Below are 72,089 nucleotides of genomic sequence, written 5' to 3' on the forward strand. Positions count from 1 at the left end.
TGGCATCCTTCCCACTCCAAGAATGATAAAAAACACCAATATGCCTTGGCTGTTAGGCAGAGCCATCATGGTAGTTCTAATGAATCACCGCCATCTTGCCAAGTCCCCTTTATTAGAGCTTTAAGAATGATAAACCATCCATGTTCACCCTTAATTTGCTCAGTTACCTGGAATAGGAGGTTCCTTCCTACCAGTATAGCTACTCCTCTACTCTTGGAGCTAAAGGAGGAGAAGAATACCCTGTCATATACCCCCTGCTGCAGCTTCAGATGTTCCTTATCAGTTAAGTGCGTCTCTTGCAGCAGGGCAATGCCCACCCTTTCCTGCCTAAGGCCTGACAGCACCTTCTTTCTTTAAATGGGGGGATGGCTGCCTTTTATATTCCAGGTGCACCACCTGAACAAATCACTAGCCATGGTCATCCAGGGCAGCCCATGGTTTCCCAAGAGGACAAAGCTTATCTGAGTTGCGGTGAGTGATAAAGACATTAACTCTGAAGTCTAAAAACTACTCCTATAAAAAAACTACAACTAAAACACGAACCACTACATTTAACTTAAACAAACACCCAAATAAATCCCAATTTACTAGAGATCTCCTCCCTTGCCCATAGGGGGCAATCCTCTCAATTCTTGCTACCATCTTGGCTCCTTCCAGCTGAGGCCGCGCCCCAGTCCCAGGCAATGCACAGATAAAAAGAAACATATTATTTACATTCTGAGAGTTAACAATGGATACCCACCGTGCCCCCTCTACACCTCTTCTCCATACATCTTAACCACAGATATAGCCACCCCCAATCCAAAAAAAAGGACAGCAGCAAAAAAAAAACCCAGGCAATAACCAACTGACTGAAATGATAAATAAATTAGGTTTTACACCAAGACAGTACAAAAGCTATAAAACCAATAACCACAAAAAGGGGAGAGAGGAGAAAAAGAGAGGCAGAAAAAGTTTTTAAAAACTGTACCATTGTCCGTAAAAGGTGTCCCCACCACCACCACTACCCCATGCCCCCAGTCCCAACCTAAGTCCTTTATTTCGAAGAGTTCACAAAGTCCTTGGTCTCCTTTGCTGAATCAAAATTTTATACTGTCCCTCCATGAGCAAAACACAACACCGCCAGGTACCTCAAGGAATATTGAGTGTTCAGATCCCTTAATTTTCCCTTAACTTCATCAAATGTCTTTATCTTCTTAACTCTGGCTCCTGAAAAGTCTTTAAAAAACATTATTTTTGAGTCTTAGAGATGTTCAGCACGGAAACAGACCCTTTGGTCCAACCCGTCCATGCCGACCAGATATCCCAATCCAATCTAGTCCCACCTACCAACATCCAGCCCATATCCCTCCAAACCCTTCCTATTCATGTACCCATCCAGATGCCTGATAAATGTTGCAATTGTACCAGCCTCCGCCACTTCCTCTGGCAGCTCATTCCATATACGTACCACCCTCTGCGTGAAAAAGTTGCCCCTTAGGTCTCTTTTACATCTTTCCCCTCTCACCCTAAACCTATGCCCTCTAATTGTGGACTCCCCCACCCCAGGGAAAAGACTTTGTCTATTTATCCTATCCATGCCCCTCATGATTTTATAAACCTCTATAAAATCACCCCTCAGCCTCCAATGCTCCAAGGAAAACAGCCCTAACCTATTCAACCTCTCCCTGTAGTTCAAATCCTCCAACCCTGGCAACATCCTTGTAGATCTTTTCTGAACCCTATCAAGTTTCACAATAGCTTTCCGATAGGAAGGAGACCAGAATTGCACATAATATTCCAAAAGTGGCCTAACCAATGTCCTGTAAAGCCGCACCATGACCTCCCAACTCCAGTACTCAATATCTGATCAGAAAGGAAAGCATACCAAACACCTTCTTCACTATCCTATCTACCTGCGACTCCACTTTCAAGGAGCTATGAACCTGCACTCCAAGGTACCTTTGTTCAGCCTTTGTATATTAAAGCCTCTGGATCTCTTCCCAACCTTCTTGCTGTTTCAATCACTAACTGTTTTTCTTTGTAATGCTGGAGTCACACTAGGACTGGGCGGGGAGGCGGGTCCGGCCTGGACCTGTACATTGCGATCCGGTGGGCCTGCTCCACACACACCAGGCCCAACTCCAACTCCAGCCCCAGGAACGTCAGGAGCCACTTCTCCAGGAATCCAATGAGGTCCTTGCGTTCCAGGAGACCCATGAGCTGTGAGCTTTTTCTTCTACTTTTGTTTTCCAGGTCATCCACTTGTTCCAGAAGGACCTGAACCTGGTCTTCCAGTGTTCAGATGCTTTGTCTCCGATGCCGCGGTCCTCTGCTCCACTGCTTCTACTCTTTGGTCCAGTGTTTGACTCCCCTGTTCCTGTTTTCTCAGCATGGCAGTTATAGGCTCCATCGCTGCTTCAATCTTTTCTCGGAGCTTGGCAAATTCCGAGTATAAATGCTGCTGCCCCATTAAATCCAAAGGGGCTGCCCCGGAAGTTTGAGCAATTCCAAATTGGGCGGCACGTTGGCACAGTGGTTAGCACTGCTGCCTCACAGCGCCTGAGACCCGGGTTCAATTCCCGCCTCAGACGACTGACTGTGTGGAGTTTGCACGTTCTCCCCGTGTCTGCGTGGGTGGGTTTCGCTTCGGCGGGTCGGTGTGGACTTGTTGGGCCGAAGGGCCTGTTTCCACACTGTAATGTAATGTAATCTAATCTAATGGCTACGTGCACCCCCAACACAGTCAGGGAGTGCCCTGTCTGCTCTACTCCTTTCGCCCCCTTTTCCATTATTCACCTTCATCCTGATCTTAGAGCTGTCAAACCATAAATTTTAGCAGCTCCAGGTGTTCAGTAACTTTTTATTATTGATTTTTCTCCACAGGGTGGTTAACGGGGTGGGGGTGAGGTGCAGGGGCGATAAAGGTCCACCTTGCCAAGGCGTATGGCACGGAGCCCAGCATAGCAGACCACTCAGACCGCCTCCATCTTGGATCTCCCCACCATCCCGTTTGAATATGGGTTGCTTTCAAGGGAAATTATCCAACTGCCCTCTTCTTTCATCATTGTTGTCTGGACCTTGGTTGCTACTATCCTGGAGCCAGGCCCTGTGCCCTGCTCTGTCCCTAGAAGCTTCATGGAGATTCCTCTCCTGATTCTGTGTTGCACCCCCACAAATAACGATTCCTGAATATAATCCCCTAGATTAAAAAATTCCAACAGTATCTCGCCCTAAATAAAAGCCCCTAAGAGGACCCCACAAATAATGATCCCTCCTTGCCATTCCATAGACTCACGCCTGCATTTGTTAGTAATGTCAATACCCATGATATGTTTGTGAGATGACTCCAAGAGGGTGGAGGCTTCACCAAGCTGCCTCTATCTGGCCACCAACCTGGTCAAGCAGTAGGAATACATCCCCCACTAGGAAAGTATTTTCACCAACCTATGTACCTACCTACCCTATCCTGGGTCAGCCGGTTATGATGGAGCCATTGGGGTCTCATGGTATCCAATAATTTGAGTTTATGCCAGATCCTTGCAAGGTCCTTGAGCTGTGTAGGCCTTGTTAGCAGTTTGAGAACAGGAACTCTGAAGTTGAGCTGGTTGCATGTAATGGAATAAGGAGCTGTTTTCCTGCATAGAATAAGATGAAGTGACTTGACACAATACTGCAACAAAACAGAATTAAAGTTCCATTAGCCAGTTAGTATATTCTTGGGAAAAAAAGAAATGTTCCGTTCACTTTCCTTTCTCTTGCTGCTTCTCAGTCCCCCTCCAGTGTTTTGCTAGCACTGTGCAAGTGTTTAACAGTTTCGGTTCTGCCAAAACCACACCATTCCTGACCAAATTGCAGCCTTGGTTCAACCACAAATGAATGAGCTGAATTTCAGAGGTGAGGGAGTGATTTCTCTTGACAAGGCAGCATTGACCAAGCACACAGCTCCGGTGAAACTTTAGCCAATGGGAACCAGAGGTGAAAATTCTCTGCTGTTTGGTGTCACATGGTTGTTGTTATTGGAGGTTAGTCGTGTCAGCTCCAGGATATCTCTGCAAGAGTTCCTCAGAGTAGTGTCCTAGGCCCAAACATCTTGAGTTGCTTCGTCAATGATCTTCCCTCCATCATAAGGTTAGATATGAAGCTGTTTGCTGATGACTCTACAATGTTCAGCACGTGGACAATGTCTAGGTTTAGGCTGACAAATGGCAAGTGGCATTTGCACCACCTAAGTGCCAGGCAATGTCCATTTCCAACAAGAGAGAATCTAACAAAAACCCTTGACATTCACTTACCATCGCCGAGTCCTTCTGTATAGACATGGATCCATTGATCAGAAACTAAAATGGACCAGCCACATAAATACCACAATAAGAGCAGGTCAGACACTTGGAATCCCGAGTCACCTGACTCCCCAAAGCCTGTCCATCATCTACAAGTACAAATCAGGAGTACGATGAATTCCTTCCCACTTGACTGGATGAGTGCAGCTCCAACAGTATTTAAGAAGCTCTACCATCCAAGTTGAAAAAACCTACCTGATTAGCACCTCATTTACTGCCTTCAACATTCACTCCCTTCACGGCTGAAAGTGACAGTAGTGTATATTATTGTGTATATTAGTGTATATTGCAATTCTAATTTGTAACAATCGCCATTCCATCACTGTTACTGAGTCAAAATCTTGGAACTTCCTTCCAGGAAGCACTGTGGGTGCACCTGCACTAGAAAGGACTGTAGCAGTTCAAGAAGGCAAGTCAGCACCACCTTCTTGAGCAACTAGTGATGTGCAATAAATTGAGGCCCATTCAGCAACACACACATCTCAAATGAACAGTTTTTTAACCAGTGAAGTTGCCTCATGAACTCCATATGTTCAGTGCGTGATGTAGCAAAGATTCACTTATAGATTTTATTTAAGAAATGAATGGTTTATTTATTTGACCCATGGTTATGAAAGAATTTGTATGTTTCGTTATATCAAACTGCAATGGCATGCAGTCTTTGGGCTGAATTTTCACAATCCCTGAACAATATGGAATATGGTGAAAAAATTGTGGTTCATTGGTTGGGAGCTAAATGGAAACCAATCAGGGGTCTGGTCAGTCATCAGTCAGCTTATGCCTGAAACGTCGATTCTCCTTCTCCTTTGATGCTGCCTGACCTGCTGCGCTTTTCCAGCAACACATTTTTAAGCTTTTTCATCAGTCAACTCTCTCAACTCAAGTCACCAGAAGGTGGGCCAAAGCAGAATCAGAGGATTTCTGAGTATCAGTGGAATGAAAGTCAAGACTGGGGGGATGGGGGAGATTTCAGAGGCCTCTACTGTGGTTTGAAAGTTTTGGAAATTGGAGACGGCAACCTGGGATGCAGAGGGGCAAGGAAGGCAAAAGGGGGAAATTCAGCATATAAGGGGATGGGGGAAATGGTAGTGCATGGGAACACATGGAATATTGTGGGTGTTGGGTAAGTTATTAGCAGTCACCACCACTGTGTCATCAAAGGGGAGTGTGCATCACAATTGTGGGCAGCAGTAAACTGTGTAGGGATGGGACTTAAGGTAAGGATGACAGTTTCAGTTGTAATTCCAGGTGATGAGTGTGAACATGTGGGGGTTCAGTAGTAAGGGGCCAAGAAGAAAGGGATATGGAGGTTAGGGGAGGTGAACACCTTGATTGTTGTTGGGTAACCATAGTCTTACCAAACCTCTCTTTGAGAGAAGTGATTGGTGGTGATTTAACTTGAGGGCCACCAAACCTGAGGTGAGGGAAGAGGGTGAGTTCTTCATGGTAACTTCTAACTGGTGACAGGAATTGAACCCACGCTGTTGGCATCACACTGCTCTGTTATCCAACAATCCAGCCAACTGAGTTAAACCAATTCTCACCACCTTGATTACCAGCCTGCAATCTACAGTACCAAGTGTGACCTGCTTGCCTTCCACGTACTCAGCTCTCTGAAATGTCAACTTCAACATTTTCAATGCAGCCATTTTGCTATACAGGTGAAATTATTTAGATGTAGTTTAGAGATTTTTAAAAATCTCTCTATGGATATTTGCATCACATTATTCTTGCTCATAAAAACCTGACCAGACTGCACCATGTTGGAATGCCAATGAGTGTCAACGAGATACAGATTTTTGTGAGTCACTAAGTACATCTGAACTATCTGTTTATGAAACAGTCATTTTTCCACACTGTTACAAAACATCATCCCTACATTTGTTTAGGTTCAATTCAAAACTATTAATATATAAATATTACAGACCACTCAGTTTAGTCGCTTTGCTTGTAACACCCCTTTTGTAATCATTTGTATATGGTGCTGGACATCAACTATTCATGTCCTAGTCATAACAAGGCTGCATTCTGATGTGTTTTACACAATGATGTCTCCTTTCTCTTGAAGATGTTGATGATAATTTCACTCATTCACTCATTCCTCTAAGGTTCACTTCCATTATCAAGTATGACTTTTTTTTCCCTTTTGTGGAATTACTGCTGCTGGAAAGAACTCCAGCTGTGGATGCAAAACAAAAAACACAACCTTTTTATCACTGACCCGCATGTTTCCATCCATTATCAGGTTGTCGAACTCCAGACAGTAGCTGCAGTAAGCTTCTTCCTGTCCAATCCATCCTACTCCATATACTCCTACTTCCTCTTGAGTTGCTTTTAACAATAGCAGCTCTTCATGTTACATAAAACATTCAATATAGAAAAAGATCAACTGACCTATGTCAGTATTCATGCTCCTTGAATCTCCTCCATCCTACTTAGTGCTGTCAGCACATTCTTCCGTTATTTTCTCCCACATCTACTTACTCAGATTCCCTTTAAATACTCTGACACTTTTCATCTCAACCACTCTTTGGTGATCATGATTTCCATGTTGTCGTCATATTTAGGAAAAGAGTTTTTAAAGAATTTCTTTGGATTAATTATTGACTGTTTTGTACCTGACAAGTCATTTCCCAGACAGAAACCCAATTTGATAGATTGCTTTAATGGTTTAGATTTTAACAAAATGTCTGTCAGTGAACCACAAGTACACAATGCTGCTGATTTTGCTTTAAAAACAAAATAGAAGTTATTACAAATGATATGACAAAATAGAATAATTTAAATGATCCACGTATAATACAAAAATAAGTTTTAAACACACTGTAAAGGTTTAATCCCATTAATCCCAAAACACTCCTTTACAGATTGAAAATAAGCAAAACAGCTTTTGTATAGATTCTTCCTCAACATTTCTTTCACTTGAGCTTCAGTGTACTTAGCTTAAGTAAATACTTCTAGGTCTTTATTTGATCTGGAACCAAAACTAACTTTTCACTCTTAAGGACCTAATCACCATATCTATCTCTTCCTCTGAGCACTGCTCTATATAGCCATCTGCTTCCAAGATCATCACAGGACTGAAAAAAAACATCCAATATTAAAAGTGAAATTAAAAGTCTCTCAATTATGGGTGGTTCCCTTAAGTTTAAAAGAAACAGATTCTAGGACTTGCTAACAAATCTCCATGGTCCCGTTAATTACTTTGCTGGGTCACAACCTTTTAAAAACAAACAAAATTGGGAGATCATGTTGTAGTTATATAGGACATTGGTTAGGCCACGTTTGGAATAATGCGTGCAATTCTGGTCTCCTTCCTATCAGAAGGATGTTGTGAAACTTGAAAGGGTTCAGAAAAGATTTACAAGGATGTTGCCAAGGTTGGAGGATTTGAGCTATAGGGAGAGGCTGAACAGGCTGGGGCTGTTTTCCCTGGAGTGTCAGAGGCTGAGGGTGATCTTATAGAGGTTTACAAAATCATGAGGGGCATGGATAGGATAAATAGACAAAGTCTTTTCCCTAGGGTGGGGGACTCCAGAACTAGAGGGCATAGGTTTAGGGTGATAGGGGAAAGATATAAAAGAGACCTAAGAGGCAACTTTTTCCTGCAGAGGGTGGTATGAGTATGGAATGAGCTGCCAGAGGATATGGTGGAGGCTGGTACAATTGCAACATTTAAGTGGCAGCTGGATAGGTATATGAATAAGAAGGTTTTGGAGGGATGTGGGCCGGGTGCTGGCAGGTGGGGCTAAATTGGGTTGGGATATCTGGTCAGCATAGACAAGTTTAGACCGAAGAGTCTGTTTACGTGCTGTACATCTCTATGACTCTATGATTCTAAATGACTATTAGTGCACAAACTCATTCACTCCTCAGCCAGGTTTCAAAAAGTGTTTTTAAAAGAAATCACCATGGTTACAGAAATACTTACATGTTAATTATTAGATACTAAGGAAAATTCACTGGTTACTAACTCAAAAACCAGACCCAAAAATTATGTATGTAAATCTCACAGTTTACATCACAGTTTCCCTATATGTTTTGCCTTTTTAATAAGTGTAAAACTTCTTATGTACACCCAACAAGTCCTCTTATAATCATAAAGGCCTCGATCAGGTGGTATTGATATGGTGGAAATGACACTGATCTAGTATTCCAAAGCCCCAAACTAATGGTAATGGTGACTTGAGTTTGAATTCCACTGCAGAAGCTGGTGGATTCATATTCAATTAATAAAACCTGAAATCACAAAACTAGTCCCAGTAATAGTGACAATAAAACTATTAATGGAAAAATTATTTATTTCTCTATTTTTAATTGTTGACTGAAGTGGGAAAAATGCTGTTTTAAAAGCCAAGGATGGTTGAATGATTCCTGTACTTTTGAAAAGTAAGGACTGTTTACACAATTGCTTGTTTAAGTAATGGGGGAAGCCTAGTTACAGACAAGCTGGAGCCACGGATGTGTATAAATGGAACTTTGTAGCTCAAATAGCTGTTTGATCTGTGGACTGGTGACCAGTTGTTAATGACAAAGACATTTTGCTGTCAACAACTAAGTGATTGGTTTCCAGGTTGTTGAACAATGTCTGAGTGTGAATCTTGAAGAAGAAGTCATTTGATCTCCAATGTACCTTCTCTCTCCAGTAAAAACCACCTCAAGCCTGAAGAAAACCAGTTTATTTCCCTCATCAGTTGCTATGAGCTGTGAATCTTAACCAACAAGTCGGAGACATTAAAAGTGTGCATCAACCTCTTGCAAGTAAGTGAAAGTACCTGGGGACAGAGGTTCAAGGAGGAGCAAGTCCTGACAGGCCAAAAGGACCATCTTAGTGAACCAATGGACAAGGGCCATTGAACAGACTTCCTAGTCTTTTCCTCCATCCATAACACCCTTTTCTTTCCTGTCTGTGTCTGTGTGTGTGTATGATTTGGAGATGCCGGTGTTGGACTGGGGTGTACAAAGTTAAAAATCACACAACACCAGGTTATAGTCCAACAGGTTTAATTGGAAGCACACTAGCTTTCGGAGCGACGCTCCTTCATCAGGTGATTGTGTGATGGAGCGTCGCTCCGAAAGCTAGTGCTTCCAATTAAACCTGTTGGACTATAACCTGGTGTTGTGCGATTTTTAACTATGCGAGTGTAAGCAGAGTTTATGAGTGGGTTACGGTTCTAGCTAGTAGGGTTATATGTCAGCAGTTCATAATTGTTTATCTGTACAATCTACTTATTTGTAACAAGTAATAGTTGTTGTTAAATACAAAAACCAGGTCTGTGCTTTCTGTTATCCGGAGTTTAAAAGACCAGTACTTTGGGGAATTTTGTGTACATTTATACAATAATTTTGATGACTTTGGAAATAGTAGGCATTGATTTTCAGCACATTACACCAGTGAGGTTTAACATAGTTTTTTACATTAATCAATCTGGTTTATTAATATCCTTTCAGGAAGGAAACCTGGCCAACATATTATACTATGCCAACAGCAATGTGGTTTTCTGGTAACTACTCTCTGACATGGCCAAACAAACCACTTGAGAGCAATTGGGATGGGCAAAAAATGCTGCCTTGCTAGCAATGTACACAATCCATTAAAGAATAAGTTTTTGAAAACATACGTCCCTGAACCATGGCATAATTGGGAACATTCAGGAAAAGTGGAGTTAGAGCAGACAGCCAACCATAACTGTCATGAATAACCAAGCATGCTCAAAGAAGGACATGATCTACTGCTCCTATCTGGTTCTTATGGCATCTGAGTCAACAATCATAGCTTTTTACTCAGTTGCCTCTCTAAAATGCGTTATGGTTTGAGGGAATTAGTAGTGCTTTTCTATACTCCTTCCGATACTGCTCACCAGCTGGAATCAATTTGTCAAGCTATCTCGCTAAGCACCAGTTGATTTGTGGGACAGGCCTACATCAGTGGCTGTAACCCACCAACATTAATAGTAACAGATGTAGTACCTATAAAGGAGTCAAACATCCCAAGGCATTTCACAGGTATGTTATCAACACAATTTGACACCGAGTTACATTATGTGCCATAGCGATAGCTGACCACAAGCCCAGTTAAGAGATGAATTTTAATTCAGACTTTTCGAGTATCCTTGATTTTCACTGTTCTGCCATTAACAATTGAGCCTTCAGCTGTAGGCCTAGGCTGTAATCTCTGGAAATTCTGCCTGAAACCTCTTGTGTCTCCACTTCTTATTCTCATTCAGGAGCTGTCCTTAAAATAAACTATATGATCAAAAACAGAAATTGCTGGAATAGCTTAGCAGGCCTGAGAGCATCTGTGTAGAGAAATCAGAGTTAATGTTTTGGGTCCAGTGACCCTTTCTTAGAACTCGCTTTCCATTATTGTCCTGATCGCTCTTTGTGTGGCTTCGGCTTGATCATTCTGGGGGACACATTGGAACGTTTCCTACATTAAAGATACTACATAATGTAAGTTGTCAATGTGGGAAAATACTTGTGGTTCAGCCACTTCCTACCAGAGAGATTAGGCTTCATTGGTTATACTAAGGTAAATTGTCTGCGGCATGAGCTGAGATGTTTAGAAACCCACTTCACTGATGTATATCTTGCAAGCAGGATCTGATCGTAAACACGAATACTGTACATGTGGTCAGTTGGCATAGGCTTTCGTAGTTTGTTATACTGCGAGACTAACAGTCATGTAAAGTCCTCTTTTCCGGCTGTAGGTCATGCTTAAACTACAAGGGTAGTCTCAGTGTGAAGCATGTTTTTTTTAATCCAAACTAGATCCAAAATATCAGTAAAGAGAAGTGAAATCTACTCTTTCAGGGAATCTCACTTCAACTCAATGTCAGGTGACCTGGGTTAATCCTGTAGTTACAATATAACAATGGCTTGAGCAGTGAAACCCTTTGTATCAATGTCACATTTGTAGAGTAACTACTCATAGAATCATACAGCACAGAAACAAACCCTTCGGTTCAACCAGTCCATGCCAAACATAATCCCTAACTAAACCAGTCCCACCTGCCTGCTCCTGGCCCATTACCTTCCAAACCTTTCCTCTTCATGTCTTTATCCAAATGTTTTTTAAAAGTTGGAACTGTGCCCACAGTCACCACTTCCTCTGGAAGATCATTCCATATGTGAACCAACTTCTGTGTAAAACATTTGCCCCTCATGTCTTTTTCAAATGTCTCTCCTCACCTTGAAAATGTGTTCCCTAGTCTTGAAATCTCCCATCCTAGGGAAAAGATACCTACCATTAACCCTATCTATACCACCCATGATTTCATAAACGTCAATAAAGTCACTCCTCAAACTCCTACACTCCAGTGAAAGAAGTCCCAGCTCATCCAGCCTTTCTTTATAACTTAAATCTTTTATACCCAGCAAACTCCTGATAAATGTCTTCTGAAACCTCTCTAGCTTAATAATATCCTTCCTATAACAGGGTGGACACGGTACTCCAGAAGAGGTCTCACCAATGTGCTGGACAACCTCAACATGACTTCCCAGATCCTATACTAAGACTGCAATGAAGGCAAACATGCTAAACACCTTATAAAAGCAAATTACTGCGGATGCTGGAATCTGAAACCAAAAGAGAAAATGCTGGAAAATCTCAGCAGGTCTGGCAGCATCTGTAAGGAGAGAAAAGAGCTGACGTTTCGAGTCTAACTGACCCTCAGCTTTGACAAAGGGTCAGTTAGACTTGAAACGTCAGCTCTTTTCTCTCCTTACAGATGCTGCCAGACCTGCTGAGATTTTCCAGCATTTTCTCTTTTGGATGCTAAACACCTTTTTAACCAATCTGTCTATATGTGACACAAACTTCAAAGAATTATGCACTTTAACCCCTAGGTCCCTCTGTTCTCAAGGCACTACCATTAATTGTACAAGTCCTGCTTCTGTTTATTATACCAAAATGCAATAACTTGCATTTATCCAAATTGAACTCCATCTGCCATTTTTCAGCCCATTGACCCATTTGATCAAGATCCCTTTGAGGTCTTAGAAAACCTTCTATCAGGCCACCAACTTTGGTGTCACCTACATTCATGCCTTCTATATTCTCAGGCAAATCATTTATGTAAATGACAACCAAAAGAGAACCCAGATCCGATCCCTGTGGAACATCGCTAGTGACTGGCCTCCAGTCCAAAAAGCAACACACCACCACCACTCTCTGTCTCCTGCCGTTAAGCCAATTATGTATCCAATTGGCTAGCTCACCCTGAATCCCACGTGTTCTAACTTTACTAATTATTCTACCATGTGGAACCTTGTCATCTTCAATTAAATTGCATAATATCCTACATAGCTATGTGAGCAAATTAATTGGAAACCTCAGAATATCGCAAATATAAGTTTTGATCCATCCCACTACGTTGACGGAACGAATGTGTATTTACATTGTCCCACCGATGTAATATAACATTTTACATGTTATAAGATATGTCAAAAATATATCTTAAGATAACTTGAAAAAAATTCAACACCGGGCTCTATAAGGAAATATTAGGACAGATGATCAAAACCTGAAATGGAGGTGTGTTTTATGAAGCATCTCAAAGAAGGAAAAAAAGGCAGATATTTTTAGGAAGGAAGTTTCAGAAAATTGGGTGTACTATATAAATCAGATTTGGAGGAAGACCAAGATCTGTGACAATAAGAGCACTATTGGAGGTTACAGAGCTGTTGCAGGACAAGAACATGCAAAGATTTGAACATAGAAAGGAGAACTTTAATATTTAGGAAAAATATGGGAAGGTAAGATCAAGTCAATAATTTTATGGATTTAACTTTTGTGTTAGTTCTTTATTTAATTATCAGATTTTTGCCCCTTAAGGTTGTGCTATTACTGTTATATATTCCCATGACCACCAACTGCCCTCTAGTGGTTCACTTAAGTGACCAATCTTCACGCATGAGCCCAGAAACTGGTTTATTCAATGGGATTATGTTTCATAGTAATAAGAGTTATAGAGTTATGCAACTTGGGAACAGACATGCCCAGCCAACTCGTCAGTGCCCACCAGATATCCTAAATTAATCAAGTCCCATTTGCCAGCATTTGATTCTGAATCCTATCCATTCATACACCCATCCAGATGCCTTTTAAATGTAATTTGTAACCATCTCTACCAGCTTCCTCTGGCAGCTCATTCCATACAGGCACCACTCTCTGAATGAAAAAGTCACCCCTCAGGTTCCTTATTTAAATAGATATTTTTCTTGAAAGAAAGGTTTTTGTTCTGAAAATACAGAAAAAATTACAACACCAAAAAACCAAGAGAAAAAAATATACTCTATATGTATATAACAACAAAATAGAAAGAAAAGCAACACAAACAACAACTATACTCGTGCAAAAGAGGCAGATCAATAAAGTAATTAATAAATCAATAAATAAAACAGCTCAGCATAACAAAACAAATTAGTTTCTGACCTCCGCGAGCCCTAAGTATTACACAAAAAATTATTTGAAATACTTCCTTCAAGGACATCAGGTACACTACATCAGATCGTCACGGCTACACAAAAACCCGAGTTAAAATGGCAGATAAACCTACATTTAAATAGTCCAGAAAGTGCTGCCATATCTTATAAAAAATTTCAGTTTTCTGGTGTACCAAATTTGTAAAAATGTCCAGAGGAATATGTTCTATGGTAAGCCTATACCAACCCAACAGACCCAGGGGTTCAGAGATCCAACACATTAGAATATTTTTCCTTGCACAGAAAGTAAGAAGTTTTTTTTCCCATGAGTGTCCAGAACAGACATATTGGGTAGGTCCAAGAGAAGAGAGAGAGGGCCATCTCAACATCAGCCCCAAGACCCTCTCTATAACTCCTACCACAGCACTCCAGTATGAACAGAGCCTGCAGCAAGACCATAAACAATGAGTGAGAATGGCAATGCTTGTTTTACATTTAGGACATAATGAAGATACTCTCATCTTAAGTTTTGAGAGACGGTCTGGGGCCAGATGGACCCCATACAGAATCTTTAGCTGCATGGCATGGGCCCTGTTACAGATTGAAAGCTTCTTCATGTTCTCGCGAATGTCCCCCCATGTCTCTGTAGAGATCTTGACCCCTAATTCTCTCTTCCAGACCCCACAAAGCCGCTCAATTTCTTCTGAAAGATCACCCCCTAACATATGATAGGAAGTACTAATAGAGAGAGTACTTTTAGCATGAAACACCCTCTTCTCCATAACAGATCAGTAGGGGTCGGTCAAAAGCTTGGTCCCTTTTTCAATAAAATCCCTGACCTGAAAAAAGCAAAAAAGGTCTCTGCTAGCTAAACCGTACTTACAGATTATTTGGTCAAAGGATATCACTATTTCACCTTCAAATAAATTGCCCTAACAGGAGATTCTCCTGGCTGCCCAGAGCTTAAACCCTGGGTCCATTATCCCTGGCTGAAAACCCGGCATATCAGCTATAGGGATATGAAAGGATTTTTTTTGGATGCATTACCCTCCCTCTGCCACATTGCCCTCTATGCTTTGAGACTATTAATAATTATTGGATTATGGCAATATTCCATAATCGTCTTCAATTTATCTAAAAACAGCAGGCTAATGTGGGGTCATTGTGCCTGGGAGGCCTCAATATCCAGCCATATTGATGCTGGGTCTTTACAAGCCCAGTCACTAGCAAAGGGTAGAAGGGAACTTAATTAGTATCTTTTAATATCAGGGAAATCCATTCCTCCCCACCCAAGGCAACTGCAATTTAGCCAGATTGATAAGAGGTCACCAATGACACCAAATAAAGGAGCTAAACCATCCATTAATTCTCTGGAGTGTTTGCCTAGGAAAACTTAAGGGGAGCATTCATATGGGAAACACCAAATGGGGGAGAACATTCATTTTGACAAGAGCTACTCGACCTAGCCAGGATATCGGAAGTGCCTCCCATTGGTGGAGATCTTGCTTAATCCTGTTGGGCAAATGGGCAAAATTGGCCTTGAACAACTGATCAAAGACAGGAGTAATAAAGATGCCTAAATAAAGAAAATCCTCCTGTGACCATTTAAAGGGGAACCATGATTCACCCTCCATATCAAATATTCGCCTAAGACCCTCCATATGCATAGCCTCCAAATTTGAGAAATTAATCTTATAACCTGAAGAGAAGCCAAATTAATTGATACATTGTATCAGATGGGATACAGAGACCACTGGGTTCGACAGAAAAACAAAAATATCATCCGCGTATAACATGATCTTATGCAATTTAGATCTTACTTTCGGGGCGGCTATATTAGGACCCCTACGAATCACCTCTGCCAGCAGCTCAATCACCAATGTGAAAAGTAATAGTGAGATATTAAAATTGCTCAACCTCACACCACCTAATAAAAACCTTCCCCAATCCAAATCACTCAAGGGTATAAAAGAGATATGGCCACTCAACCCAATTGAATACCTTTTCTGCATCCAAGGAGACCACTAACACCTGAACTGACTACTGCTGACAAGTTTGAATCATATTCAGTTACCGCCCGGCATTATTAGAGGATCTATGGCCTTTTATAAAACCAGTCTGGTCATCCTTCACAATAGAAGGCAGCACAGTTTCAAATCTTAACGCAGGAACCTTAGACAAAATTTTAAAATCAGAGTTCAAAAGTAAGATAGACCAATATGAGGCACATTTTTCTGCAGTCTTCCCTTTCTGGACAATGAGAGAAATATTAGCCTCTCTCAGGGATGGTGGAAGGTGATCGTGGCTGTACAAGTAATTATACATGTCTAACATTGGTCCTGACTCACTAGGGAGATTGTCAGGGCCAGGCGCCTTCCCACTCTGCAACTGCCTCACAGCCTTCTGTACCTCTTGCACTGTTAAAGGGGCATTAAGGACAGATGCCTGTTTGAAGGCAATGCCTGGAAGATCCATGTTCTTAAAGACTCCATCTTAGCCCATCCATCCTTACAATGCTCAGACTGGTTCAATTTAGAATAGAATTTCCGAAAAGCAGGGAATACTGGATACCAATGTCTCTCAATCTTCTCTTAACTTCATCAAAGGTTCTTCCTTTTATGAATTACAGCTGCAGCAAAGTCCTGGAAGAACTCAATCTTGAAATCTTGGTAAGTTTATCTTGGAGGCTCCATTACCTTAACTTTATCCCGGTAGCTGTGGAGTCGCACTAGGACCATCTGAGGGTGCTAGGGTGCTGGTACAAGCCGAGCCTGCACATCGCAATTTGTTAGGCCCTTTCAACTTTCACCTGGTCCAATTCGGTCTCCAGGCCCAGAAATGGCGGCAGCCAACTTTCAAAGAAGGTCGCTGGCTGGTTGCCATCTACTCCCTCTGCAGCCCCACAATGTGATCGTTCTTCCACCTACCTCTGTTTCCAAGATTCTCGACTTGCTCCTGTAAGGTAAGTACCTGCTTCTCCAGTACTCCAATTCTTCAAAACAGCAAATACATCTCGGTTTCCGAAGCCGCGGTCCTCCTCTTGACTTCCTCTGTTCTGTGCCCTAAGCTTTCCAGCTACTCTTCATGCTTGTGGAGCATGGCCTTGACAAGATTCAGTCTGGTGTGGAACTTATCTTCAATCGATGACTCGATCGTCTCTTGGAGTTTCGCAAACTCCGTAGCCAGGGCCTCATGAGTGAACAACTCCGTGGGGCTAGTGTAGGGAGCTGCAGCTGTGGCTGTGGAAGTGTCTGACTTCTCAGATGAGTGTATGTCTGCTGGGACTTGCTGGAGCCTTTACCTTTTGTCATGTTTCTTTAATCAAGCAGAATTTACAACAGAACTTGTTTAAATTCGATAAGTTCAAAAACTCTTTAAATACTGAATTCTCATAGAAGTAATTTAATTGGGAGGTGAGAATGCTACTTTGCCTGAACTGAGACACGGAGCTCGGCAAAGAAGACCTCTCAGATTGCCGCATCAGGTCCTTTTAAAGTTTTCTCCCCTCACCTAAAACCTATGCCCCTCTAGTTTTGGACTCCCCCAGCCTACGAGAAAAGCGTGGCTATGCACCCTATCCGTGCCCCTTCATGATTTTGTAATCCTTTGCAAGGTTGCCCACTCAGCCTCCAATGCTCCAGTGAAAAAAGCCTCAGCCTAATCAGCCTCTTCCTATAGCTCAAACCATCCAATCATGGTGGTATCTTTGTAAAACTTTTCTGCATATTTTCAAGTTTAACAACATCTTTCCAAAGCAGGGGACCAGTTTTGAACACAATATTTAAAAAGTGGCCTGACCAATGTCCTGGACAGCCACAATATAACATCCCCATTCCTATACTCAATGCACTGATCAATGAAGGCAAGCATGCCAAACGCTTTCTTTACGACCCTGTCTACTTGCAACTCCACTTTCAAGGAACTACGCACCTACATCCCTCGGTAATTTTGTTTACAAAACTCCCCAGGGCTCCACCATTAACTGCCCTGATTTGCTTTACCTAAATGCAACACCTCACATTTTTCCAAATGAAACTTAATCTGCCATTCCTTGGCTTAATGGCCCCTTCTGATCAGGGTCCTGTTGTACTCTGAGATAACTTCCTTCATTATCCACTATGCCACCAATTTTAGTGCTATCTGCAAATTTACTAATCGTACCTTCTATATTTATATTCAAATCATTTATATATTTGACAAAAAGCAGTGGGCTCAGTACCAACCTTTGTGGCACACTGCTGGTCACAGGCCTCCAGTCCAAAAAACAACCCTCTACCATCACTCTCTGTCTCCTACCTTCAAGCCAATTTTTTATCCAATTGGTAAGCCCCTCCTGGACTCTATTACACATGCATGTAAGTGCAGAAACTCCACCTGAAATACTACTTCATTGCCAAGGGGCAGGCATGCTATCTTCCCAAAACAGTGCCGAGAATCTGTTGATTGAAGTATACTGTTTCTGACAGTATGCTCCAGTTTAACTCAATTATTCCACATTCCTGCAACCGCACCCTGCCGTTAACCTTTCATTCCTTACTTAGCAAGAATCCATCCATTTCTACCTCAAAACTATTCAAAGACTCTGCTTCCACAACCTTTTAAATAAGAGTTCCAAAGACTCATGATGCTCTTTGAGAAAAAAAATTCTCATCATGTTTCTGTTAATCCTGAAAAGTGCCCACTCTACCTCAGATTACCCTGGAAGACAAGGAACCTCAAAGGTTTGAGCAACAGCTGAAGCTAGCTGTTTCACACTACAAGTGGTGTCCACTATGAATAGGATGCTGATATTAAGCCAAAAGGACAATGTCCCTAACTCACATATGTGGAAATGAATTTCAGTACCTGTGTGATGCCAGGTAGGTCGGCCATATATCCCTGATGAAGGGCTTTTGCCCGAAACGTCGATTTCGAAGCTCCTTGGATACTGCCTGAACTGCTGTGCTCTTCCAGCACCACTAATCCAGAATCTGATTTCCAGCATCTGCAGTCATTGTTTTTACCTCATATATCCCGAAGACAGCATATCTCTTCAGCTGTTTGCAACAAACAAGGTATTGACCATACTCAACCAGCCTGGGCTTGCAACATTGCAACTCATTGTCCAACATTGCATGTTATTCAGCAATTCAACAGCATTTTGCTGGGAATCCTGAATGAGTAAGGAATCATACTGACAACCAATTTAACTTCATCAGTCAGGCACATTTTCTGGCACACTGGAAGCTATTTACACTAAGACACAGGGCCCAGTTCTTTGCAAACAAAAAGAACATGTACATATACTGCCCTAGTTCCAACTCAACAAAATAGGTGACAGCCTTTGCCTGTTCATTTCTCAGGGTAGTGGCTTGATCAATCAGAGTCAGCCTGCCTGATTTAAAATTTAACAAAGCCAGGATGTTAACTGACAAATTGGCATTACTGAATACATTCTCCATAACAGCATCTGTATTAACCAGAGTCCACTTACCAACTGATTTTACTCCTCTCTCATGCAGCACAAATGTTGGTTTTTCCCTCAATTCTTGTGAAATGACCCGATGAATGTAAGATGAAAGGCTTGTTGAAAAGTGTCTTTTTTCAGCAGTTGTCCGATCTTGCTATACATTATCAGGTTGTGATGACGTTGCTCCTTTAACATGGTTAGGTTGTCCTTGGGACTTTTTTTCAGCCAGGTCATAAAGACAGAGGTTCCATTTTGTCTGCATTTATCTACTTGAAGAAGCTTTAAGTTTAAAAAAAAATTATACAATGAATGGGGAGTGGCTAGTTCTCCCAGCTCAGTTTTTCTCTGTTTTGGTTTGATTTTTTTCGCAGTCTGGCTGGTCAGAGCTGCTGGTCAGATTTTTTTTTAGGCTGCTGGTCAAAGAACCAGCTACATGGAAGAAGGTGTTCCATGCTGAATCTCTCTGCCATCTCTCCCTCCTGAAAGACTCTGTGTTTGACTTCACCTTTTGTGCCAAGGGGTGTTTATTGGTATTGTTGCACATATTTGAAACAGCACCATTAAGTTGAGAAAATCTGTTGGGTTTTCAAATAGATTAAGTTATTCTGTTCTCTTTTGTTTGTTTCATTCAGTACTCTGAAAAATAAAGTCTGCTTTGTTTAAATCCGAGGGGTTTTGACCAGTTGCATCATTCCTGGAAATTGCATGCTACACTGCTCAAAACAACTAAAAAAGTTAGGGTCTGGGCTACCTTCTTGAAATATTTTGAAGGGGTCTGGCCTGGTCCATAACAAGGACAAATAATAGCCTGTTCTCTGGTTGTATCCAAAATTTGCTGTTTTGGATACAACATTCCATAAACTCTTCTTCCAACTTACTTTAGCCAATCAGATTTTTCCAACTAATATGTAGATTAAAACCCTCCATGGATTATTGTCAATCCTTGTTGACAGACATTATTTATTCCTGCTATTTTCTGCTGTACAGTGTGGTCACTATTAGGGTACCTGTACATCAAACAAATAAATGATTTCTTGCTTTTCTCATGTCTCATCTCTACCCAAATACATGCACATCTTGGTGTCCTGAACTTGTATTATCCCCTCTTGATAAGACCATAACGTACTGGGAGATCAAATGTTAAGGAAAAATATACAGTTACCTGCAGGACCCTGAACAGCACTGATGTACAGAGGGGTCTTGGGGTTCAAGTCCATAGCTCCTGAAAGTGGCCACACAAGTAGATAGGGTAGTAAAGAAGGCATATGGTATACTTGTCATTATTGGTCAGGGAATTGAATACAGGATGTCATTTTGCAGCTATATAAGATTTTGTTAGGCCACACTTAGAGTATTGCATTCAATTCTGGTCACATTATAGGAAGGATGTGGAGAGGGTGCAGTATAGGTTTACCAGGATGCTGCCTGGAATGAAGGGTTTGAGCTATAAGGAGATGCTAGAAAAACTGGGGTTGTTTTCTCTGGAGTGGTGGAGGCTGAGCGGAGACTTGACAGAAATCTATAAAATTATGATATGCAAAAATAGAGTTGCTGGTCAGAATCTTTCTTTCCAAGTTGACATGTCTAATACTGGGGGGCATACGTTTAAGGTGAAAGGAGGGAAGTTCAAAGGAAATGTGAGGGGAATTTTTACACACAAGGTGATAGAGTCTTGAACGCGCTGCCGGGGTGGTGCTGGAAGCAGATTCAAAAGGGGCCTTTAAAGGACTTTTAGATAAGCACATGAATATGCAAGATTTGGAGGGATATGGACCGAGGGCAGGCAGAAGGGATTAGTTTAATGTGGTGTCATGTTTGGCAAAACATCATGAGGGGAGGGGAGGGGGTGGAGGAAAGGGTCCATCCCTGTCCTGTACTATTCTATATAAAAGCAGCTTAGGCCATTCAGCCAATTGAGTCTGCTCTACCATTCAATCATAACTGATACATTTCTGATTGCGCTAATACCATAGCGCAACTTTTCAACTTTTCATTGCTTCTTGCCTTTCCCAAATGTTATGTCTCTTTCAGTATTCAGGTCTGATTGTGTTTTATCCTGCAGCTAAATTTCTCAGAGTTATAAAATCATATTTAATCATTTTGATTCACAATATTCATCGGTTTTATTTTGAATGCTACATGCATTCAGTTATTGAGCCTGTAGTTTTGACCAATTATTATTTTTGTAACCTCTCAACTTATTAGATGGTTTACTCTGATTTGTATTCCTATCACTCCTTTTACAGTCTTGTTTATCATTTCTCACGTTAATACCTTTCTTTCTTGTCTCACCTGTAACCATTGATTTACCGCATCTTCCCAAATTTGATCCCTTGCTCCATTATTTTTTCCTACTATTCCCTATTTATTTCCCTGTATATAGCACACAGAACACTGATGCCAGTGTGGCTTAGACGTAGTTCATCCCATTGGTACAGCCCCCACTTTTCCAAATATTGGTGCCACTGCCCCACAAACTGGAAACAACTTTTCCACATCAGTATTTGAGCCACACATTCCTTTCTCTAGTTTTCTTTACCCTTGCTAATTTATGCATGATTGAGGTAATAATCCAGAGATTAACACTGTTGAGGATAATTTAGTGCCCAACGTTATGATCCCAGCTGATGTTATTACAGGACAAGTCAGATCCCAGATTGAAACCTGGCTTGATAAATCATACTCGTTTTAAAGTTAACAACGTGGTCTTTCACTGAAACACAAGCATGCAATTCTGCAATTTTGTTTGAACAGAAAACAAGTTTATGCAAAAGAAATGAAGGTAACATGGAATAAACTAAACTATTTTCATGGAGAAAGTGAGGTCTGCAGATGCTGGAGATCAAAGTTGAAACTTTATTGCTGGAACAGCACAGCAGGTCAGGCAGCATCCAGGGAACAGGAGATTCGACGTTTCGGGCACAGGCCCTTCTTCAGGAATGAAACTATTTTCATGTAATGTAATTTTTAAAGTTTCAAAACACTTGGTAAAATACAATCTCCCTGGTTTTCATATACCACCCACCAGCCTCCACATCCAAACGATTGTAAGCCACCATTTCCATCATCTCCACTGATTCCAAACAATGATGAGCCTGTATACAGCAAAGAGATAGAGTGCTTAGTGACGTGGTGCAAAGATGACAATTTCTCTCTCAATGTCAGAAAAACTAAACAGCTGATTATTGATTTTAGGAAGCAAAGAGTAGGACATGCTCCTATCTATATCCATGGAGCTGAGTTGGAGATGGTCGAGGGCATCAGGTTCCTAAGAGCGATGGTCACCAACAATCTGTCCTGGGCCACCCACTCTGGTGCGACAGTCAAGAAGGCACAGCAGCACCCCTTCTTCCTCAGGAGGCTAAGGAAATTTAGCGTGGCCAAAAGGACCCATACCAACTTTTACATTCTATCTGGAGGTTTCACGGCTTGGTACAACTGCTCTGCGTAGTACCATAAGAAACTACAGAAAGTTGTGAACACAGCCCAGACCATCATGCTAGCCAACCTCCTATTCATTGACTCTATCTACACTTCTCATTACCATGGAAAGACAGCCAGCATCACCAAAGACTCTCCCACCCAGTTATAATCCCTTCCAACCTCTTCTGTCAGGTAGAAGACACAAAAACTTAAACACATGTACCAACAGATTCAAGAACAGCTTCTTACTTACTGTTATTAGACTTCTGAACAGACCTCTCAAATTTCAAATCTAATGTTGACCTTGCTTTTTGTATACCTTCTCTGTAGCTGTAACTTTATATTCCTTGCTCTGTTCAATTACCCTATAATTTTTATGCCTTGGTATGTTATGATCTGACTATTATTCACACAAAACAAAACTTTCACTGTACTTAGGTACATGTGACAATAATAAATCAAATCAATCAAATCAACCTTATCGGTATTCCATGGGGACCATTCCCTCTGGGACACTCTGGTCCACTCCTTGTCTACTTCCAACATCTCCTCACACCCTATGGCACCTTCCCATGCAATCATAGGTGTAAAACATCTGCCTGTTTATCTCCTCCCTCCTCACTATCCAAGGCCCCAGACATACCTTCCAAGTGAAGCTGTGATTTGCCGACATTTCATTCAATTTAGTATACTGTACTCGCCACTTACAATGTGGTCTACTCTACATTAGTGACCACTTCAGCAAATACCTATAATCTGTCTGTAAAAATAACCCCAAGCTTCCAGGTGCCTGCCACTTCAACACATCACCATGTTCCCTGTTAATATCTCTGCCACAGGCCTGCAGCAGTGTTCCAGTGAACCTCAGTTTGAAGAACATTTCATTTTCTGCTTGGGGACCCTGCAGCCTCCAGGACTCAACATAATGTTCAATAACTTGTGAAAAAAAACACAGAAAGAACTGCAGATGCTATAAAACAGAAACAAAAACAGAAATGGCTGGAAAAGCCGAGCAGGTCTGGCAGCATCTATGAAGAGAAATCAGAGTTAATGTTTCAGGTCTGCAAGGAACTGATGGTAGCTAGGAAAATGTGGCTTTTTAATGCAGAAAATAAGGTGGTGGAGGGAGTAAGGAGTAAATAATAGGTGGGGATAAAACCCAAAGAGAGAGAAAAACAGTTGGACAGACAAAGGAGCGGATAATGAGATGGTTAGGAGGGTTAATAGCTGTTAAGGAAAATGTTAGGCAGTTAACTTTGATTTGTCTTCATAGATGCTGAGCTTTTTCAGCATTCTCCGTCAGTAACTTTAGAGCTTGATTCCATCCTTCCATATTTTCTATCTACTTCACATCTGGTCCTGTTATGACTTGAGTTGCTATTAGCACAGTCACCCATTCTCACCTCCTCATAGACCTATTATCACATTAAATGGGTTTCTGTCAATACAGCTCATTCATTCTCTCCTACTCTTAGCTCTTATTATCACTTTTTTTCTGTCCTGGCCTACTCTCCATAATCTCCTTGTTTATCTACCCCTTTGTGTGCTCCATCTCCACCTGTCCACTCACCAAAGGATTCTGGGTAATCCAAGATGGAGGATGGGAAAAATTTCTGGCTGTAACAGCTGCTCCTTTTTTGAGGTATTTTAGGTGCCGGAGGTGATTTCCTCGAATTCCAGGAGCAGCAATTACTGTTTCATATGCTGTTGCATTGTTTTAGAACTTTGGAAAAAAAAAGTCAAAACAACAGCAGTTTTAAAAGGGAGAACAGACAAAGGAAGCACATGGTGAGGTCATTGCAGGAGAGAGAGAGAACGAGAACATCAGAGTGCATCTGGGAAAATTAACAAACAGTGAAATTCACAACTGATCTTGGAGGAACTGTTGGGCGAAGTTCACAACACAGAATCAGATAAGTTAATCATTGTTTTAAGTGTGGCCTCCAGAGAATCTGCAGTAGTGAGTAGAGTGAGTTCTTTCTTGATTATATGTTTTTGGAGATATGTCTCCAGATTAAACTTAAAATATAAGCCATAACTACTAATTTAACCTGAGGCAGTGTTTGTAGAAGAATAAGACGGTGTTAATTTCTGGGTCTGTAGATTGTGAAGGAGCAAAAATGGCCTTTAATAGAGTGATATGTACTTCTTGTCAGATGTGGGAGTTCAAAGAGAGTTTAAAGGTTAATGCGGATTATATCTGTCATAAATGCTGTTGGCTACAAATCTTATCAGATCGAATGGATCGGTTGGAGAGACAGTTAGAAGCGATGACGAATTTATAACAGCAACAGTATGTGATGGATGGCAGTTACAGGAAGGGGGGAAAGTTGCAGATACAATCACATAGATGGAAAGGTAAGAGATATAGGCAGCTAGTGCAGGAGTCTTTTGTGGATATACCCATTTCAAACAGGTATGCTGTTTTAGAAAATGTAGTGGGTGATGGATTCTCAGGGGAACGTAACACGAACAGCCAAGTTTCTGGTATTGAGACTGTCTCTAATGTAACGAGGGCTACATCGAGTTCCAAGAGATCAATTGTGTTCGGGGATTCTTTAGTCCGAGGTACAGACAGACCTTTCTGTGGCCAGCAGCGAAAAAGCAGAATGGTGTGTAGCTTCCCTGGTGCCAGGATCAAGGATGTCTCAGAGAGGATGCAATGTTCTCAGGGGGGAGAGGGGCCAGTAGGAGGTAATTGTCCACATTGGAACCAATGACATCGGAAGGGAAAAGGTTGAGATTCTAAAGGGAGATTACAGGGAGTTAGACAGAAATTTAAAAAGGAGGTCCTCAAGAGTAGTAATATCTGGATTACTCTAGGTACTATGAGCTAGTCAGGGCAGGATTAGGAGGATAGAGCAGATGAATGCATGGCTGAGGAGCTGGTGTATGGGAGAAGGTTTTACATTTTTGGATCATTGGAATCTCTTTTGGGGTAGAGGTGACCTGTACAAGAAGGACAGATTGCACCTAAATTGGAAGGGGTCTAATATACTGGCAGGTAAATTTACTAGAGCTGCTTGGGAGGTGAGGGGGGGGGGGAACCCAGGGAGATAGTGAGGAAAGAGATCAATCTGAGATGAGTACAGCTGAGAACAGAAGCGAGTCAAACAGTCAGGGCAGGCAGGGACAAGGTAGGACAAATAAATTAAACTGCATTTATTTCAATGCAAGAGGCCTAACAGGGAAGGCAGATGAACTCAGGGCATGGTTAGGAACATGGGACTGGGATATCACAGCAATTACGGAAACATGGCTCAGGGATGGGCAGGACGCAGTTTAATGTTCCAGGAAACAAATGCTACAGGAAGGATAGAAAGGGAGGCAAGAGAAGGGGTGGCATTTTTGATAAGGAATAGCATTACAGCTGTGCTGACGGAGGATATTCCCAGAAATACATCCAGGGAGGTTATTTGGGTGGAACTGAGAAATAAAAAAGGGATGATCACATTATTGGGATTGTATAAAAGACCCCCTAATAGTCAGAGGGAAATTGAGAAACAAACTTGTAAGGAGATCTCAGCTATCTGTAAGAATAATAGGGTGGTTATGGTAGGGGATTTTAACTTTCCAAACATAAACTGGGACTGCCACAGTATTAAGGGTTTAGACGGAGAGGAATTTGTTAAGTGTGTACAAGACAATTTTCTGATTCAGTATGTGGATGTACCTACTAAAGAAGGTGCAAAACTTGACCTACTCTTGGGAAATGAGGGAGGGCAGGTGACTGAGGTGTCAGTGGGGGAGCACACTGGGGCCAGCGACCATAATTCTATTAGATTTAAAATAATGATGGAAATGGATAGGCCAGGTCTAAAAGTTGAAGTTCTAAATTGGAGAAAGGCCAATTTTGACGGTATTAGGCAAGAACTTTCGAAAGCTGATTGGGGGCAGGTGTTCGCAGGTAAAGGAACGGATGGAAAATGGGAAGCCTTCAGAAATTAGGTAATGAGAATCCAGAGAATATATTCCTGTCAGGATGAAAGGAAAGGCTGGTAGGTGTAGGGAATGTTGGATGACTAAAGAAATTGAAGGTTTGGTTAAGAAGAAGAAGGAAGCATATGTAAGGTATAGACAGGGTAGATCGAGTGAATCCTTAGAAGAGTATAAAGGAAGTAGGAGTATACTTAAGAGGGAAATCAGGATGGCAAAAAGGAGACATGAGATAGCTTTGGCAAATAGAATTAAGGAGAATCCAAAGAGGTTTTACAAATACATTGAGGACAAAAGGTAATGAGGGAGAGAATAGGGCCCCTCAAAGCTCTGCAAGGCGGCCATTGTGTGGAGCCACAGAAAATGGAGGAGATACTAAATGAGTATTTTGTAGGGAAATAGATGGTGACATCTTGCAAAATGTCCAGATTACAGAGGAGGAAGTGCTGGATGTCTTGAAACGGGTAAAGGTGGATAAATCCCCAGGACCTGATCAGGTGTACCCAAGAACTCTGTGGGAAGCTAGAGAAGTGATTGCTGGGCCTCTTGCTGAGATATTTGTATCATCGATAGTGACAGGTGAGGTGCCAGAAGACTGGAGGTTGGCTAATGTGGTGCCACTGTTTAAGAAGGGTGGTAAGGACAAGCCAGGGAACTATAGACCAGTGAGCCTGACATCGGTGGTGGGCAAGTTGTTGGAGGGAATCCTGAGGAACAGGATGTACATGTATTTGGAAAGGCAAGGACTGATTAGGGATAGTCAACATGGCTTTGTGCGTGGGAAATCATGTCTTACAAACTTGATTGAGTTTTTTGAGGAAGTAACAAAGAGGATTGATGAGGGCAGAGTGGTAGATGTGAGCTATATGGACTTCAGTAAGATGTTCGACAAGGTTTCCCATGGGAGACTGATTAGCAAGGTTAGATCTCACGGAATACAGGGAGAACTAGCCATTTGGACACAGAACTGGCTCAAAGGTAGAAGACAGAGGATGGTGGTGGAGGAGGGTTGTTTTTCAGACTGAAGGTCTGTGACCAGTGGAGTGCCACAAGGATCGGTGCTGGGTCCTCTACTTTTTGTCATTTACATAAATGATTTGGATGCGAGCATAAAAGGTACAGTCAGTAAATTTGCAGATGACACCAACGTTGGAGGTGTAGCTGACAGCGAAGAGGGTTACCTCCGATCACAACAGGATCTTGACCAGATGGGCCAACGGGCTGAGAAGTGGCAGATGGAGTTTAAATCAGATTTTGGGAAAGCAAATCTTAGCAGGACTTATACACTTAATGGTAAGGTCCTAGGGAGTGTTGCTGAACAAAGAGACCTTGGAGTGCAGATTCATAGCTCTTTGAAAGTGGAGATGCAGGTAGATAGGAAGGTAAGCACTCTGCCTCTATTCCTGATTAAGGGCTTTTGCCCGAAATGTTGATTTTCCTGCTCCCCAGATGCTGCCTGAACTGCTGTGCATTTCTAGCACCACTCTAATCCAGAATCTGGTTTCCAGCATCTGCAGTCATTGTTTTTACCTATATAGGATAGTGAAGAAGGCACTTCGTATGGTTTCCTTTATTGGTCAGAGTATTGAGTACAGGAGTTGGGAGGTCATGTTGCGGCTGTACAGGATATTAGTTAGGCCACTGTTGGAATATTGCGTGCAATTCTGGTCTCCTTCCTATCGGAAAGATGTTGTGAAACTTGAAAGGGTTTGGAAAAGATTTACAAGGATGTTGCCAGGGTTGGAGAATTTGAGCTATAGGGACAGGCTGAACAGGCTGGGGCTGTTTTCCCTAGAGCGTCGGAGGCTGAGGGGTGATCTTATAGAGATTCACAAAATTATGAGGGGCATGGATAGAATAAATAGACAAAGTCTCTTCCCTGGGTTGGGGGAGTCCAAAACTAGAGGGCATAGGTTTAGAGTGAGAGGGGAAAGATACAAAAGAGACCTTCGGGCAACTTTTTCACACAGAAGGTGGTACCTGTATGGAATGAGCTGCCAGAGGAAGTGGTGGAGGCTGGTACAATTGCAATATTTAAGAGGCATTTGGATGTGTACATGAATAGCAAGGGTTTGAAGGGATATGGTCTGGGTGCTAGCAGGTGGGACTAGATTGGGTTGGGATATCTGGTCGGCATGGACGGGTTGGACCGAAGGGTCTGTTTCCATGCTGTACATTTCTATGACTCTATGACTCTTTCATTCACACCACATCCCCCAAATTTGTTTTCTGCATAAATACCCTGTACCTCTTTTTCCTACCTGGTATCTGTTCTGATGAAGAATCATGGGACTCAAAATGTTAACTCTGCTTTCTTCTCACAGATGCTGCCAGACCTCTTGATTTTCTCCGACAATTTCGGTTTGATACTAATTAAGTTGTACAGATCAGCTGGACAAAACATCAACCTGAATGCAATATGCAATTATAGGGTAGCAAATAAAATTAGGCATGCAAAGCTGTCAACAAAGGAGTGACTAAATTACTACTGTCACTGTTTGGTCACATAGTATATGTGATGTATGTGGTGCTACCGCTAAACAAGTTTCTAGACTTCTGAGTTGAGAGTGTGGTGCTGGAAAGACATAGCAGGTCAGGCAACACCCGAGGAGCAGGACAATTGATGTTTTGGACATAAGCCCTTCATCAGGAATTCCTGATGAAGGGATTATGCCCGAAACGTCAATTCTCCTGCTCCTCGGATGCTGCCTGACCTACTGTGCTTTTCCAGCACCACAATTTTGACTCTGATCTCCAGCATCTGCAGTTCTTACTTTCTCCTTCTCGACTTCTGAGCCGAGCAAACAATTTTGTTTATTTTAATAGGTAGAACATCAATAATCGTAAAGTAATGTAAGTGCACACTTTTATTAGTTATCACTGTGAAAAAACACTGCTGTATGCAGGTAGAATGCCTGTAAATCTCTCGAGATATGAATGCACACTTTGAATAGTTAATAACAAACTGCAAAAAACAACCACATAATGACTTCCACTCAGTAGATGAAATATGCCAATCAAATAACAGGCCCCAGAAAACTTAGAGGGATCACAATTTGTGATGCATATTCCACATTGTTTATGATGTATATTTCAAAATGATGTACAACCCAATACAAGATACAATGCCACCTTCTCAATTATTAAATACTATTATTATCATGGAGTCAGTTCCAATCCCCATCTCATCATTTTGCAATAAAACAACCCCCATGCAGATGCTGCTGAGAGGCTAAAACTAGTGGGGTTGTCAGAACAGTTTTCAAGTTTTCAAAGGCACTCTGGTACCTTTGCATACATTCAAATTTTCTTCCTTTCTTCAACAAATTTGTTAAAGGTGCAAAGGCCATGCTGATGTTCATGACAAGCTTACGATATGGCAACATATTGCAAAATTTTACATCACGTCCTAGACACAGGAAAATCAAATTAGCTCTTATTTTCACTTCTCTGAATGCTACTTTGCTTTGTTCCACTTATTTGTGATTCAAATAAGTCACTATTGCTTTGGTAAATTCACTTTTAGTCATATTTATTCCCAAATTGGCTTTTTACAGCAGATCAAAACAGTTCAGTCAAATAAGATAATTGTATTTTCCCCAGTTTGACTAAAATAACCAAATTGTCCATGTAAACTACACAGTTATATAGAACTTCAATGAATATATTGGTTAATTGTTGGTACATTACTGGTGCATTTTCATTCTAAACAGTATGAATTTGCATTTATAAAGTCCATCCAATGTTACAAAAAACATTTTTTTGGCTCTATCCTTCAACAGAATTTGCCAATACCCTTTTAGCAAGTCAATTTTAGTGATGAATCATGCATGTTGAATTCAATCAGTCCAATCCACCAATCTTGGAATAGGAATCTGCTTTTGTTCCCACAGTGACACTGTGATAATCAATATAGAATCATTGGGCCCCATCTAGTTTTGAACCGTCATGATAGTTAAGTTCCAGCTACTCTAACTCTATTCAATAATGTAATTGTCCATCCCAAGCCTAACCTCTTCCTTTACTTGAGCTATTCTCTCTGCATTTAGTCTGTAAGGGTGTTGTTTTATACGTAACATGTCACCCATATTAACATCATGAACTGCCAAAACAATTTTATCCTCATTTACCTATTCCCACAAATTGATTTTGCAACAGTCTTTGTATGTCATCAATAGTTTTCTGGAGATAAACATTAGATTCATAAGTTTATAAGAGAGGAGCATTATTAAGTAGTTCAGACCATCGAGTCTGCTCTGTCATTTAATCATGGCTGAAATGGTCCTAACCCCCAATTTCCTGCTTTCTCTCCATAACCCTTCAACCCATCACCAATTTAAAATCTGTCTAACTCCTCCTAAAATTTACTCACTGTCCCAGCATCCACCGCATGTTAGGGTAGTCACGCTAATTCATGTTTAAGCACCTCAGTTGCTGGAGGGGCAAGGTCAGAATTTTCAATTTCTGAATCATTCTCCAACTATTCTGACATTTTCATTTCACTCCCCATCTCTCTCACAACCATAAGTATATTTCCTTTCTGACTATTGTCCTCATCACAATAATCTCTAACATATTAACATGACACGCTTGCTGATTCTTTCCCCTGCCAGGAAACTTACTATGTAATTCAGATCACTGAGCTTATTTTTGATTTGACAAGGTTCAGTGAATCTTGCTTTTATTCGTTCCTCAAAGAGAGGTAACAACACTAACACCTTGAGCTGAATCTTCCTTTCTGTTGGCTAAGTGTTAATTTCATTGGGTTTCTTTGAGGATTTCTCTCCAAGAGACCCAGTGAGTTATCTTGTTGCATCTTATCAAACTTGCCTGCTTATTATGGGCGGCACAGTGGCACAGTGGTTAGCACTGCTACCTCACAGCACCAGAGACCTGGGTTCAATTCTCACCTCAGATGACTGACTATGTGGAGTTTGCACATTCTCCCTGTGTCTGCGTGGGTTTCCTCCAGGTGTTCCGGTTTCCTCCCACACTCCAAAAATGTGCAGGTTAGGTGAATTTAAAAAGTTAAGTCTTTAGTTTAGGTGAAGGGGTAAATACAGGGGAATGGGTCTGGGTGGATTGCGCTTCGGTGGGTCTGTGTGGACTTGTTGGGCCGAAGGGCCTGTTTCCACACTGTAAGTAATCTAAATCTTAACTATATCATCAATTATTAATTTTGCCCCTATGGCACCCCTCTCACTTGAGTTTCACGTCATTCCTCCACTTGGCATGTCCGGAACAACTTGCCATTGTCATGTTATGCCAGAATGGGCCAGCATACTTGGCACAGCTTTTAAAAAGTTAAGTCTTTAAAAGGCGACACAAGCCCCTATTACGACTACATTGTTTTTCGCTGAATGGCTTGCTGTATCACAGTAGCATGTCCAGTTAGCTCATCCACCTTGCAATTTCCACTCTCATTCAAACAGGCTGTCAGGCTCAAACCGATTGGACATTTGCAAAGCTGAAGCACTTGCAAACCTGCCCTTTGGGGTTCCCATACCTGCATCAGCCACAACCATGCTTCCTTGCCCCTAATCAGATCAGAATACCCTATCCTAACAGCTGTGAATACAGTCATAGAGTTGTAAAGTATGGAAATAGACCCTTCAGTCCAACTTATCCAGGCCGACCAGATATCCTAAACTGATCTTGTCCAATTTACAGCATTTGGTCCAAATCCCTCTAAACCCTTCTTTTCATAAACCCATCCAGATACCTTTTAAATGTAATTGTACCAGCCTCCACTACTTCTTCTGGCAGCTCATTCCAACAAGCACTACCCTTGGCATGAAAAAGTTACCACTTAGGTCCCTTTATACCTCTCTCCTCTCACCTTAAACCTATTTCTTGTAGTTTTGGACTCCTCTATCCTGGGAAAAAAAGTCCTTGGCTATTCACCCTATCCATGCCCATTCATGATAACGTTTCAGGGAAAATATCCCCAGTATATTCAGCTTCATCCTGTAGCTGAAACCATCCAACTTCAGGAACATCCTTGTAAATCTTTTTTGAGCCCTCTCGAATTTAATAATATCCTTCCTTTGGCAGGGTGACCAGATCTGTACACAATACTCCAGAGGAAGCCTCACCAGCACCCTGTACAGATATCTGCCTGAGAGCTCAAACATACAAACAAATTCCATGCTTGCCCATGCAGCCTGTCCCACTCACTCCATCAGAAAGTCACATTACCTTGTGGTGAACATGAGAAGTGCAGATAAAATCTGTGCCACTTAAACAAAATTGGACATTTCTGACTGGTAAATTCCTCAGAGATCCCCTTATGTCATCAAACTAACCTAGGATTAATACCATGCAATATACTTTGTTTGAGGTGATCATTACCATAGTCAGACATTTCTAACTCGCAGGTTGTGTATGGATGTCAGCTGAGGTCTGAAGAAGGGCTTATGCCCGAAACATTGATTCCCCTGCTTCTTGGATGCTGCCTGACCTGCTGCGCTTTTCCAACAACACATTTTTCAGCTCTGAGGTCTGAATTAGGCTAGTGTGCGAAACCCACCTGATAAATCAACCATGTCTTAGTTCACTGGCAGAGAATGGACTTTTAGACTTAGTATGACTGAAAACTGGTGCTGAGAAACTATAGCAAGTTAGCAAGAAGAGACTCATTAAAGGGAGCAAGTCAAAGACACAATTATATCCAATGACAAAAACAAAAATTGCTGGAAAAGCTCAGCACTTCTGGCAGCATCTGTGAAGAAAAATCAAAGTTAACATTTTGGGTCTGATGACCCTTCCTCAGTTCTGAAGAAACGTTAACTGTGATTTCTCTTCACAGATGTTGCCAGACCTGCTGAGCTTTTCCAGGAACTTCTGGTTTTGTTTCTGATTTACAGCAATCACAGTTTATTCAGTTTTTATTTAGAACATAGAACAGTACAGACCATTCGGCAGCACGGTGGTACAGTGGTTAGCACTGCTGCCTCACAGCACCAGGGTCCCAGGTTCAATTCCAGCCTTGGGCAACTGTCTGTGTGGAGTTTGCACATTCTCCCTGTGTCTGTGTGAATTTCTTCCCACAATCCAAAGATGTGCAGGCCAGGTGAATTGGCCATGCTAAATTGCCTAGAAAGTTAGGTGCATCATTCAGAGGGAAAATGGGTCTGGGTGGGTTACTCTTTGGAGGGTTGGTGCACACTGGTTGGGCCGAAGGGCCTGTTTCCACACTGTAGGGAATCTAAATCAAATCAAATGTTGTGCTGAGCATTTATCTTAATCTAAAGTTAACCTAATTTACACACCCCTCAATTTACTGCCATCCAATGTGCTTGTCCAGCAGTCACGTAAATGTCCCCAATGTCTCTGACTCTACTATCACCGCTGGCAGTGCATGCCACGTGCCCACCATTCTCTACATAATGAACCTACCTCTGACATCTCCCCTATACCTTCCTCCAACCACCTTAAAATTATGACCCTTCATGACAGCCATTTCTGCCCTGGGAAAAATCTCTGGCTATCTCCTCTATCTATGCCTCTCATTACTTTGTACACCCCTATCAAGTCATCCAGAGCTCACTCACCTCTCTTCATAAGACAAGCCCTCCAATCTAGGGGGCATCCTGGTAAATCTCCTCTGCACCCTCTAAAGCATCTACATCTTTCCTATAATGAGGTGACCAGAACTGGTCACAATATTCCAAGTGTGGTCTAACCAGGCTTTTATAGAGCTGCAGCAACACCTCGTGGCTCTTAAACTCAATCTCTCTGTTAATGAAAGCCAGAACACCATGTGCATACTTAACAACCCCATCAACCTGGGTGGCAACTTTGAGGGATCTATGTACGTGGACCCCAAGATCCCACAGTTCCTCCACACTGCCAAGAATCCTGTCCAGGTATTCATCATTCAAATTCGACCTTCCAAAATGAATTCCTTCGCATTTATCCAGGTTGAACTCCATCTGCCACTTCTCAGCCCAGCTCTGCATCCTGTCAATATCTTATTGTAGCCTGCAACAGCCCTCGGCACTTTCTACAACACCACTAACCTTTGTGTCATTGGTAAACTTAATAACCTACCCTTCCACTTCTTCTTCCATGTCATTTATAAAAACTACAAGGAGCAGACGCCAAAGAACAGATCCCTGCAGGAAACCACTGGTCACAGACCTTCAGGTGGAGTACTTTCCATCTATTATCATTCACTGTCTTCTTTCGGCCAGCCAATTCTGTATCCAAACAGTCAAATTTCCTTGTATCCCATACCTCCTAACTTTCCGAATGAGCCTACCATGGGGAACTTTATCAAATGCCTTACTGAAATCCATATGCACCACATCCACTGCTTGACCTTCATCAACTTGTCTCGTCACATCCTTGAAGTATTCTATCAGGTTGTGAGGCATGACCTGCCCCTCACAAAGCCATGCTGACTATCTTATATCATACTATGCCTTTCCAAAGTTAAAAATCACACAGGTTATAATCCATTTTATTTTGGAGACACCAGCTTTCGGAACACTGCTCCTTCAACAGGTGGTTGTGCAGTATAAGATCATAAGACACAGAATTGAAAGTGGCTATAAATTCTGTGTCTTATGCTCTTATACTGCACAACTTCAGACCTTTTCAGACTCCAGGACTTCAGGCACAAGTTCCCTCCACCAGCCCGATCGGTCCTACCCTCTCTCTGATCATACTCTTATTCCTCACATATGTGGAGAATGCCTTTGAGTTTTCCATAATCCTTCCCGCCAAAGCTTTTTCGTGCCCCCTCCAAGCTCTCTGAGTTCTTTCCTAGCTACCCTGTAATCTTCTGAAGCTGTGCCAGATCCTTGCTTCCTCAACCTTAAGTAAGCTTCCTTCTTCCTTTTGAAGCAAAGCTCCTCTGCTCTTGTCATCCAAGGCTCCTTCACCTTACCGTTACTTGCTTATTTCTGTAATACAAAGTTATCCAACACTCGCAGCAAGTGCTTCTTAAACAGCCTCCACATTTCTGTTGTACCTTTCCTGTAGAACAATTGTTCCGAATTTATACTTCACAACTCCTGTCTAACAGCAGTATAATTTCCCCTCCCCCAATTAAATACCTTCCCATACTGTCTGTCCCTATCTCTCTCCATGGCTATGGTAAAGGTGAGGCAGTTGTGGTCACCGTCTCTGAAATGCTCTTCCACCAAGAAATCTAACACCTGGCCTGGCTTGTTGCCTAGCACCAAATCCAACATGGCCTCTCCTCTAGATGGCCTATCTACATATTGAGTCAGGAATCCCTCCTGGACCCGCCTGACAAAATCGGCTCCATCCAGACCATGTGCACTAAGGAGGTTCCAATCAATATTGGGGAAGCTGAAGTCACCCATTACAACAACTCTATTATATCCAATAACTCAGTCTCTTTTCATTTCAATAAGTTGTCAAAGTAGGGAGACTGAGAATAAAATGTTAATGAGAAAATAAAATTGTTCAGCCATTTCTTGGACTGATACCCTGAAGAGGATGTGTCTAATGTTGTTTTCTGCAAAAGATATTAAAATTCTTTCCAGAATGTAAACCCAGCCGGTTTGAACTTTGAGTAGAGTTGCCAATTTTATTTGGAATCGTTCCTAAATTTGGGAGAAGATTTGTAGCTCGGGTGCTCGTTGTTGTGGTTCTGTTCGCTGAGTTGGAAATTTTTGTTGAAAACGTTTCGTCCCATGTCTAGGTGACATCCTCAGTGCTTGGGAGCCTCCTGTGAAGCGCTTCTGTGGTGTCACCTAGACAGGGGACGAAACGTTTGCAACAAAAATTTCCAGCTTGGCGAACAGAACCACAACATCGTTCCTAAATATTTGGTTATCTGACATCTGACTATGATGTCTGAGCACCTAACATCTGCAAATGTTGATTGCATTTACCTTTGACAGGGATCCATACAGTTGAAATTTTTTTAACTCATGATTTCACAGTGTTATTACAGCTGTTCTGTGAGAACATCCAAGAAGGTCAAAAATGTGTGAAGAGGAGGCATCGTTTCTAGGGAATAAAGGTGGGGGGAGGGGGAGAAGGAGGAAAAAAAACTGTGGGTAAAGGGTGTAAATGGGTGAGTGAGGGGGAAGATGGAAATGAGGGAATGGAAGGGAGAAACTAAACCTGGAGAGCTGAGGAGGAACATTAATTCTATTAAAAGCTAACCATAATTCACCATAACACCATGAATAATTAACATTTAAGGAGGTGCAAAATAAGTACACCAGAGAGAAAGGAATAGAAGGATTTACTGATAAGGTTAGATAAAGCAGGCTACAAGATAGTTCATGTGGGACATACATACCATCATGGATCAATGGAACCAAATTATCTGTTACTGTACTTTCTGAGACGTGATGTAACTGGTCAGAAAACAAAACTCATTAATTTGGTTTTACGACAATGCACTCTTTGTTTTTCATGTTTCCACAGGGCACCCATGTTCCTTTCTATCCTCCTCAAAAATTACAGATGTTTTACCTTCATGTGAACTATCGAAGTTCCAAGATAGGGAGATCCAAAATTGTCTTTAGGTGGGAAGGAATATGCCTGTAGTTGGCAGTAAACAGAAAGAGGTCCTTCAGCCTCTCAGAGCTGTTCCTCCATTCATTAGATAATGGCTGATTAATAGCTCAATTCCAATTACCAGCCTATGCTCCATGTTCCAGGAAGCTGCAATCATTCGGGGATGAGAGTTTCAGATTTTCACTATTTAGTATGTGAAGACATGCTTCCTAATTTCACTCCTGATTAGCCTGGATTTAATTTTCAAGATATCTCTTCACAGTATAAAAATAATAAAGAAATTCAATACAGTAGAAAATATTGGTTGAGAAAATCCAGAACCATGGGCATTTCAAGCACATTATGATTCTTCTTTAGTCTTTCCTATACTTTCCAGTGTTGTTTTGAAATCCCATACTGTAATTTGTAATTTATTTTAGTGTTCTGAAAAAGAGCTTGTACAGACTGATACCTTTCAGCCTCAATGAGCTACTGTCTCAAATATTTCCTTTGATTGTTTTAAGGGACTAAGAAGTTAAGGTTTCCTCATTTCCAACCTTCTATCCTGTTATCAGCACATAGGAAACGGGGAGAAGCTCAACTTTATTAGATTTGTTTGTTTTACTTTGGCAATAACTTCAGAAATGATTCTGAAATATGAGACTGTCAGGAGTCTCATGTGGAAGAGAAACACGGTACAGACAGCAGAGTCAATTGGTTCTGTCTTAACTCTGCACATTTTGCATAATTCTTCACATCAGAGAATTTGCTGGTATTCCAGGATGGCTCAAAATAACCAGCTTCTCAAACATGACAAAAGAATTGGTATAGACAATTGTATTAGTTACATTTCTGAATCTTAATGCAATGTTTATCTACAATTTGTATTGAAGGTGGTAAGAACATGTAAATGCTAAGGTATTTTAACTGGTTCATGCAGGCAGAATCCATTATAACTTAGAAAGAAATTAGAAATAAGATTTTTTTTGGTTATATTGTTAGGACAGACCCAATTCGGTACATTCTGGGTGCGATTACTTCCCTGTGCACTAACTGCATGTTGTTAAGTATACAGTAATGGCTTTGAAGGAGTTAATGTTCATGTTCTACTGGTTCCACCCATCCTATTGATGTCACAAACTTTGCGCAGAGACAAAGAGTTCTATTCTAGCTTTCAGAGGGAGCAACTCCCCAAGGTCCTCGTAATTATGTCTGACCAAATGAAATTTTACTTATTGCTATCGTTAAATAAAGCTCTTTTTATCAAAGAAAGGTGTCTGTTATATAGACACTCTTTGATTGTCCTTAAGATCATAAGACATAGGAGTGGAAGAAAGGCCATTCGGCCCATTGAGTCCACTCCACCATTTATTCATGGCTGATGGGTGTTTCAAATTCACTTAACCACACTCTCCCTGTAGCCCTTAATTCCTTATGAGATCAAGAATTTATCAATCTCGGCCTTGAAGGCATTTAACGTTCAGGCCTCCACTGCACTCCGTGGCAATTAATTTCACAGGCCCACCACTCTCTGGCTGAAGAAATGTCTCCTCATTTCCATTCTAAATTTACCCCCTCTATTCTAAGGCTGTGCCCACGGGTCCTAGTCTCCCCGTCTAACAGAAACAACTTCCCAGCATCCACCCTTTCTAAGCCATGCATTATCTTGTAAGTTTCTATTAGATCTCCCCATAACCTTCTAAACTCTAATGAATACAATCTCAAGATCCTCAGGTGTTCATCTAATGTTAGGCCAGGGATTATCCGTGTGAATCTCCATTGGACACACTCCAGTGTCAGTATGTCCTTCCTGAGGTATGGGGCCTAAAGTTGGACACAAAATTCTAAATGGAGCCTCACTAGAGCTTCATAAAGTCTCAGAAGCACATCACTGTTTTTATATTCCAACCCTCTTGAGATAACTGACAACATTACATTCGCTTTCTTAATCACAGACTCAACCTGCAGGCTAACCTTTAGAGAAACCTGGACTAGCACTCCCAGATCCCTTTGCACTTTGGCTTTATGAACTTTCTCACCATTTAGAAAATAGTCCATGCCTGTATTCTTTTTTCTGAAGTGCAAGACCTCGCATTTGCTGCCAATTCTCTATCATTAATCACTGGATCGGCCTGCTGCAGCAATCAGGCAAAAGTGAGGACTGCAGATGCTGGAGATCAGAGTCTAGATTAGTGTGGTGCTGGAAAAGCACAGCAGGTCAGGCAGCATCCGAGGAGCAGGAAAATCGATGTTTCAGGCAAAAGCCCTTCATCAGGAATTCCTGATAAAGGGCATTTGCCTGAAACATCGATTTTCCTGCTCCTCGGATGCTGCCTGACCTGCTGTACTTTACCAGCATCACTCTAATCTAGACTGCTGCTGCAATCGACAGCAATTTTAGCTTTTGATTCACCTTAAACAATTGTTTTCTAGTACCAGATACAGGTAGAGATGTTAAATACTATAAGCTTCCAAAAAAAGGTCATCTGGGAAAATACCACAGGCTAGAATGCTCATTGAGCCTGCTCTACCTTTCAATTAGATCATAGCTGAACCTCTACCTTGTTTATTCCTACATCATCTCCAAACCGTTGATGTCATTTGTCTTCATAAATCTATCGATTTATGCCTTGAACATGCATCCACAATTCTCTCAGGTCGAGAAATCCAGAGAGCCCTTTTCCTGAGATCATGACATCTGTTTATGGACTCACCAAGCAGTGGGTACATCTTCATAACCATGCCCTGTGAGAATGTTGTAAGTTTCAGTGAGACCACTGCTCACTTTTCAAAGCTCTAGAGAACACAGACCCAGTTTCCTCAATATCTCCTTCCCAAGGATTAGTCTGCTGAACATCTGTTGCACTCCCACTTTGGTAAATATGATCTTTCTTAGATTAGGAGACCAAAACTCTACAAAGCACTTCAGGGACGGTCTCACCAAGGCTTCACACCATTTCATCAACAAATCTTCCACACTCAAGTCCTCTTGTGTTAGAGACCAAAATACAATTTGCCTTTCTAATCGCTTACTGCACCAGCATGCTAACTTTTAGTGACCAATGAACAAAGACATTGAAGTACCTTTGGACACCACATGACCCAACCTCTCAGCATTTAAAAATAATCACTTCCTTTTATTTAACCAAACTCAATAATTGCACATTTATTTCCATTACAAACTATTTGTTTATGACACTTTCTTATAACATGGGAAGTGTATGTTATTCACTTTTGGTTGAGAAGTAGTATAGTGTAGAATATATTTCTAAAGCTATATACTTATTGTGATTGAATGGACCAAATAGTTTTATATGAATTAAACTTTTGAGGAGTCATTTCACAGCCTAAGTGTTTGCAAGCAGAGAGGTAAGCACCTGACTGATGAGAAGGTTTGGAAAGATAGGGCACGAGTTCCCTGAGACCATCTTACCCTCTGACTGGTGTTCAGTTTTGAATATTGGTCAGGGTGATGGATGCTCTGGGGAATGCAGGCAGGGCCAGCATTACCACACAATCAGTGACTCAGCTGCTGATTTGTGGTTATAAGACATATGAAGTTAGAAAGGGAATCAGAAAAATAATAGTCATAGAGCGTTCAATAATTAAGGGATGGATAGAAGCCACAGAACTGATTCCAGATGGTATGTTGCATTGCTAGTGCCAGGGTCAAGGATTTCACTGAGTGGTGACAGAGGATTCTAAAGCTGGGGGGTGGGAGAAGGAGTGCACAATCAAAGGTCACGGTCAAAAGTACCAGTGACATGGGTGGAAAGAGGTACTGCAGGATAGGTTAGATTTAGCCCAGGATTTTACATTCTAACATCATTAGGTTGGGAAGGGGAACTGTACAAGTTGGTGAAAGTTGAAGCTAGCTTGACACAGAGATGGGAAGTTGAACTTAGATTCAGCAAAAAAAAACAGAAACAAGACTGGAAATGGAAGGCAGAAAATTAGCAAGTACAATGGAAGGTTTGAAAATATGGTAACAGTGCAGTTATTCTCTGATCAATGGTACATCTTTAATTACCAGAAATCTGGTGAATAAAGCAGATTAGATGAATGATCATATGGGCTATTGGATTTGTGGTATCATACCTATTACTGAAATGTGGTTAGAAGATCCGTTTTGATAGTTCGATATTCTTGATTACAGGCTTTTCAAATGAGAAAAAAAGATTATAATGAGGAGTCACAATATGTTAAAGAAACAATTACAGCTGAGCAGAGATGATAATCTACAAGGACATCAAATTAGGCAACTGAGCTGAACTAAAGAACAAAAAATTGAGGTAATCAAACATCTGATTGATTAGCAGTCAACAAATAACAATAAATTACAGAGAAATATAGAAACAATAGGCTCATGATAGAAAGGGATTTTCAGAAACCAGTTTTTCAAGCACTTCATAGTCATTCTGAGTTTATAATTTTAAAGACAAAGTGCATTTTACAATAAAAGCAGGTAGTTCCAAAGAAAAAGCTGTACTTGTCAGAACGGGTGCCGCCAGTTCTATAGAGAACAGGCAAAACAACCGAAAGCAGGAACATTTGATGGATTCAAAGTGGTCAGATTCTCAATGGCACAAAAAAACGATAATTATTTGTTTATTTATTTTTATATTATTCACTCCAGATACGTCACAGTTCCAGTAAGTAATATTACAGCGCCTCCACGACGAGAAAGTCGTAATTACATTATGAGAAGTTTATTTCTGCAGTTTCCATTAAGGTGGAACTGACGGTAACAGTTCGATTAGAATGTGTATATAAATTGGATTTTTAATGTTGTGCATAGGCAAACTGCCCATTTAATGACATTAATAAACTCTCAATAAATTCGGCAGTAATGCACTCCAAAATATTGCATAAGGTCTCTGGCAGAATGAACTGTCATAGCTTCACTGTAAACAGTCATGTTTATAATAATCAGCAGAACTATAAGAACTGGCAGTACTAAAGGGTGCAGCAGCCAGACTCACGAGGTATTAGGTCAAAGATAGTACAGGATTCAGAAGTTCGGTCATATCTGTGCGCACTTCTAACACCTGCCACTAGAGGGCGAGACCGAGCTACAAATAATAAAGTAGCACCCACTTTAAATTTGCTCTTTCGTTTCAATAGCGTGCAGGTTTTCCACAGCCAACACTATGGTTCTGATTAAAAATTTATACCATTACAGAGACAAACCAGTTCCATCTCATTTGCACAGACCAGCTACTCTGGTAGTATCCAATACGAGCATATCTCGTTTCCGATGAAAGGATAACCCAAAATGACCTCCTTAAACTCCAATTTATTCAATGTTTAGTTGCCCATGTCCTGTCCAAAACCAATTACAATCCATCCATTCGCTCAATCCTTGATAATCTACTTTGACTCACAATCAGAATTTGCTCCACCTTTGAATTCTTTATTGGCTTTGTCTCAACTTTAATCTCCACCTTTATATTCCCTTTACTACATTCCAACGTCCTTTTTGCACAACCTCCCTCATCTAGCCCGGGCACAGTGGTAGCATTCTCACCCCTTAGAGGATTTTACCTTGAAATCCCACTCCAGAAATTGGATCAAATAATCCAGATTAACAGTCCTGGTGCAGTACTGAGTCAGTGCTGCTTTGTCAGACTTGTCACATCAATTGTTGCTCTGAGGCCCTACTTGACCTATCTATGTAAAAGATCCTATTGAAAAAGAGCAAGGGAATTCTCAACCCCCAGTTTTATCTCTTTGTCAACTCTGAAAAAACAACCTGGAGAGAAAGGTGAGAATGACTGGTATGGATATATGAGTCATTGGGCCAAGTGTGGTTCTGTTGGGAAAAATTGAAATCAGTGCAAATCTGGAAAACCTTTCCACTAGTTGGAATTGTACGTACACAAAGGAAGATGCTTACAGTTAAAAGTCAATCATTTCAGTTCTGACATCACTGCAGAAGTTTCTCAGGGTAGTGTCTCAGGCCAAAATGTCTTCAGTTGCTTCATCAATTACCTTCACTCAATCATAAGCTCAGGATTGGAGATGTTTGCTGATGATTGCACAATGGTCAGCAATATTTGTGACACCTCTGGTACTTAAGCAATCAGTGCTCATGTGGAGCCAGAGCTGATAAGTCGCAAGTAAGATTTGTAGCATACAAGTGCAAGGCAATGATCATTCCAGCAAGAGAAAATTTATCCATCTCCCCTTAACATTCAATGACATTACCATCACTGAATGTCCCACTATTGACATCCTAGAAGTTACCACTAACCAGAAAGTGAACTGGACTGGCCATATAAATACAGTGGTTTCCCTATGCCTGGACATTGTGGAGAAGCCTGAGGCTAGCGTTGAGCTGGAGCCAGGCCTGGAGGTTAATGCCCGCTCCAGTTATGCAGTGTTTATTGGCTCCTCAGCTGAGGATGTGGCCTGCACTCAAGTGTTTTGAAGCTCCCTTACCCTGCAGCCACTGTTCAAGTCCCATCTGGTGGCTGGGGACATCAAACAATCACTCAAGGTGACCCAGGCAGTTCAATGCTGTCATTGTCAATCCACACAGGGGAAGACACCAAATCTAAACTATCCTAACTGAAGCTCACATATAGTGGAAAGCAGATGGAAAGGCAGGGTTATTGGATAAGGCAAAGAAACAAGAAGAAATATTGGAGTTAATCAATAAACAGAGGGAGGAAAAAGAGGGAAGTAAATGGCATATATGGACAGCTGGGATTGAGTGAATCACTCAAGCAGTATAAGGGCAGTAGGAGTATACTCAAGAGGGAAATCAGGAGGACAAAACATGTAATAACTTTGGTCAATAGAGTTAATGAGAATCCAAAGAGAGTCCACAAATACACTAAGGGCAAAAGAGTAACTAGGGAGAGATTAGGGTCCCTTGAAGATCAGGAATGCTGTCTATGTGTCGAACTGTAGGAGATGGCTGAGATATGAGGTGAGTATTCATGTCAATATTTACTGTGGAGAAGGATATGGAAGCTAAGTAACTTGGAGAAATAAGCAGTGATATCTTGAAAAGTATCCATTTTACAGAGGAGGTATTTGACATTTAAAATACATAGCTGTGGATAAATCCCTGGGACCTGATCAGGTGTATCCCAGAACTTTGTGCAAAGCTACGGACGTGATTGCTGAGCCCCTTATATTATTGATAGTCACGGGTGAGGTGCTGAAGACTGAAGGGTGGCTAAAATGGTGCCACTATTTAGGAAAGGTGGGGAGGAAAAGCTGGAAATTATAGACCAGTACGCCTGACATCAGAGGTGGGTAAGTTGTTGGAGGGGATTCTGAGGGACAGGATTTACATGTATTTGTAAAGGGAAGGACTGATTATCTTTGTGCTGTGGGAAATTATGTCTCACCAACTTGATTAAGTTTTTTGAAGAAGTGACAAAGAAGATCGGTGAAGGCAGAGCAGTGGATATTGTCTATGTGGACTTCAAAAGGCATTCAACAAGGTTCTGTGTAGTAGAAGGTTTACAAGGTGAGATCACATTGAATCCAGGGAGAGTTAGCCATTTGGATACAAAATTGGCTTGAAGGTAGGAGACAGAGGGTGGTGGTGGAGGGTTGCCTTTCAAACTGGAGGCCTATGACCGCATGATGTGCCACAAGGTCGGTGCTGGATCCACTCATTTTGCCATTTATATAAATGATTTGGATATGAATATAGGGGGAATGGTTAATAAGTTGCAGGTGATGCCAAATTTGTGTTGTAGTAGACAGCGAAAAAGGTTACAACGGGACCTTGATCAGATGGATCAAGGAGTGACAGATAGAGTTGAATTGTGATAATGTGAGGTGTTCCATTTTTGGAAGGCAAATTAGGGCAAGATTTATACATTTAATGATAACGTCCTGGAGAGTGTTGCCGAACAAAGAGACCTTGGGTTGCAGGTTCATTGTTCCTTGAAGATGGAGTCACAGATAGACAGGGTAGTGAAGAAGGCAATTGGTACATTTGCTTTTATTGGTCAATGCATTGAGTATAGGAGTTGAGATACATTGGTTAAACCACTTTTGGAATACTGCCTTGTTAAGCTTGAAAGGGTCTCTCTAGGAAAGATGTTGCTAAGCTTGAAAGGGTGTAGAAAAGATATACAAGAATATTGCTCGGGTTGGAGTGTTTGAGCTACAGGGAGAGGCTGAATAGGATGGGGTCATTTTCCCTGCAGCGTTGGAGGCTGAGGGTGACCTTATAGAGTTTTATAAAACCATGATAGGAATGGATAGGGTGAATAGCCAAGGTCTTTTTCTCACGGTAAGGGAGTCCAAAACTAAAGGCGTAGGTTTAGGCTGACAAGGGAAAGCAATATAAGGAGCAACTTTTTCATGCAGAGGTTGGTGCATGTGTGGAATGAGCTGTCAAAGGAAGTGGAGGAGGCTGGTTCAATTACAATGTTTAAAAGGCACTTGGGTAGGCACATGAATAGGAAGGGTTTAGATGAATATGGGCCAAATGTTGGTAAATGGGACTATATTAATTTAGGATATCTGATCAGCATGGATGATTTGGGCTGAAGAGTCTGTTGTACAACTCTATGACTCTTATATGGAAAACACTGTTGGTTCTTCTGTACAAAACAAAAGAAATAACATAATCTCCACTAATGCCTGCATGCCCAGAGATCAGCAATGAGGATCAGGAGAGTTATTAGGCCCTAAGACAGTTTGACTGAATGTTCAGCAAATCTTTCAGAAACAAAGAGATGTCTAAGAGAGGACAATTACATAATTGGTTTCAGTAATACTGCATTTTCTTTCAGATGTAAAAATAAATACTGTTTGAAAGCAGCAGATCAGAAATTGGGAACTTCACAGTGAATAACTCACTTCATGACTCCTTTATTTACATTATTTACAAGGCAAAAATCAGAAATTTGCAGAAAAGTATCTACTTTCTTCAATATGTGCAATTCAGCAATAAGGAGCGATATGGTGGTAATTTCACTGGACTGATAATCTAGAGGCTGAGACTAATAGTTTGGGGATGTGAGATTGAATCTCGTCACAATGATGGTGGAATTTAAATTCAATGAATTGAAAGCTCGTCTCAGTAATAATGCTAAAAAAAACTATGTGATGCATTAATGTCACTCTTACCATATCTGGCCTACATGTGACTTTAGTCTCACAGCACAGTGGTTGATTGTAATTGCCCTCTGATGTGGTCTAACAAGCCACTCAGTTCAAAGGCAATTAAGTTTGGGCAACAAATGCTGGTCCTGCCAACACTGCCTAAATGCCAAGAGAGAATAAAAAATAACAATCAAGAAGCTTAACATCATATTGGATAAAACCGTCCATTTTAATAAGCACCCCATTCACATTTAACATTGCACACTCATTCCTTTCAACATAAATGGCAAATGGTAGGATGTGTACTAGTTACAAGATAAAGCACAGGAACTTGCCAAGGCTCCTTTAACATCATCTTTCAAACCCGTACTTCTATGACTTAGGGCAGTAAGGGTAGTAGATGCCATCAGATGGAACGTCCTCTCTAAGCTGCACATTAACATTGCTGGGAATCATGTTGCTGAGCTTTCATGGTCATTAGATAAATCTCCTGAAACTACCTTTCTAAAATTGGAAAAGCCATACTAGCTGCTCACTACCTTCTCAAGGTCAATAAGGGTTGGTAACAAATGTTCACCCAGACAGTAAACATTTCCTGTGAGAGGAAATAAGAAGCTGCATTGTAATTTCTGTGAACTGGTTGTGTGCAAATTGGCTGCTGTGTTTCCTAAATTATAACTGTGACTAAAATACAGTGCTTGATTGGTAGTAAGGCCAGTGTGATATCCTGAAGTTGTAATGGGTGCTATTTCGTAAAATATTTCTGGTTTCTTAATTACTGTTCCTTTGTAAACAGTTTTGTGAAAGGGTGAAGTAGATTCCATCAAATCAGCATAATGTCTGAGAACAACACAAAAATAGGGTCTGATTTGTGTCAGTGTTAATACTCCATACAGGACTTTATTCCCCTCTCTAATACATACTTTAGGATTTTTTCCATCTTAAAGGCTTTGCAATAGTGCAAGTAGTTGTTGCTAAAGGAAAGCTACTAACTGAATCAAATTTATTCAGCTTTATTCCTCAAACATTGTATTTGCTGCAGAGCGAGAAAGGGGATGAGAGATGAGGCAGTCTAATCTTTTTGGCTTCTTAAAACGAAGAAAGGACGTAATTGAGACAGAACATCATTGAGACTAAAAGGTCAAGCTTCTGACTAAATTTCTGGTCTAAAAATAAATCGCAAAATTTCCAAGCCAGGTTGAGGGGCTAGATATTACATGCTCCCCCCAGGGGTGTTTACAGCAATGAGGAGGGTATCATGTACTATTAAATGGGTGTCCAGTCCATGACCTTCCAATTTACACATGAGCTCACAATATGGAGGATGGACAGATGTCAAAATTGGCAGCCCACACACCTTATGTAAATAAATCATGAATGATGAATACTATTTACTAATAAATAATTATGAAAAGCTCAACTTACTTTAATCTTACCCTTATCCTGCCCTTACTATAATATGGTTAACATGGGCAGGTGGGTAGGAGTGAGCAGACTCTTGCTTGACAAGATTTTAAAAGAGCGAGAAGCAAGTGGTTGTGTACCATGATCGGGGGTGGCCATTGTACATCAGGAACACCACCTCCCCTGAAGATAATACACCCTCATGTCTTCCTCCCTGTTTGGACATTAAATACCATCCTCCCCATCCCACTCCCCTCCCCACACTAACTCTAAGGTCACCAAACCTTCCCAATGTACCTTACATGCCTGGAGATCCATTGGGCCCTTCATTCTTATACAGCAGCATTCACTACCAAGCTCTGGTGCAGCCAAAATTGGGGGACTTGACTGACAGCTTTGGTGATTTAGACTGCCTGTCTCTAAGCCACCATGTATTACTGTTGCAGGAAAGACTTATTCAGAGTCTTTTGGCTGGTTAAGCCATTTCTTCTGGGCTAAGAGAGTAAATTCCTTCCCCTACACTTTGACCTGGGCTTTCTTTTTTTTGTAAATATTTTTATTGAAAAGAAGAAGACTTTTGAATTTTATTTTCAAAATTACAAAATTTGTACAAAATGGTGTATCCACTTTACAGTATAATAACAGCATCAATATAAAATTAAGACTAACTACTAATCTACTATACCATCTACCGAAATACAAAATAAAATATAAGAAAGAAAACTCTATATATAAATAAGAACCACATTGTCGTATATTATTGACAACAACAAAAAAAGGAAAAGAAAGGGTAAATACACATTCAAAATGAAATTATATCAAGTCACAACAAAACCCGTACTTATATGGGATTCCTCCTCCCAGGGCCCCCCGAACCAACAAACATCATCCTCACAGCTAAACAAAGGCCCTAGACAGTATGGCCGATACATCTGCATCGGTGTCATTCAAAAAGGGCCGCCATGTTCTGTAAAATAATTCTATTTTTTGGTGCACCATATTCGTAAGGAAGCCCAGGGGAATATATTCCATAACTATCTTATGCCAATTTGAAAGTACCGGGGGGGCTTTCCAATATCCAACTTACTAAAATATTTTTCCTCGCACAAAAGCAAAGGATAGTAAATAGTTTCTTCCTGTATGCATCTCGAGAAGGAAAATTTGGAAAGCCCAAAAGGAGAGACACTGGATCCAACCCAATCTCCGTTCCCAAAATCTTTGCCAAGGCATTTGCTACACTGTCCCAATATCTACGAATCTTATGGATGTCCACAGACAATGAGTGAGAGTACAAAAATCTATTTTACATTTAGGGCACATTGGGGATGCTCCTGCCTTGAACTTTGCAAGCTGCTCTGGTGCCATATGAGCCCTATGAAGTATCTTTAATTGAATAGCCTGAGTTCTATTAAAGATAGAGATCTTCCTGGCATTTTCCCAGATATCCTCCCACATCTATAGGAGATTTTCATCACTAATTCTTGATTCCAGGTTGTATATAACCACTCCAAGTCCTTTGATACCTTATTACCAAGCGAGTGGTAGAGAGTACTGACTGAGAGTGCACCCAAGGGCCAAAGCACTCTTCTTTTCATATCTGATTTGAGTGTGTGAGTGTGTGTGTCTGTGTGTGACTGTTGGATTAGTCATCAATGTGGTTTTTCTTGTATGAAATCTCGAACTTGAAAATACCTCCCCATCGAACAGATCTCCCAAACAAGAGACACCTCTGGACTCCAAAATTTGAAATCCAGCGTCAGTCAAGCCTGGCTGAAATCCCAACGTTCCCACTATAGGAGTAGAAGGGGAGGTTTTTTGTGAATTATCCTCATCCTGTTGCATTATCCTCCAAGCTTTGATTGTATTTAATACAATTGGGTTTTTACAATGATCCATAATAACTCTCATCTTATCTGTAAATAATAGATTGATGTGGGGACATTTTGCTTGGGAAGCCTCAATATCCAACCAAATTGATTGTGGGTCACAAAAGACACAATCAGCCACAAATGATAACAGAGAACTCAGTTGGTACCTCCTGAAATCCAGAAAATCTAGACCACCCTTTACTTGTGGGAGCTGCAACTTATCTAATTTAATAAGGGGCCATCTATGATTCCAAATAAAGGAATATAGCTTACACAGCACCTGTCTCGGCAACATCAAAGGAAGCATTCTCATGGGGTACAATAGGCGAGGTAGAATAATCATCTTGACCAAAGCTATTTTTCCGAGCCAGGATATCGGGACATCTTCCCAATGTTGGAGGTCCTGCCTTATTTTCTCTAATAAATGCGTACAATTAGCTTTGTATAGCTGACCAAATACTGGGGTAATAAAAATACCTAAATAGAGAAAACCTCCCAGTGACCACTGAAAGGGGAAACGGGATCCATCCAGAAAATTGGATGTGCTGGTAAGACCCCTTAGTAGCATCGTCTCTGATTTTGTAGATTAGATTACTTACAGTGTGGAAATAGGCCCTTCGGCCCAACAAGTCCACACCGACCCGCTGAAGCACATACCACCCAGACCCATACTCCTACACTTACCCCTACACCTAACACTACAGGCAATTTAGCATGGCCAATTCACCTAACCTGCACATTTTTGGATTGTGGGAGGAAACCGGAGCACCCGGAGGAAACCCACGCAGACATGGGGAGAATGTGCAAACTCCACACAGAGAGTCGCCTGAGGCGGGAATTGAACCTGGGTCTCTGGCGCTGTGTGGCAACAGTGCTAACCACTGTGCCCAGGTTAGTAAAGTTAATTTTGTAACCTGAGAACATACCAAATAAGTTAACCACTTGAATTAAGAGGGGCACAGTTTAAGAAAAGAAGGACATCATCCGCATAAAGAGTGATTTTATACTTACCCGCTCCTACCTCCGGGGGCGTTATATTAGGGTCGGTTCGGATAGCTTCCGCCTGAGGCTCAATCACGAGTGTAAATAGTAATGGTGAGACAGGCATCCTTGACGACAACCTCTGCTAACACTAAAGCTTATGCCATTGGTAATCACCACTGCTTTAAGGTTGTTATATAAAACTGTGACCCACTTGATAAAGATCTCTCCAATACCAAATAGTATGAAAATGATATGGCCATTCTACCCAATCGAATGCCTTCTCTGCATCTAGGGAGACGACTAATCCCAGTATCACTCCCTACTGGCAGACTTGAACCATATTCAACATACTTCTAATATTAGTAGATCTGCGACCCTTGATAAACCCCGTCTGATCCTCTTTTATAATAAATGGTAAAATGCTCTCCAGTCTTAATGTCAATATTTTTAAGAGAATTTTAAAGTCCACATTCAATAAAGATATAGGTCTGTATGAAGTACAATCATCTGGGGCTTTTCTTTTCCTAAGAATGAGAGAGATATTTGCTTCTCTCAGGGAGGGTGGGAGGCTACCCTGACTAAATGAATAGTTATACATAACTATAAGTGGTCCGGCCAATTCGTCTATAAATTCTTTATAGAACTCAGCCTGAAATCCGGCTGGTCCGGGCGCTTTACTGTTCTGGAGCTACCTCACTGCCTCCTGGACTTCCTGGGTTGTCAGGGGGGCATTCAAAAGCGACATTTGCTCCGAGGTTAAGCCTGAGAGGGCCAGATTTAAAAAAAAAGACTCCATCTTCCTCGCTCTATCTTCATAGCCTTCTGACTTATACAGCTCGAAGTAGAACTTTCTAAATGCTGCTTTGATCTTTTTAGGATCACAAGTCAGGGTACCAGCATCCTCTGTAACAGACGTAATGGATTGGGGAGCTTTTTTCTTTCTGGCAAGTTTTGCTATACCTGCCTGGCTTATCGCCATGCTCAAATAATCTTTGCTTCACAAACAATATCTCCCTCTTTGCTGTTTGAGTAAGTGCAGTATTCACAGTAGCCCTGAGGGCTGTAATTTAGTAATGGACAGCCTATCAACATACGTTGTCTCAGCTGCCTTCAGGTGAGCCTCAAACAGATGCTGTTGTTCTGCCTTTTGTCTTTTCTGGGTCGCAGAATATGAGATAACCAAGCCGCGTACACATGCCTTAGCAGTCTCCCACATCACCGATGGGTTGCTGGCCGTACCTGAATTCATACACCAGAAAATTTTAAATTCCTGTGAGAAATATTCTATGAACTTACTATCCTTCAATAGGAAAGGGTCCAAATGCCAATGTCGGGAACCCATCTTGTCATCACTAGTCTCGACCTCTATATACACTGTTGGAAATAGTTATACTCCCTATTTTACAAGTCAGTATTGAATTCAGGAAGGTCGAGGTGACAAAAAACATACTGATTCTGGTTTGACACTTGTGTGGGTTAGAGTAAAAAGTAAAATCTCTGACCTCAGGGTGAAGACATCTCCACACATCTACCAGTCCCACCTCCCTATTCAGATCAGCCAACTGCCTAGATTTCTGAGATATACCCGCAGAGCTCCTAGGTATCCTGTCCACCTCGGGATCGATAATACAATTAAAATCTCCCCCATCAACTTGGAGAGTGTGTCTGTTACAAATGTAAAAGGATGTGCTGGCCGCAATATACATTCAAAATCCTGTACTCCTCTCCATATATTAGGGCTTTAAATAATATATACCGTCCGGACTTAGCATTTGGAAGGGAAGATTCTTCCAGATAAGAATGACCACTCCCCTACTTTTTGAGATAAAAGATGAAAAGAACACCTGACTAAATCCTCCCTGCTGCAGCTTTGAATGCTCCTTATCAAGTAGAAGTGTCTCCTGTAAAAGGACCACATCAACCCTCTCTTTTGAAGACCTTTTAATATCTTTTTCCTTTTAATTGGCGAGTGGCTCCTCTTGACATTCCAGGTGCACCATTTAAACGAATGACTAGCCATGATCGTTCAAGAAAGTCTGAGACCCCCCAGGAGGAAGAACCCCACTCAAAAAGCATTGAGTAGAGACCATAAACAAATCACATAAATTTAAAAATACAACCTTTAAAACAACTAAATCAAAGCAACTAAGAACTACTCCTAAAAAAAAAAGAGACATAATTTAAAGAAGACTTTCCCCCTTGTCCACAGGGAGCACTTCTATCTTCCAGTAATCCCACTATAACACCTCCCAGCTCGAGCCATGCCCTTGGCCCAGACATTACAAAGTAAAATAAACAAATGTCAATGTCTTATAGTACAAGAGTTAGAAGTCAGCAACCAACCCGCTCCTCCATATTATAACCTAGGCCGTCTTAACAAGGCAGCAACATAGAATATATAAAATTACAATCCCAGAAATGTTAAGGCAAAAAAAGACCCAGAAACATCCCCCACAACTGGATAAACCAAGCGAATTAAGATGAGTTAAAAGAAAGGATGGAAAGAGAAAACAGGAGGAAGGAGGAGAAAAACAAAAGGCGGGTAAAATAAAGTCATTGTTTATATAGTTCAAATCCATTAGTCTATTTGAGAGCATCCAAAAATTCTTTTACTTTTTCTGGCGATCCGAAGTTATGCACAGACCGTTCATGAATGAAGTGCAGCATTGCCGGGTATTGCATGTAAGACTGAATATCCCTCAGACGCTTCTTTATCTCGTCAAACGCCTTCCTCTTGTGTACCACAACCAGAGGAAAGTCCTGGAACAGCATTATTTTGGATCCCTTGTATACCATGGCTTGGGGATCCTTCCCCAAAACTCTGGAGGCCTCCAGCAACATTTGCTTTTCCCTGTAGTGCTGGAGTCACACTAGGACTGGGCAGGGGGGCTGGTCCGACCCAGGCCTGCGAACTCGGTGGGCCCGCTCAACCTGCACTCGGCCTAACTCAGACTCCCAATTGTTGGAGCCATTGCTCCAAAATGTCAACAAGCTGGCATTCCTCCTCCCATTCGGGAAGGTCCAGCAACTGAATATTTTTCCGACAATCTCGATTTTACCTCGACGACCTCATGTCCGGACTCGACATTCCAGAGCCCGGACCTGACCCATGGAAGATTCAGCAATGGTTTCGGAGGCTGCGAATCATTGCTCCGCCCCTCCAACACACTGCTCGAGTTTCTCGATGTCTCGGTCATGCTTCTGCCGTGGACGCATCTGTTGCTGCCTGTTGCGAACTCTGTGGTCCTTTACCTTTAGTCACTTTAAAATGTATCAAACAGCAAATGTTTGATGCAGAACGACTGTAGCTGCTGGGAAAAAGCGATTTTTAGTAGCTTAAAAAGTGAGGGGAGGGTAGGTACCCCCACTTTGCCTGGGTCTTGGGCAGAGCTCAGCAGACTCAGACCTACTGGGTTGCTGCCATCTTGAATTCCCCCCCCACCTGGGCTTTCTAAAGCCATGTTCGATACAATCTCACCCTTTATCAAAAATTATATTAATTGCCATAGTTGTACAGAACCTTTGTCAGGAGATATCTGAGGCCTACATTTATTTCTGGGCTCAGACCTTCAAGAAAAATACATTGACTTGGTTGAAATGCAGCACTGATTCACCAGAATGATACTGCACATCATGAACCTGATTGGAACAAAGCATCTGAGTTAAAAACATAAAATCACATTAAAGTTAAGATATCCAATTAAGGAAATCTTACAAAAGTAAGAATGAGAATATGAACAGGATATTACAGGTGACAATGTGTTAACTATTAAAACTTTTATTGGACTATCATCGAAGTTAACAACTTGAATTTTTATAATGCTTTTAGCATGGTAAAATGTCCTAAGATGCTTCACACATTGATTGTCGGTGTCAAGGACTGATATCTGATAAAATCGACTCAGACACCACATTAAGTGATATAGGTCAGGTGATCAAAAGCTTTATCAGAGTGTTTGATATTGAGGATAGTATTAAAGGAGAGCCTGTTCAATTAAATCATGGTTAATCTGTCGCGCAATTCCATTTGTCTGCTTTTTGCTTCAAACCCTTAATACCCTATCCCAACAAAAGCAAATCTGCTTTGTACTTAAAAGCTTTCATAGCTATTTTTTGGACTGAATAAATAAGACATGTTTAGATTTTCATTCCCTTTTATATGAAAAATTGCTTCCTAATTGCACTCCTGAGGTGCCTACTTCTGATTTTAATATAATGCTTCATCATCTATGGTACCTTCTCGAAGAAGCATTTTTAGCTGAATCACCCGATTGAACACCTTTATTTTAATTGGGCATAATATTATCATAGAAAGAATGCAAAGTTTACCAGACTTGTTCTTGGGATGGAGGGACTGTCTAATGAAGAGAGATTCAGCAAACTGGGCCTATGTTCTTGAGAATTTTGAAGAATGAAAGGTGAACTCATTGAAACTGACAGAATCGTTAAAGGGAATAGATATGGTAGATTCAGGTAAGATGTCTGGTGGAGTCTAGAACCAGGGGACACAATTTAAAACTAAGGGGGATGAGGAGAAAAGTCTCTCGTCAGATGGTTGTGAACCTTTGGAATTCTCAACACCAAATGGCTGTGGAAGCTCAGTCTATGAGTATGTTTAACATGGAAGTTGCTTGATTTCTGATTACCAATGCATATAGGATTATGGAGATGGGGAGGATAAAAAACACTGAAGTATTCACTTAGCCATGACCATATTCATTCCAGATGAAGGGCTTTTGCTCAAAATGTCGATTCTCCTGCTCCTTAGATATTGCCTGACATGCAGTGCTTTTCCAGCACCACACTCTTGACTCTAATCTCCAGCACCTGCAGTCCTCACTTTCGCCATATAAAATTGTAGGCAGTCTTGATAGGTTGAATGGCCTGCAATGTTCCTACATTCCTAACACATGGCCGAAATGCAGTAGGGCACATGTTCAGAATGTGATTGTGTAATGCAAAAAAAACCCAAATCTGAGAGTCTATCAAGATATTTCTGAGAAAAAGGGCGAAATATTTATTGTTGCTATTTATGAAATGTTTTAAAATTATCTCAGTTTTGTTTTATTCTTTTGTTTAATAAACTTACACGCTTTTATTAAAAGCATATTGGCAGCTTTTTCTGAATATGTTCAGTGACTGACTACCACAGTAAAAAAATTAAAATGAAACTTATGATCCATTAAGGAGGAGAAAGTGAGGACTGCAGATGCTGGAGATCAGAGCTTAAAAATGTGTTGCTGGAAAAGCGCAGCAGGTCAGGCTGCCTTTGATGCTGTCTGACCTGCTGCGCTTTTCCAGCAACACATTTTTAAGTTATGATCCATTAAGCCAGGTTTCACTCTGGAATCTGACTTGTTGAGTATTACCATTAGATGTGGTCTTAACACCTGTTGCACATGTTTCTAAGTTGGATGAAAGGTAATCACACTAAAGTGCTTTATTTCCCCCTCCAAGTCCATTTTGATTAAGCCCATTTCTACTCTCCTTACCCCTCCCTCACTTTTGATGGTTTACATTGTACCCTGCATGTAAATATACAATTGACTACACAAGTGATTTATTGATGGCAGTTTATGTTTAAAAACAGAAAAAAAGTCACTTGGTGATGGGGGAAAGAAAACCATTCAGTTGTGTGTTTGAGGATGTCTGGATATAAGAAAAAATGAAAAGTCATCACATAGGGCCTCTTGTGCCTAACTTTGAGTCAGGCAGTCTAGGTTCAAGTCAGACCTGGTCTAGAGGTATGTAATAGCATCTCTGAACAGGTTGATTAGAAAATATCTACATCAAGCAGCTAGGGCTCTTGTGCTTCAGTGTCTGTACCTGGAGACCTATGTTCAAATCCCACCAACTCCAGAGGTATATAATGTCTACACTTGATCAGAAAATATCAATAATAACAGATGACAAAAGGTTAAAGCCACTTGTCGACAGTAATATACCTATAGATGTCAAGCCAAGAAACCCTTTATATATAGATCAGCACAGTGGGAGAAAAAAGGACCACTGTTAATGGGAATAAGAAACATCTGGTTATAATAAAAAGTCATCACATAAGGATTCTTGTGATGCAGTGGAAGTGTCCAAACTCTGAAACAAGGAAGTCCAGATTCAAGTCCCACCTACCCAGACACTACAGAAATCTCTGTTTCTGTACAGATGCTGCCTGGCCTCAATGTTTTCTGCTTTTATTTTTATTCTATGCCTTGTACGAGTAAATGTTGTCAGATTAAGATTAATGATTTATTGGACAGTAGATAGGATTCATATCTACGTGGGTGGCACGGTGGCACAGTGGTTAGCACTGCTGCCTCACAGCGCCAGAGACCCGGATTCAATTCCTGCCTCAGGCGACTGACTGTGTGGAGTTTGCACGTTCTCTCCGTGTCTGCGTGGGTTTCCTCCCACAGTCCAAAGATGTGCAGGTCAGGTGAATTGGCCATGCTAAATTGCCCGTAGTGTTAGGTAAGGGGTAAATGTAGGGGTATGGGTGGGTTGTGCTTCGGCGGGTCGGTGTGGACTTGTTGGGCCGAAGGGCCTATTTCCACACTGTAATGTAATCTAATCTAATCACAATCTACCATTTCTCATCTCTGTCTATGGGCAAAAGTTCCCTTCAGTTCTCTGCCCAAAGCCAGATTCGACACATAGCCCCATGACCATCCTTGTGGATAGGACAAAAGCAGGTCTGAATCCATTCTAGTAGAAAAAGGAGTGAACCATTTCTTTTGGCGCCAATCTAATCCACACACCAGCATCAAGCAGACTGACGCAAATGACCCTCCCAATTACTCTGTGGCAACATGCACTTTTATATGTTTGTTCAGAGCTATGGATAGTGATGGTAGACACATGGCTGACCAGAAATTTCTCCCAGTCTTATGCCTGCCATTGGCATATATTGGAAGTATTTACAGGTTGATGCTCAACCAGTTTGACTGCACTTTGAGCACGTCTTCCCTGAACATCGTGTTTTCAAATAGGACCTGAACCCAGAGCTTTTGACTCAGAGGCAGGGAAACTACCCACTGATCCAAATGAGCAGTAAATATTTTGGAATGCTAAGAGGTAATGAAGGATGCTAGAACAAAACCATCCTTTAGTTTAGTTACATTCCAGACCAACATTCTGATTTCCGCCTTGCTGTCACTCTGCCTGATTTATTAATGCAACAACTTGGTCTATTTTTGTTTCAACACACACTTGGATTAATTATCTGACCTAAAAATTCATCTGGTGAAAAGCCAGTCATCTGCCTGGCATTCTCTTTGAGATTTTAAACTCTGCATTTCCTCTCATCAATATCATTAAGTATTCAATGTTGTGAATCATGTCAAACAATTATATAGGAGGTTTTAATTCACATACCAGCACACTATTTTGTGGTTACATTCTGTAATGCACAACCGTGGCCCTCCCTATTTCTGGGAACTCCTCCGGTTCTTCAAATTTCCAAGTTCTCTAAGTGACTCCTTCAACATCCCTGTTTTTCAGCACCAATCATCAGGGTATTTCTTTGATTGGCACTGGATTTCTGTTAATCTCTTTTAATTCACTCCCTGAAACCTGCCTTGAACAAACTTGTTGTCACCTCATATAGATTTTCTTTTAAACATATGAATTCAGAGCAGAAATAGGCTACTTAGAACCTCCAGCTCGTTCCACCAGTCAATTAGATAATGGTTGATTCTGCATTCTCACCCACCCATCTTTAAAATATTAATTGACCTCACCTCCATTGTTCTCTAATGAACAGAATTCTTAAGGGTGATGATCCTCTGAGATAATTATGGTAATGCTCCTGTGGGATGCTTTAGAATTTTAAAACTACATTTAAATTTATGCTATAAATGCAAATGGCTGTTCCTTTGAGTTACTTGGAGATGGTGAGAACTGCAGATGCTGGAAAGTCAGAGTCGATAAAGTGTAGAGTTAGAAAGAGCACAGCAGTTCAAGCAGCATTTGAGCAACAGGGGAGGCATTGTTACAGGTCGGAACTTTTCACCAGGACTGTCTGAAAGGTTCCAACCTGAAACATCGACTCCCCTCCTACTCTGAAGCTGCTTGACTTGTGTTTTTCCCAGCTCCACACTTTATCAGCTGCTCCTTTGAGTTTCACAACAACATCTGTCATTGGGGAGATGTTCAAAGCTAATATAAACATCTTAAGGGTGCTTAAAACATTTCAAGGTAATCAGGTAGAACATGGTTTGCTGTGTTTTGAAGTAAAAAGACTGTCGATTGAAGTACAGGTCAATTTTGAGGAGGTATTGTGATAACTTCACAAAACGTTCATCACATGTTACAGACCTAAAGTTCTCCACTTTGTCTGTGTGGTTAATTCAGTGTCTGTGACAGCTAGCACATTTCAGAAAGGTTAATGTGCAGGCACAGCAAGTAATTAAGGAAGTTAATAGTATATTACAATTTGTTGCAAGGGGATTGAATATAAATGTAGGGATGTTATGCTTCAGTTATAAAAGGTGCTGTGACATTGCATCTAGTGTACTGTGGACAGTATTGGTCTCTTTATCTAAGGGAAGATATAAATGCAATGGAAGCAGTTCAGAGGTTTGCTAGACAATACATGGAATGAATGAGTTATCTTATGAGGAGTTTGGACAGGCGAGATTTGTATATCACTGGAGTTTAGAAGATGAGAAGCAAAGTATAGTGTTTTGTCATTGGACTAGTAATCCATAAGACCATACGACATAGGAGTGGAAGTAAGGCCATTTGGCCCATCGAGGCCCCTCTGCCATTCAATCATGGCTGATGGGCATTTTACGCCACTGACCTGCACTCTCCCTGTATCCCTTAATTCCTTGCGAGATTAAGAATTTATGAATCTCTGCCTTGAAGACATTTAACGTCCCAGCCTCCACTGCGCCCCGTGGCAATGAATTCCACAGGCCCACCACTCTCTGCAGAAATGCCTCCTCATTTCTGTTTTAAATTGACTCCCTTTAATTCTAAGGCTGTGCTCACCGGTCCTAGTATCCCCACCTGACGGAAACAAATTCCCAGTGTACACCCTTTCTAAGCCATGGATTATGCTGTAAATTTCTATTAATCTCCCCACAACCTTCTAAACTCTAATGAATACAATCCCAGGATCCTCAGCCATTCATAGTATGTTAGGCCTACCATTCCAGGGATCATCCGTGTGAATCTCCGCTGGACATGCTCCAGTGGCAGTATATCCTTCCTGAGGTGTGGGGCCCAAAGCTGAACACAGTATTCTAAAGGGGGTCGAACCAGAGGTTTATAAAGTCTCAGTAGCACATCGTTGCTTTTACATTCCAACCCTATTGAGATAAATGACAACATTACATTTGCTTTCTTAACCATGGACTCAACCTGCAAGTCAACCTTTTGAGAATCCTGGACTAGCACTCCCAGATCCCTTTGCATTTTGGCTTTAGGAATTTTCTCACTGTTTAGAAAATAGTCTGTCCCTGTATTCTTTTTACAGAAGTGCAGGACCTCGCATTTGCTCACATTGAATTTCATCAGTCATTTCTTGGAACACTCTCCTAAACTGTCTAAATCTTTCTGCAGCCTCCCCACCTCCTCAGAACTACCTGCTTGTCCACCTAACTTTGTATCATCAGTGAACTTCACCAGAATGCCCCCAGTCCCTTCATTCAGATCATTAATATATAAACTGAACCCTGCGGGACACCACTTGTCACTAGCTGCCATTCCAAAAAAGAGCCTTTTATCCCAACTCTCAGCCTTCTGTCAGACAGCCAATCCTCAATCCATACCAGTAGCTCACCTCGAAAGCCATGGGCCCTCACCTTATTCAGCAGCCTCCTGTGAGGCATCTTATCAAAGGCCTTTTGGAAGTCTTGGTAGATAACATCCAACAGGCTTCCCTGGTCTAACCTACTTGTTACCTCTTCAAAGAATTCTAACAGGTTCTTCAGGCATGACCTCCCCTTACAAAATCCATTCTGACTTGTTCTAATCCGACCCTGCACTTCCAAGAATTTAGAAATCTCATCCTTAATGATGGATTCTAGAATTTTACCTGCAACTGAGGTTAGGCTAATCGGCCTGTAATTTTCCATCTTGATCCTTTCTTGAACAAGGGGGTTACAATAGCAATTTTCCAATCATCTGGGACTTTCCCTAACTCCAGTGATTTTTGAAAGATTACTACCAATGCCTCCGCTATTTCTTCAGCCACCTCCCTCAGAACTCTAAAATGTGGCACATCTGGGCCAGGAGATTTCTCAATTTTTAGACCTTTTAGCTTTTCTAGCACTTTCTCTTTTGTAATGGTTATCACACCCAACTCTGCCCCTTGACTCTCCTTAATTGTTGGGATATTACTCATGTCTTGTACTGTGAAGACTGACACAAAGTATTTATTAAGTTCAGCAGCTATTTCTTTATCTCCCATCACTAGCCTTCCTGCATTAATTTGGAGCAGCCCAATTTCTACTTTTGCCTCTCGTTTGTTTCTTATGTATTGAAAGAAACTTTTACTATCATTTCTAATATTACTGGCTAATTTATCTTCATTTTTTATCCTCTCCTTCCTTATTTCTCTCTTTGTTACCCTCTGTTTTTGTAGTCTTCTCAATCTTCTAATTTCCCAGTGCTCTTAGCCACTTTATAGACTCTGTCTTTTTCTATGACTTCCTTTGTCAGCTATGGCTGTCTAATCTCTCTCCCCCGCCCCCACCCTGGATAATCTTTCTTTTCTTTGGGATGAACGTCTGTACTGTGTCCTCAATTACACCCAGACACTCCTCCATTATTGCTCTACTGTCTTCCCCACTGGGCTCTGCTTCTAGTCGATTTTTGCCAGTTCCTATCTCATGCCCTTGTAATTACCTTTATTTAACTGTAACATCATTACATCTGATTTTGCCTTTTCTCTTTCAAACTGCAGTCTGAACTCTATCATATTATGATCGCTGCCTCCTAAGTGTTCCTTGACTTGAAGATCTTTTATAAAATCTGGCTCATTACATAGCACTAAGTCCAGAATAGCCTGCTCCCTTGTGGGCTCCATCACAAGCTGTTCCAAAAAGCCGACCTGTAAGCATCCCTTTCTTTGGATCCACTGTCAACATTATTTACCCAGTCCATTTGCATATTGAAGTCCCCCATGATCATCGTGATCATACCTTTCTGACATGCTCTATCTATTTCCTGGTTTATCTTACACCTCTGGTCCTGACCACTGCTGGGAGGTCTGTACATAACTCCCATTATTACTTTTTTGCCTTTGTGGTTCTTCAACTCCACCCACACAGACTCCACATCATCTGACCCTATGTCATTCAGTGCCATAGATTTAATTTCATTCTTAGCTGACAAGGCAACCCTTCCCCCTTTGCCCACCTTCCTGTCTTTTTGATAAGTTGTAAATCCTTGAATGTTTAACTGCCAGTCCTGAACCCCCTGCAACCATGTCTCTGTGATGCCTACCACATCATAATCATTCATAATGATTTGTGCTGTTAATTCATCTACTTTGTTACGAATACTATGAGCATTCAGGTAAAGCACCTTATGCTAATTTTCTTTTCCTCATGATTTTCATCACCCCTAGTAGTACATCTTAAATTATCCTTCTTTTTTTCTTCAATCCTAGTCTGCCTTGAACTTAAAACCTGCACACATACAATTCAGAGACCCAAGTAATGTTCTGGGGACCTTGGTTTGAATTTACCAGTGACAGATGGTGGAATTTCATTCAATAAATATCTGGAATAGAAGTCTAATGATAAGCATGAAATTACTAATTAAAAAACAATCTGGTTCAATATGTCCTTTAGGGAAGGAAGACCTGATTCTAGATCCATAACAATGTGCTTCATCATGACTGAAATAGCACAGTAAGTCACTCAGTTGATACAGAAAAGAAACAAAACCAGAAGGACCACTTGGCACTGACCAAGACTCCAGAAGCAACAATGGCCAATGGCAAACAAAGCCTTTTTTTGTTTATTCATAGATTGTGGATGTCGCTGGCAGAACCAGCAGTTAGTGCCCATCCTTAGTTGAACAAGAGGTGTGTGAACTACCTTCTTGGACTGCTGCAATCCATGTGCTGTGGGTAGATTCACAATGCTGTTGGGGTGGGGGGCAGGAATTCCAGGAACTTGAGCCAGCAACAAAAGTCTGCAAAGTCCTCCTTTTTAATATCTGGGTGACAGTGCTGCATCACAGACTAGTCAAGAAACAAGTCCTGAAGAAGGGCTAATGCCCGAAACGTCGATTCTCCTGTTCCCTAGATGCTGCCTGACCTGCTGCGCTTTTCCAGGAACACATTTCCATCTCTAGTCAAGAAACAGCCTGATGCAGTCATACTTGCAGAGTCATATCTTGGAGACAGCATCCCACATACCATTGCCACCATCCCCGGATATGTCCTCTCCAACCAGCAGGAGAGACACAGCAGAAGTGGGCATGTAGTCAAATGCAATGGCATATAGTTGGGAGGGAATTGCTGTGCGAAACCTCAACATTGATGTTGGATACCATGAAATATCATGGCATGACATCAGGTGAAACATTGGCGAGGAATCCTCCTGCTGATGATCACATTTTGCACACACACACACATACTTCCCCCTTCCAAATTTCCCCATGGCTGTTGAATCAGTGCTCCTCCATTTTGGAAGCAGGACTGAGTGGCAAGGGCATGGCATGTATTCTGGCTGGGGTCTTTCATGTCAGTCACCAAAAGTGACATAATTTCATAAGTGGTTAAATTGGTCAAATCATAAAGGATGTTGCTGTTAGACTGAGTCTGGGGCAGCTGTTGAGGATACTAACAAGAGAGAAAAACATACCTCATCCTCATCAATCTGCCTCCTGCAGATGCATCTGTATACTATGACAGTATTGATAGGAATGATGACTACGTAAGTCTTCAGACTGAGAACACCCTATGTTGTGTTGCACTATCACGGTGCTGAATGGACTTCAAACAGGGTTAGCAACTCAAGACCAATACCATTAGGCCAGAGATCAGCCTTAGTTCAATGAAGAGTGCAGGAAGGCATATCAGGAACACCACCAGACATACCTGAAAAATGATGTCAATCTGCTGAAGCTACAAAACGGGTCTATTTGTGTGCCAAACACCAAATGATAGTAGAATTGCTTAGCTCTATCAATGGATAGGGTCTAATTCCTGCTACAACTGGTTGTGAATGGTGGTGGGCAATTAAATAGCTTACCGAAGAAGGCTACTCCACAAACATCCATATTTCAACAATGAAAGGGCCCAGCACTTCAGCACTAAAAATGAGGCTTAAGTATTCCAAATGCACTACCACTTAAAAGGCCAATGGCAGCAGATACATGGGAACACCAGCAGCGGCAGGTTCCCCACCAAGCCATCTACCATTCTGACTTGGAAATATATCAATATGCTGGGTCAAAATCTTGGAATTCATTCCTCAACAATACTGTGGGGTTTATGGACTACAGTAATTCAAGAAGGAAGTTCAACACCACTATCTCAAGAGCAACTAGCGATGGACAATAACTGCTGGTGCAGCCAGCAATGCCCATATACATTAGATTAGATTACAGTGTGGAAACGCAGAAGCGAAACCCACCCATACCCCTACATTTACCCCTTACCTAACACTACGGGCAATTTAGTATGGCCAATTCACCTAACCTGCACATCTTTGGACTGTGGGAGGAAACCGGAGCACCCGGAGGAAACCCACGCAGACACGGGGAGAACGTGCAAACTCCACACAGTCAGTCGCCTGAGTCGGGAATTGAACCCGGGTCTCTGGCGCTGCGAGGCAGCAGTGCTAACCACCGTGCCGCCCACGCATACATGTAATGAAATCTGGAGCAAGATATCTTCAGCGTCCAGATCACCGGTGCAAAATAAACACATTTTCTAATAACCTGAGACTGGATCGGAAGGTGTAATGTCACGGATGCATAGGCGCAGTTGATACGCGTTGACCTGAAACCCACAGATGGCAAATGAATGAGCAAAACTGACTCAATCGACAGAAAGTGTTAAAAAAACCCAGAAGGTTTCAATTTGATTTTAGCAGTTGTGCAACGCATTCTTTTGCAATACAGCCGTGTGGTTTGAGAAAATTAGCGCAGGTATCCGGTGGAAAGCTAAGCTATAATAAGTGGTTATCCAATGCAACGTACAGTGTACCGTGAGTGCAAGTGAGCGCGGGCGAGGAAAGCAGCCGGCTCGGCTGATTTGATTGACACCCGCACAGTTCCGAGGGGTCGGCGGAGTCTGGTCATTGACACTGGGCGGCACCCAGACGCGAGAGACCGCACGCTCAGGACGTAATGCGTCATTCGGAAGGAGTCCGAACCGAGGTACAGCCGCGAGGCGGGAGCGCGCGCGCGCGCGCGCGCATACGCGTAACCAAGGTCGTGCACGCGAGTGGTGGGACAGGGCCCCCGAGCTGGAGCCGAAGGAAGGCCACGAGCCTGGCGGATTCTAACGGCTGGATCTCGAGCCCAGGACTGAGTGACGTGGAGGAGGCGGCAGTGGCGGCCGCCAGCCCAGTCCTGGGGCTCGGACCGGCTCGACGTTTGGGTGTGTGCACTGACGAGCAGCTACCATTCCCGGGGCACCGAGCCTGTGACACCTACCGGCAGTGCAGGCTGTCCGGTCCACCGAAAGTCAACACATTCCAAAACTTTCGCCGGCGGCAGGGAGTGGAGGGCTTCCCGAGCCATGCCCAAGTCTCCGGGCGCCAACGTGAACTTCAGCCTTATTCACGCGTGGGAGAGATACCGGCAGTCGGAGCAGGATGAGCAGGTGAGCTGGAGAGGAGGAGAGCCTGGCACCGGCTGAATGAGGTGATGATCTGGCCGAAGGCACTCAGTGATAGACCCAAACTCTGGAGTGACCGGGGATAGTAGGGGAAGGGTAATGGGCACAGAGGAAGAATTCTGTTCTGGGCATGGGGTGTGGGGCCCCAGGCACAGGGAAGATAATGTCCCCGGGTACAGGAAGCATATTACTCTTTGTCATTGGAAAGATAGGAGAATGTCGCATTTTGTCTTGTGGGATGGTGAGCGTGCTTATTTTGTACTGAGACATGGTGAGAGTTAAAAGAGGCTTCTGAGACTGCTGCTCCCAGCTGAGCCTGACTTTCATCCCAGTCCAGAGACTTGAACTTGTACAAGTTGCCTAGGATACAGTATTAAGATGTGAATTATTAGAAATCTTATCTGTCAGATGAGCTATATCAAGGCTCTACCTCTTTCAGATGCAGGTTAAAATGATCCCATGTTATTTATGTTGTGTTCCCTTACATCATGATATCAATGAAGGATTATAAAGTATTACCAACAGTGTGGGACAATTCCTGTACTGGCCGTGGTCATCGTGATGTTCCAACATCTTAACCTCAATCCATGCCTGAAGCATGGTTGTCCTTGGGTTAAAGTAAACACCAATTCTGTCTCTATAGTGACTTTATTATCATTTTTAAAAAGTGCTAACTTTGTAGGTGTCCTGAATATGAGAACAGACTGGCAATAAACAAAATGGGGAATCCAAAAGCCTCTTATATTCTTATGAGTAGAAAATGGGTTATAAAACCAAAAGAACGATTGGAGACCAAAAGGAGATTTAGGCATGAAGGCAGGGCTGAGAAACTAAATTGATACTTTACATCTGTCTTTACCAAGGATGCTGCCTAAGTCATGATGAAAGATGAGAGAGTTCAGACACTTTAGGGTTTAATACTAATAAAGAGGTGTTAGAAAGTCTGGTTGTGCTTAGCTTTTTAAAGGATAAATTGCATCCAAGATAAAGTAAAACTTGTGGAGGTACTACTCATAATTTTCTAATCTTCCTTTAAAACGGGATGGTGTCAGAGGACTGGGAAATTGCAGATCGCATCCTTGTTCAAAAATGGTTGAGAGGAGTCAATTGTTTCCATTAATTTCCTCATTGTGGTTCAAAGATAGTGACAAAATTAATAGCCACTTGAATGTGAATTAATTATCAAAGGCCAACTTGGATTTGTTGAGGACAAATGGAGTTTAACAAGCTTAGGCTTTTGTTGAGATAAAGAGATAAGAGCAGTGCCATCGATATGGTCAAAAGGTAAAAGTCTCTAGTCTTACCAGACCAGAAGGCTGCTCTCCCATTAGAGAGATGCCTGGTAGTTTAACCTGAGGGTTAAGCCCTTCATCAGGAATAAAGGCAGAGAGCCTGAAGCGTGGAGAGATAAGTTAGAGGAGGGTGGGGGTGGGGAGAAAGTAGCATGGAGTACAATAGGTGAATGGGGGAGGGGATGAAGGTGATAGGTCAGGGAGGAGGGTGGAGTGGATAGGTGGAAAAGAAGATAGGCAAGTAGGACAAGTCATGGGGACAGTGCTGAGCTGGAAGTTTGGAACCAGGGTGAGGTGGAGGAAGGGGAAATGAGGAAACTGTTGAAGTCCACATTGATGCCCTGGGGTTGAAGTTTCCGAGGCGGAAGATGAGGCGTTCTTCCTCCAGGCGTTTGGTGGTGAGGGAGCAGTGGTGAAGGAGGCCCAGGACCTCCATGTCCTCGGCAGAGTGGGAGGGGGAGTTGAAATGTTGGGCCACAGGGCGGTGTGGTTGATTGGTGCGGGTGTCCCGGAGATGTTTCCTAAAGCGCTCTGCTAGGAGGCGTCCAGGCTCCCCAATGTAGAGGAGACCGAATCGGGAGCAATGGATGCAATAAATGATAGTAGTGGATGTGCAGGTAAAACTTTGGATGTGGAAGTCTCCTTTAGGGCCTTGGATGGAGGTGAGGGAGGAGGTGTGGGCGCAGGTTTTGCAGTTCCTGCGGTGGCAGGGGAAGGTGCCAGGTTGGGAGGATGGGTTGTAGGGGGGCGTGGACCTGACCAGGTAGTCACGGAGGGAATGGTCTTTGCGGAAAGGGTTGGGGAGGGAAATATATCCCTGGTGGTGGGGTCTTTTTGATATAATGAGTACAGCGTGCAAAGCAAGGAAATAAAATAAACCTTTATGAAATTAAGTTTGGCCTCAGTTGTACCATTCAACTTAGGAAGAACATGACAGCATTGGTGAGGGTGCAGAAAAGATTCATAAAATCAGTTGCCAAGATGAGGAACTTAGTTACACAATTTAGAAAAGTTGGGACAGTGTTCCTTGGAAATTTGGTAGAGGCATTCAAAATCATGAGGGGTCTGTACAGAGTAGATGGAGGGGAAAGGATCAAGAACCAGAGGGCACACATAGGAATTGGCAATGTCAAATTGAGGAAAACCTCTGCTTGATAGAGTGGTGGAGGCGGATTCATTTGGACATTCAAAAGAAAGTTGGATGTGTAAAGGAAAAATTTGAAGAGCTGCAAGCAAGCGGATGGAAGTGTCATTAGGTGAACTAACAACCACTAGTAAATCATCCATGTTCTCCAATTGATTAATTTACAAAGCTTTTTGAGAGCCATGCAGACCATCAAAGTCCGAAGTCTCACAACACCAGGTTATAGTCCAATAGGTTCATTTGAAATCAGAAATTTTGGAGCACTGCTTCTTTGTCAGGTGAGGTCCAGCGCTCTGAAAGCTTGTGATTTCAAATGAACCTGTTGGACTCTAACCTGGTGTTGTGTAACTTCTGACTTTGTCCAACTCAGTCCAACACCAGCACCTCCACATCATGACAGACTATCAAAGGTGAAGGAGGGGTCTAAATCAAAATGGAACTGGACTGAAATTACTTATTTTTTTAATCCAGATTTTTTTGTCTCATAACCAATCATATGTGGTACTTATTTTCGTCTGTAGCCACCATTAGTAAATCGTCTGTTTTTTCCCCTATTGATTAATTTATGTGGAAAGCTCGTTGAGGGCAATGCAAGTCATCAAAGGTGAGGATGGACGTGGGGGGGAGGGGAGGGTGCTATATCAAAGTGGAGTTGGAAGGGGTGAAATTATAAATAAAGCAGATTTGTAAGTGTTGACAGCTGCCAAAAAAATAACTGACTTCACTTCTGGCCCGATTTGCGAGCCAGAAAGCTGAGTTGCACTGTATGTTATTACCAGCTTGGTCTGTGGATAGGTTTGATGGCTATAGTGTTTTACAATATGGACATGATGTTTACTGTTCCCACCAATAGCATTAGGCACTTGACTACCAACGTCTGAGTGAATATACACCTGGCATTTTGAGCTGAAGCCTTGGCCTTGTGCCTCAGCTAGCCTATTGTCAGCTAGCTGGGTACCTGTCTGCTCTGATCTACTGCAGCTGGTCATACAGTCTTTCTGGGATGCATTGTATTTGAATGTCAGCCATGTGTCTGTTTCTGGAACTTGTTGACATGTTCTTTCAGAGCGCTTATCATGTTTTCTATTTATTAATTTAAAATAACTTCTATCATTGTCCTTGCATTCCCTATCTCCTAAAAACTTTTGCCTTTTTCTTTACCTCTTTATCTCCTTTTTCTTTTACATCTTCTGCTTTTCCTCCTTCACAACAATTGAATTTTCTCTCTGGCTTTTGTTTCCCAGACATTGCTGCAAACTCCATCAACCATTTCAAAGAACTTCTGAATTATGCTTGGGCTTTCATTAGTAACCTTTTCTAAAAATCAAATGGCTTTGCGCAGGATACATCTTACAAGTTTGAAAGGAAGCCTGAAAATTATAAAACTAATTACTCTTTGATGTAAATCTGGAATTAAAAAAATGAAGATACTTCAATTATCAGGCCAGAAATATTTTTGGAAAATCAAGACAGAATTTTTCGGATGGTGGGCTTTCCTGCTATGTCCCACAGAATTATTTGGGAAGCATCTCTGCTAATAGCAGTAGCTAGGAGAAAGTGAGGACTGCAGATGTTGGAGATCAGTCGAATAATAGGTGCTGCAAAAGCATAGCAAGAGAATTGACGTTTTGGGCATAAGCTCTTCTTTTGAAACCCCACACTTGGAGGAGCATTCATTGGTTGGATGTGAGACCTCAGTGTCTTCATCAAACCCATTGGTGGGGAGCCATAAAATTCTGCCAGTAGTTCCCAAATGATGCAGATGAAGTAGCTGGAGAATGCAGAGAGAGAGAACTTTTTTGAGAACAGGGAGTTGTCGGAATAATACCGCCATCCTAATATAGAAGTTGACTTTGCCTTTCACCTAAAGAGGGAACAAAGTATAAGTTTGGCAAGCTTTTGATCACTTATACTTAGACATAATCAGGGAGTGTGTCTTCATTTTTAGTATAAATTTAGGCTGAAAAGAAATTGCTGTAAAATCTGCAATTGAGGTAAATATGGTTAATGTATCAGGATAAGTTTCAAAAGAATCTTTTCTTATTCCATCTGCTGTTGGTTTGAAAGTATTTTCAACTCAGTTGGTGATAGCAAAGGGCATATTCGATGTTTTTACTTTGAATTGTCAGTATATATGCATTTAGTCTGTATACAGTGAGTATACATTGTCTCCTCCTCTTCTCCCGTTCTGAGAAATTATAGAGCAGAGAATACACGTCTGAAAATACATACAGGTGGTGGTGTTTAAATAGAGACATAGAAAAATAGGAACAGGAGTAGGCCATTCAGCCCCTTGAATCTGCACTGTCATTCAATAAGATCATGGCTGATCTGAAATCTGATTCCATGTGCTTGCCTTAGGCCCATACCCTTGTTTAATAAAGCTTTGTCCTCTGATATAAATTTAATAATTGAATTAGCATTGACTGTTGAAAAAAAAATTCCAAACCCCCAAATGGCCTGGTTTTCATTCTTAGACATTGCCCCTTGCTTCTAGAATCTTCAATCAGCGGCAGTAGTTTCTTTATTTAACATGTCTTTCCCTGTATGTACCCCAGTGAAAAGGAAGGACTGAGGAAAAAGGATAATCAGTCATGAATAATTAAGGAAATAAAGGAGGCTATCAAATTCAAAGTTAATGCATGCAAAGTGCCAAAGGTTAGTGAGAAAGTAGAGGTTTGGGAAATCTTTAAAGCGCAAGGAAAGCTACAAGAAAAGCTATAAAAGAAAAGTAAGGTAGATTGAGAGTAAACTAGCTCAGAACATAAAAACAACAAAAGTTTCTAAAAATATATAAAATAAGAGTGGCTAAGGTAAGCATTGGTCCTTTAGAGGATGAGAGGGGGATTTAATGATGGGAAATGAGGAAATGGCCAAGGCATTGAACAGGTATTTTGTCAATCTTCACAGTGGAAGACACAAGTAACATGCCAATAATTGATGACAAGGAGGCTATGGCAGGTGAGGACCGAGAAATGATCATTATCACTAAAGAGGTGATGTTGAGTAAGCTACTAGGGCTTAAAGGTAGACCAGTCTCCTGGCTCTGATTGAATGCATCCTAGAGATCCCAGGGGAAAGAGCAAATGTGCTCGTAATTTACTAAAATTCCCTGGACTCTGGGGTGGTTCCAGCAGATTGAAAAACAGCAAATGTGATGCTGCTGTTTAAAAAAGGTGTACAAAAGATGGGTAACTGTAGAACTTGTTAGCTTAACTTCTGTCGTGGGGAATCTATAATCAAGAAAACTGGATAGAAATTGTCCCATCGGGCAGATGCAACATGGGTTCATGAAAGACAGGTCATGATTAACTAATTTACTGGACTTCTTTGAGGACATTACAAGCGCAGGGGATCTGTTGGGACTGCAATTGTTTACGGTTTACATAGATAATTAAGAGTGGAGGACCAAGTGTAGTGTGAAAGTTTGCAAGTGATACAAAGATGGGTGGTAGAACAAAGTGTGCAGAGGTCACAGAAGTTTTGTAGAAGGACATAGACTAAGTGAGTGGGAAATAGTCTGGCAGATGTAATGCAGTATTGGTAAGTGTGAGGTCACACATTTTGATAGGAATAACATCAAAATGAACTATTAATTAAATGGTGAAAAATTATAGCATGCTGGTATGCAGAAGAACCTGGGTGTCCTTAAGCATGAATCACAAAACATTGGTTTGCAGGTGCAGCAGATAATTAAGAAGGCAAATTGAATATTATCCTTCCATCTAGAGGGATGGAGTTTAAAAACAGGGAGATTGTGTGGCAACTAGTGAGTTCACGCCTGGAGTATGATATACAGTTTTGGTCTCCTTACTTGAAAAAGGACTACTGGCAAGGGTGGAGGTGCAGAGGAGGTTCACTCGGTTGATTATGGAGTTGGGAAAGTTGACTTATGAAGAGAGATTGAGTAGACTGGGACTGTACTGTTTGGAATTTAGTAGAATGACTGGGGATCTTCGAGAAACACATACAATTATGAAGGCAATAGATAAGAAAGAAGCAGGGAGGTTGTTTCCACTGGTGGGCGAAATTAGAGCTCGGAGGCATAGCCTCAAGTAAGGGGGAGCAAATTTAGGACTGACTTGAGGAGGAAGTTCTTCGCCAAAGGGTTGTGAATCTGTGGAATTCCCTGTCCAGTGGAGCAGTTGAGGCTACCTCATTGAATGTTTTTAAGGCAATGATAGATTTTTGACCAATGAAGGAATTAAGGGTTATGGTGACCGGATGGATAAGTGCAATTGAGTCCACAAAAAGATCATCCATGATCTTATTGAATGGCGGAGCAGGCTTGACAGACCAGATGCCCTACTCCTCCTATTTCTTAAAATACTGAATTTGATCAGCCTTTAACCTTCTTAATTCTAGACAGTAAAGGCCTAATTATTCTAATCTTTCCTCCAACTTACCCCTAAAGTCCAGTTATCATCCTGCATTTAACTCGTTCCAAGGCCAAAACATACTTCCTAAAGTGT

At 41.6% G+C, this 72,089-nt stretch overlaps 1 protein-coding gene and 1 pseudogene across 2 annotated transcripts in view; both read left to right on the forward strand.

The window, feature by feature from the left end:
- The first annotated feature begins 365 nt into the window (after positions 1-365).
- LOC148150573 (cilia- and flagella-associated protein HOATZ-like) lies at positions 366-45,719 on the forward strand (annotated as a pseudogene).
- Positions 45,720-64,763: 19,044 nt separating this feature from the next.
- lyst (lysosomal trafficking regulator) overlaps positions 64,764-72,089 on the forward strand; it is a 360,509-nt gene continuing 353,183 nt past the window's right edge. For both annotated transcript variants that reach the window (XM_043680014.2, XM_043680023.2), the window contains exon 1: positions 64,764-65,166. In XM_043680014.2, coding sequence (XP_043535949.2) covers positions 65,083-65,166 — 84 coding nt within the window. In that variant the 5' untranslated portion in view covers positions 64,764-65,082. The remainder of the gene's footprint in view (positions 65,167-72,089) is intronic.

This window comes from Chiloscyllium plagiosum, unplaced genomic scaffold (genome assembly GCF_037043375.1).
Source record: "Chiloscyllium plagiosum isolate Xiang-an unplaced genomic scaffold, Cpla_swu_hap1 HiC_scaffold_3, whole genome shotgun sequence".
In the NCBI taxonomy this organism is placed as follows: domain Eukaryota; kingdom Metazoa; phylum Chordata; class Chondrichthyes; order Orectolobiformes; family Hemiscylliidae; genus Chiloscyllium; species Chiloscyllium plagiosum.